The 72,089-nt window shown below is 43.6% G+C and overlaps 1 protein-coding gene across 1 annotated transcript; it reads left to right on the top strand.

Moving 5' to 3' along the window:
- The first annotated feature begins 13,413 nt into the window (after positions 1-13,413).
- On the top strand, positions 13,414-56,943 carry LOC141133546 (very-long-chain 3-oxoacyl-CoA reductase-B-like). Its single transcript, XM_073622993.1, has 11 exons — positions 13,414-14,394; positions 17,110-17,156; positions 17,230-17,305; positions 26,267-26,377; positions 27,902-27,969; positions 31,556-31,600; positions 35,639-35,673; positions 44,875-44,956; positions 49,983-50,048; positions 54,473-54,622; positions 56,553-56,943. The coding sequence occupies exons 1-11, from the start codon at positions 14,235-14,237 to the stop codon at positions 56,667-56,669; spliced, it is 957 nt and encodes a 318-aa protein (XP_073479094.1). The 5' UTR covers positions 13,414-14,234; the 3' UTR covers positions 56,670-56,943.
- Positions 56,944-72,089: the final 15,146 nt, after the last annotated feature.

Raw genomic sequence — 72,089 nt, 5'->3', positions numbered from 1 at the left:
TGATGTCCCTTAGGTCTTGTACAAACCTATAGTCACCATTTGCCTTTTTTTTTTTTCTTTCTTTAAGAAATCCTCTTTCTCTGTATGTAACCCCCTCTTTGTCCTTGCCCCCTTTCCTCTTTGTATAAAAGTTTCCCCTTTGATTTCCTAAGAAATCATTTTGCTAATGTGTTGATACTGGTGTTTGTTTTGGGATGTCAAAACATCCTGCTGTCTTTTTCAATCAACGTTTTTTTTTTTTTTTTTCAAGACAGACTTTAATAAGTCTGTATTTAAAGGACTGTGCATTTCATCTTAAGTGTTAAATCCGGCGTCTTGTGTAATGAAAGGAAAACTTTATATAACTAACTGCGCAGTTACTTCCTCTTTTTTACTCCGTGCTTTCTGCTTGTTTTAAAACTACGTGTTTTGTATTCTGACCCTTTACAGCGTGCGCAGCCTCTACAGCTTTCAATTTCTGCGTTGTGGTATGTAAGATTTAACCCTTAATTTACCATCCCATGACTCTGCTAAACCCATCGTGGACAATGTATGGGCTAGGACACTATAGGGAGCCTCGGTCCAGCCGATCTCCACAACATATATATTTATTTATTCTTTCTAAACATTCTAATTAGATACTGAATCTCTTTTTTCCTTTTTGCAGTATGCCAACAGGTTCAAACAGTGCCTTCAATTGCGGTAGTACTAATGCCACAAACAATTCCCCACTATCTATTACAGTCAGTGAGATATTAGTACTTGAACCCTGTTGGCAAAAAGCCAAATGTCCAAATTTTGCACCTGACTTCCCCTTTGCAAGAGATGTCAGTAGCAAAAAGAATTATTCAAAAAGCATGTTTTAATCAAAGTTATCCTCACCAATTTATGTATTACCTTAAAAAAATGTTATTAACGCTCTACCCATATTTTAAATGGTAAAAACGTCCCTAATGTCACAATACTTCAAAGACCGGGGACAGACTTGATAAGTCTCCCCTGCTCTTCCAATAAGTGACATTACTCCCTGCACTGTCAATGCTTCTTAAAACACAAATTTGTGTAAACCAGTAATACAATCAGGACACTTTTGAGACATTTTTTTTTTTACTTTCCCTAAGATGACACTGAACGTCTGATTACAGCAAGGCAAATAAAATATTTTTACTCACTGCATCAATGCCAGAATCATCCTGCCAACTATATATATATATATCTATATCTTATACTTTAGAGTCAAAGCATTTATATATAAATCATTAAAAGTCAGCATCAATACATCACCAAATATTGTAACATCACTCTACGTTTCATTATAATACAATGATAATGCAATGCAGTGGAAAGGTGTCATCTTACCTTATGACACCTGACAAATTCCACACAGACAAACAGATGACCTTATTTTATCTACTTATTTTATCTCCTAAGCGAAAGAAAGGCAAGCAAATAGGTTTGGGTCTTTCTGGCACACTCCATCAGATATCTCTATAAAACTTCTTACAGTACTGTATTATATTACTTTGGGTTTCTCAGAACCCCTTGGACTAACTCAGAGTCCTTCTTTTTTGGAACTATCTCAGAGTTCCTTTGGACTACTCGGAGCCCCTTTGGACTACTCAGAGTCCTTTCTTTTTAGAACTATCTCAGAGTTCCTTTGGACTTCTCAGAGTCCTTTCTTCCGTCACCCGAACGGAATTCTACCTACCGAGGTTCATAAATGTCTTTAACACTACACCTTCTGTTAATCCCATATAGGGAAACGGTCTTTTAAATTAAAGTCACGGCAAGAGAAATAATATTAATTAAATCAGACTCACCCGACTTAAATAATGACCGCCCCACATTCTGACACCAAGCTGTTGGGGTGCATGTATGTTCTAAAAGCAAGTGAACCCTCGTATGATATCCTGATTAGAGTGTCCCCCAAAAACCCATTCAGATCTGGAGATCATTCCGACAAGAAATTATGACACACACAAGGCATGCAATTCAGAAATGATCCAATCCTTTACTTCCCTATTTTCACTTATATAACCAACATGACATCACAACTAAAGTCCAACCCCTTCATTAATATATGCTAAATTTACAGACATTACATATACATCAGATGTTTAAAAAACACCTAAAAATAATACATGATTTCTTCATACAGAAACTATCAACAAGCAAAAACCTTCATGCGTCATTTCGGGGAAATCATATGATTTACAAGAATTTGAAACTAACTTTTGATAGACGTCACATATACATATTATTCTAAGATGGATACATATTCTTATAGCTAAAATGGTGGACAGCAAGCTAAAATATCCTTACAGTATGGAAGCGATTGGGATCAGCATGACAAAGAAACTAGGAATTTGCTCAGGCAACCCAGGCTGCACTGAGCATGTCTATATATAGGGAAGCAGAGTGGAGGTGTGCCAAGAAGTGATCAAAGGAAAAGTAGTATAAATCCACAGTGGAGCAGGGAATGCCCATAGGTGAACACAGATGGAAGCAATAGAATGCAGTGAATGGAATTGCAGTTCTAGCAGAATCACTGCAGCAAGGAGGTAAGAATTTCACAAACAGAAAACTGCAGGCTACACCGTGACACTAGAGTGCTGAGAATAGGTGTAAGTTGTATAGGTGTATGCATCTTCCTCCTACAGGGTAGTTATCAAAGGTGTTAGAAGGTGTGTGGGTCCAGTTTTAAGCTTAGTTAGTTCTAACCCAGACAGTGTCTTAGATGATTAGCCTATAGTCAAGGGTGCACATGCAGCAGCAGCAGACAATTCTTATGGGTTAGAAGGGCTGAAAAAAAATAAATATATATATCTTAAGTAGTCATCAGCATGGGTTTAAGAAAGGTCATATTTGCCAGACCAATCTGTTAACATTCTATGAGGAAGTGAGCTGCCATCTAGACAGGGGAAGGCCTGTGGATATAGTGTACCTGGATTTTGCAAAGGTATTCAATACAGTCCCTCACAAGCGCTTAATCTACAAGCTGAGGTCCACAGGCATGGACCATAAGGTTTGTTCTTGGGTTAAAAACTGGTTACAGGAGCGTGTCCAAAGGGTAGTGATAAATAATGTGAACTCATACTGGTCTGGAGTGGTAAGTGGGGTTCCCCAGGGTTCTGTCTTGGAACGATTCTATTTAATTTATTCATAAATGATATAGGGGATGAGATAAATAGCTCGATCTCAGTTTTTGCAGATGACACAAAATTAAGCAGGGCAATTACTTCTCATGAGTATATAGAAATCTTCAAGAAAGACCTGAACAAAATAATGGAGTGGACAAATACATGGCAAATGAGGTTTAATGTGGAGAAATGTAAGCTAATGCACTTGGGGCAAAAAACAAATGCAAACCACTCACTAGGTGGAGAACTGATGTGGGAATCAAGGATGGAGAAAGATCTGGGGGTCCTAGTAGATGACAGATTGAGCAATAGCATGCAATGTCAAGCTGCAGCTACCAAAACAGGCAGAATATTAGCATGCATACAAAAAAAGGGATATACTCCAGAGATAAAAACAATAATCCTACCACTTTAGAAAACATTGGTTAGACCACATCTGGAGTATTCTGTCCAGTTCTGGTCACCAGTCCTCAGAAGGGATGTGCTGGAACTGGAGAGAGTCCAAAGAGGGGCAACAAAAATATGGGACTGGAGGACCTCCATTACAAGGAAAGACTGCAAACACTAAATTTATTCCTGCTGGAGAAAAGACGCTTGAGAGGGGACATGATAGGGATTTACAAATACCTCAATGGCGATCTCAGCATAGAAAAAAAACTATTCAGTCACAAGGAGTGTAGGAGGACTCGGGGCCACACATTGAGATTGAAAGAGAAGCAGTTTAACATTAAACTGCGAAGGGGGTTTTTCACTGTCAGGACAATAGGAAAATGTGGAACTCTCTTTCACAATTGGTTTTGGCTGCGGGGAGTATTGATAGTTTTAAGAGACTCTTATGCCGCGTACACACGAGCGGACTTTACGGCAGACTTGGCCCGGCGGACCGGAGTCCGTCGGACAATTCGATCGTGTGTGGGCTCCAGCTGACTTTTTTTTCCCAAAAGTTCGATGGACCTAGAAATGAAACATGTTTAAAATCTTTCCGATGGACTCGAGTCCGGTCGAAAAGTCCGCTCGTATGCTAGTCTGACGGACAAAAGCCAACGCTAGGGCAGCTATTGGCTACCGGCTATGAACTTCCTTGTTTTAGTCCGGTCGTACGTCATCACGTACGAATCCGTCGGACTTTGGTTGATCGTGTGTAGGCAAGTCAGTTCATTTGGAAAGTCCGTCGAAAAGTCAGCCGGACCAAGTCTGCCGTAAAGTCCGCTCGTGTGTACGCGGCATTAGATCTGCATCTTAAGGAACACGACATACAGGGATATGGGAAATATCGGATGGACTATTGTCTTTATTCGACCTTACCTACTATGAACCCTTCCCAAGAAATGAGGAAGAAAGAGCAGAAATCCTGTCCGTAGCCCAAGAAGAGTTAGAAAGGCGGTATGGCAAAGAAAAACATATTCATGAAAGTGCCAGAGTGCATGGAGGTGGTTGAAGAGACTGGGATCCCCAATCGAAAAGTAGGTTTCTGCGGTAAACCTGATAAAGCCCCTGAAAAATGGTAAATGCTGAATGTGGAAACTGGCAAATTGGGTCAGAAGTGTTCTCATGTAGTGAAGGGCTGTATATAGACCTATATTGTCAGAAGTATGAACAGCTGCATGTAGGCTCTCTGATAAAAGGGAAGTCAGTGTTTTGTGAGGTTCCTGTAAGAGATAACGACTCATCTGGGCATAGTCCCTCTGTAGACACTGCTCTACTAAGCACTGAAAGGAGTGCTGATAGTACTGATAACATTGACAATGAGGAGATGATGTGTCATACATTCCTCAACAATACTGTTAATAGTGAACAGGATAATGCATTGTTGGTCGCTAATGATTTGGTTGCCAGGGGTAACCACAAAGGTAAACCTCAAAGACAGTTTGCTGTGGCTGAAACGGATACAAATAATAGAATGGGTGATTCCTTAAAGCGGGAGTCTGGCGACCAATCTTTTTTTTCCTTTTTTTTTTTTTTAGGTCATTGAGACACTTTGCTAATCCCAAAATAATACTCACAGTTTGGGTGTAATATTTCCGCCTCTGTCTGTTTTCGTACTGAAAAATAACTTAAAAAATGTGATGCTGGCTGTTTCCATCTTGCTTGTGGGCATGTGAAGCCCACAAGCATTGATTTCCTGGATGCGGTGAATGCTGTTCATTCACAGCTTGTTCACAAACATGATCATTGTTTCCGCACTGAATCTTGGGAAGCCTGACACTAAGCTCCCAGGAGACAGTGCAGCGCCGGGGAAAGGCAATAAACATGCCTACTCCCATGGGAGGAGAGGCAGTAAGTGCCACAATAAAGTACAATATAAAGGTAATTACAGCTATAAAAAAAAATTTCGTGCGGCATTTGAACATCTATGCAATTAACTGAAGGGGGTAAGATTAAGTTAAAAATTTGAGTGGAACCCCGCTTTAACAATCAGGGTGGAGATGAACAGTGTAGTAGGCCTCCTATGGGTTGTAGGGTGGTAGTAGGGTGGTTTGGGAAAAGACTTTCTGTAGCTGATGGTGGAGATAGAGACAGACAATGTAGGCCCCCTACAGCTTCAGGATAGTCACTTTGGGGCAGTTTTCTGAAATTCAGAACACATTGGGAAAGTGAGAGTGCACCCAGGAACTCAAAGCAAAAAATAGGTAGAAGGGTTGGTAAAGAGATTGTCTATCAATGCTTGTAAGGGGGTGTGGGCACAAGGAAGGAAGTGTGGATTTGGGTAAAGGAAACAGCGAATGGGAAGGCTTGCTGGAAAAATTACAGGGGGGAAAACATGTGCGCTGTACTGGGCTGTGGACGGTCTAGTCAGGGGGAGTGACTGACGCCGGAAGCTTGTCAGAAACCATGAATCAGACTGAGACAGAAGTACAGTTAAATCACACTTGCTTAATAATAATAAAAAAAGGTCAACGGAGTAAACGTAGTCAAAACATAGCCAGAGTTTAAGAATCGAAACTGGTAGTCAGACAAGCAAAACATCAGGGATTCAGAGATGAGCGTAGTAGAACAGCAAGCAGGATCTGGAGCCAGAAGGAATGTCAGCCTAGCAAGTCTTTAACAGGAACACAGGAGAGCATTTAAGGCAGAGATCATCTGGACTGGACAGCCTAAGTAGGCAGGACTGACGAGCAGGATATCATCAACAGGTGAGTCACTGTGGAGAGACAGGAGCTGGCAATTAGCCGACAACTGAGCGGCCAGTTTTAAAAAGGAAGGGCTGAGCCCATCCCTGACAGAGCTAAAATGGATGCTTGTGGAGCCTTGGAAGAAGGAGAGCACAGTGTCCATATGCAGTGATGAGGAGTGCCCGCTAAAGGATATTGATTGGAGCTGTTTTATATCCTAATTCTGGTGAGTGCATAGTTTGGGTGGAGGCTCACGTGCATTGGATTTCTCTCACAAGGTTTGGTGGATCCTACTGGATGTTATGCTAGTTGAGTCTATTTTCTGGTGAGCTTCTAGCACTCTAGGAATATCTACACTGGGTGAATTTTCTTCACACGTTGTGATCACTTATCTGCTTTCTGGACTTCTATTGAACTTTTTAATTTTATTTAGCGCTGCACTATATATTGTTTATTTCTCACTTATGCAGGTTGAGGGTCTCTAGGATGTCTGTTCTGGGCGGAGAAAAGGGGGTTGTGCAGTTTTCTCCAGGATTGGTAACTCCCGGATTGGGTTCTGAAGTCCAGAGACTTTGTAGAGACTTGGAAAGGATGAATAAAGCCTCTAACACTGATTCCACATATAGCTGGAAACCAGCAGCTCCAATATTTCTGTTTTACCTTTGTGATGCCTCAAAAACCTTGAGTTTATTTTTTTTTTAAAGTTTACTTTTAAATAAAAGCGGGCAAAAAGCCCTGAAATGTACTTTATGGACATTTAAAGTGTTACTAAACCCAGTAATATAAAAATAGCCCCCCCCCCCCCCCCCGAAGTGCCCACAGCTTATAAATCTTCTTTTTACATTAAAATACTGCCACTATATACCTTTTTGGCTGATCTGTATACCATGGTCACGTGATAAGCTGCAGGGTTTGCCCAAGTCCTGAGTGTTCAGGTAAGAGGAGATTTCCACTACAGCCTGTGTACTCATGCTGGTATGGGAGGCGGATCATCCATGCATCAAGATGTGACATCCCACCCACTGTGTTCTTTTTTTAGTTACTGAGCATGGAGGAGGAGAAAAGGTATTGGGCTGTCATTTAGAATCTGTATACACACCCACATGTGTGATGTCAATATAATGTGACCTGAAAAGCTCAGTTCAACAAAGAACTGTTCTCTCCAGTAATAGAGACCAAAGTGAGCATGTGCAGCTTTACTACTCTCACTGTGTCTTATCTGGCCTCGCCAAGGGAGACCCTGCAGGAGGGTGAGGATTTGTGCATAGAGGATCAAGGAGCCTTTTTACACAATACAGAGGATTAACCCCTTAAGATCCACAGTGAGTATAACAAGCATGCTATTCTGCATATACAAACAGATTTTACTGTTGTGGGTTTAGTTTTATATATATTTATACACATACATATACAGTTGTGCTCATATGTTTACACACCCTGGCAGAATTAATGAATTCTTGGCCATTTTTCAGAGAATATGAATGATAACACTAAAACATTTCTTTCACTCGTGGTTAGTGCTTGGCTGATGCCATTTATTATCAATCAACTCTTAATCTTTTTAAGTCATAATCACAACAGAAACTACCCAAATAACCTTGATCAAAAGTTTACATAACCCTGGTGATTTTGGCCTGATAACATGCACACAAGTTGACACAATGAGGTTTAAATGGCTATTAAAGGTAACCATCCTCATCTGTGATCTATTTGCTTGTAATTAGTGTGTGTGTATAAAAGGTCAATGAGTTTCTGGACTCCTGACAGACCCTTGCATCTTTCATCCAGTGCTGCACTGACGTTTCTGGATTCTGAGTTATGGGGAAAGCAAAAGAATTGTCAAAGTATCTGCGGGAAAAGGTAGTTGAACTGTATAAAACAGGAAAGGGATATAAAAAGATATCCAAGGAATTGAGAATGCCCATCAGCAGTGTTCAAGCTCTAATCAAGAAGTGGAAAACGAGGGGTTCTGTTGAAACCAAGCCACGGTCAGGTAGACCAACTACCGCACCTAAATGAGGAGGGTGCAGATCAGCTGGGGGTGAAGATGGCCAAAAAGTTAAAGGAGTTTTTAAACTAGGTGATGGGGGGAGGGCCCAGAGGTAGAGATACCATATTTATCGGCGTATAACAGGCACCCCAAGTTTAGGAGGGAATTTTAAGGAAAAAACTTACATTTAAATGCCCATCAAGGCAGCCTTATCAGTGTCCATCTGCAGCCTTGTCAGTGTCATTTGCATGCTTGCCAGTGTCATTTGCAGCCTCATCAGTGTCCATCTGCAGCCTTGTCAGTGTCATTTGCATGCTTGCCAGTGTCATTTGCAGCCTCATCAGTGTCCATCTGCAGCCTTGTCAGTGTCATTTGCAGCCTTGTCAGTGTCATTTGCAGCCTTGTCAGTGTCATTTGCAGCCTTGCCCAGGCTGCAGTTAAACTGCAGTGACTTGTCAGTGTCACTGCAGTTTAAATATGGCGCCACCAAGATACACAGAGCCGGTCCTGTGTATCTCGGCTCCTCTCGGCTCACTCACATACATAGCCAAGTGTACTAGGCTAGGTTCGGTCACAGTCATGCCCAGTCCCTGTGTTATGTCCATCATAGGGCGGGACTAGGCGTGACTGTGAGCGGAACTAGCCGAGCCTAGCCGAGTACACTCGGCTATGTATGTATATCGGCGGCGCTCGCTCCTCCGCTCACAATCAGCGGGGATCGGCGTATAACACGCACCCACAATTTTTCCCTGATTTTAAGGGGAAAAAAGTGCATGTTGTACGCCGATAAATAAGGTAGTTAGCGTGGAACATATTCCAGAGGATAGTATTCGGGGCATTACTGGTAGGTTGACTAAAGCACATAAACCCAAGGTAAGCATAGTAACAAGTCCTAGTTGCAATCTCTGAACACCAAATAAGAGGATAGTATGCGACCGGTCTAAACTACGTGGCATGTTCACCAATGCCAGGAGCCTGGCGGACAAGATGGGTGAACGAGAGATACTGTTGTACGAGGAGCATTTGGATTTTGTGGGAATTTCAGAGACCTGGTTCAACAGCTCCCATGATTGGCTGGCAACCATTCAAGGGTATACCCTTTATCGCAGGGATAAAGAGGGTAAAAAAGGGGGAGGGGTATGCCTATTTATCAAGAATAATGTACAAGTGAATGTGAGCAATGACATCACTGAGGGAGCTAGGGAGGAGGTGGAATCCTTATGGCTAGAGCTCCAAAGGGATGAAGCTAAGGGGAAAATAATACTGGGAGTATGCTATAGGCCCCCTAACCTGAGGGAGGAGGGGGAGCCAGATCTCCTATCACAATTTAGATTAGCAGAAAGGATGGGAAGTGTTATCATAATGGGGGATTTTAATTATGCAGACATAGACTGGGCGGAGGGAACCATGCATTCATCTAAGGCTTGCCAGTTCCTAAATATCTTGCAGGACAATTTCATGGTTCAGATGGTAGACGCACCAACTAGAAATAAAACGTTACTGGATCTACTGATTGCCAATACAGACCTGATCACGGATGTGGAAATATGGGGCAATTTAGGAAACAGCGATTACGGGTCAATTGGCTTCAGTATAAATCACACAAATAGGAAACATAAGGGGAATACAAAGACACTGAATTTCAAAAGAGCCAACTTCCTTAAACCACAAACCTTGCTAGAAGGCATGAATTGGGATAAAATCCTAGGAACAAAGAACACGGAGGAGAGATGGGTTTGCTTTAAGAGTATATTAAATAAGGGCATTAGCCAATGCATCCCATTGGGTAATACATTTAAAAGAGCGAAAAAAAGTCCTGGATGGCTTAACTCAAATGTAAAAATGCATATAAAAGCAAAGGTTGAGGGATCATCATCAGCATTCAGACTTTACAAAGAATGCAACAAGAAATGTAAGGGTGTAATTAGGGCGTCTAACATAGAACACGAAAGACACATAGCGGAGGAGAGCAAAAAAAATCCCAAGAAATTCTTTAAGTATGTAAACAGTAAAAAACGGAGGACAGACCATATTGGCCCCATAAAGAATGAGGAAGGACATCTGGTTACAAAGGACGGTCAGATGGCGAAGGTATTGAATTTATTCTTCTCCTCAGTCTTCACGAGGGAATCGGGGCCTTCAGTAACCAAAACTGCAGTGACACATCACAGGAAGCACCTCCATGGTTAACAGAGGACAGAATTAAAATTATAGAAAAAATTCTCTGGAGAAAAAGAGAGGGCAAACAGCCCACAAGGGATTCTTCAAGGAGGAACAAAAACAGTTTTTTAGCAAAAATAATAATAACTTTATTATAAATAATTCCACCATATACAAAATTTAATAAATAGAAGATACCTCCAGAATTAAAATTAGACTTGGAAACTTAACATTAATAAATCACCTGGACCAGATGGGGGTCAACTCCAGAGACAAAACAGTAATTCTCCCGCTCTACAAGATTCTGGTCCGGCCGCACCTGGAGTATGCTGTCCAGTTCTGGGCACCAGTCCTCAGGAAGGATGTACTGGAAATGGAGCGAGTACAAAGAAGGGCATCAAAGCTAATAAAGGGTCTGGAGGATATTAGTTATGAGGAAAGGTTGCGAGCACTGAACGTATTTTCTCTGGAGAAGAGACGCTTGAGAGGGGATATGATTTCAATTTACAAATACAGTACTGGTGACCCCACAATAGGGATAAAACTTTTTTGCGGAAGGGAGTTTAACAAGACACGTGGCCACTCATTAAAATTAGAAGAAAAGATGTTTAATCTTAAACTACTTAGAGGGTTCTTTACTGTAAGAGCGGCAAGGATGTGGAATTCCCTTCCACAGGCGGTGGTCTCAGCGGGGAACATCGATAGTTTCAAAAAACTATTAGATAAGCACCTGAACGACCGCAACATACAGGGATATACAATGTCATACTGACACATAATCACACACATAGGTTGGACTTGATGGACTTTTGTCTTTTTTCAACCACCTACTATGTAACTAAAATTTCAGCCACAACTGCCAGGAAAATTGTTCGGGATGCAAAGAAAAACTCACAAATAACTTCAGGTGAAATACAGGACTCTGAAAACATGTGGTGTGGCTGTTTCAAGATGCACAATAAGGAGGCACTTGAAGAAAGATGGGCTGCATGGTTGAGTCACCAGAAGAAAGCCATTACTATGCAAATGCCACAAAGTATCCCGCTTACAAAACACCAAACAGCACACAAGGCTCAAACCTTCTGACACAAAGTCATTTGGAGTGATGAGACCAAAATTGAGCTTGTTGGCCACAACCATAAACGCTACATTTGGAGAGGAGTCAACAAGGCCTATGGTGAAAGGTACACCATTCCTACTGTGAAACATGGAGGGGGATCGCTGATGTTTTGGGGATGTGTGAGCTACAAAGGCACAGGAAATTTGGTCAAAATTGTTGGCAAGATGAATGCAGCATGTTATCAAAAAATACTGGAGGAACATTTGCATTCATCAGCCAGGAAGCTGCGCATGGGACGTACTTGTGTGTGTGTGTATATGTGTGTGTTATATATACATTTGGGATCAATGTTGTTATGAACAGGGCTTTTTTTCTCAGAGGATAGGTGCAGGAACTCACCCCTTCCGACTCACCCCTTGTCCCTACCCTGTACTCACCTCTGAGCACTGTTCCTTGGTTCCACCTCTTCCGACTCACCCCTTGTCCCTACCCCGTTCTCACCTCTGAGCACTGTTCCTTGGTTCCACCCCTTCCGACTCACCCCTTGTCCCTACCCCGTACTCCCCTCTGAGCACTGTTCCTTGGTTCCACCCCTTCCGACTCACCCCTTGTCCCTACCCCGTTCTCACCTCTGAGCACTGTTCCTTGGTTCCACCCCTTCCGACTCACCCCTTGTCCCTACCCCGTTCTCACCTCTGAGCACTGTTCCTTGGTTCCACCTCCCAGTACCGCCCCTTTTAGAGAATACAGAACCAAGAATCATTTTGTGGTGCTAAGTAATTTGTATGGAGTTTGTTAATGACAACAAGAAAGACAGCAAAAAAGATTCCCCGTAGCTAGCAACAATGGACCTTCCAGCAACAATAGATCCACCCCAGCAACGTTAGACTCCCAACAGCCAGCATCAATAGACCCTCCAGCAGCCAGCAACAATAGACCCCTGTCTCAACAGTAGATCCCTCCCAGCAACAATTGACTCCCCCCAGCAACATAAGACCCACCCCCAGCAGCAATAGATCCTTCACCAGCAACAATAGACCCCTCCCTGCAAAAATAGATATCCTCCAGCAACAATTGATTCCCCAGCAGCGAGCATCAATAGAACCTCCAGTACACCCCCAGCACCCCTTGCCATTACATACATTCAGTGCTGGAGGTGCCGGAACTGCGTTCCTCCACGTTCCCGCTGAAAAAAAGCCCTGGTTATGAACCGAAATTCAGACAACATTTTTGTTTTTCAGAGATTCGGATGTATCAAAATTTTCGAATCACAATAGTAACGAACTTCAACAAAACTAGAATACTAAAAACGAAACAACCTGTCTGAATTTGAAAATGTATTTGATATGAAAACATATTGCAATAATATATATTGTACAGTAAGGTTTTAAAAGATGATGATTCCTTCTAAGGCTGCTTTATAGCACACAATAGAAAAGTATAGAATAGAATAAAACAGAATAGAATAGAATAAAATATAAAAGAATAGAAAATAAAGGAATAGTATATAAAAGAATAGAAAAGAAGCGGAGTGAGCTTATAAGCCAGGCAGCTCAGCATTTTCCAGTGTTTGTATTCTGCTGAAGCTGGAGGAGATCCCCTGCATGGGAAAGTTAATGTTTTTGTCATTTTAATAAAAAAAGGGCTACCAGGCCCTAAAATATCGTTCCTGTCTGCTGTGGATTCACGATATAAATGATTTTACCATGAGAGCTAACTACCCATGTCCTTTTATCTACAGTATATCTATATCTCTATCTCTGCTCCGCATGTACATGAAAATTTGCAATTGCATGTCATAGATTTCAAAGGAATCCCTTCATGTCATAAAAGATCAAGGCCGTATTGTTTTTGACAAGTACTCTGTTTGCACTGGGCGTGTGAGTGCACTTTGGAATAAGTTAAACCATTCATGGGATTGAGAAGCAATATTTGCAATGAAGACGCACACAGTTTTGTGGCGTTTTAGGTTTTTGTATTCATGTTCCACAGTTCTTGCAATTGAACAGATCTGTTTATTTCTGCTTTTTATTTCATGCCATGCACGCATGAATGTTTTGATGCGCAAAGTTGTGTTTAGTTGGTGATTAGAGAGGCTTATCGTATTGTTTTTGTTTTTGTTTTGTTTTTTTTTTTTCTATTTTTTTTTTTTTAATTTTCATTATAGCTGCTTCCATACCATATCATATACTGTAGTATATCCAATTTGCCTTCTGAGGGATCAGGAAGGAATTTATTTTTCCCCGCTGGAGCAAATTGGACCATGTTTTTATAGGGACTTTTTTTAACTTCCTCTGGATCATCTGTGGGTATAGGCCAGTTTATCTGGAGGTTTTATAATTGTGTGTGTGTGTTTTTTTTTTAAATTATTTTTATTTATTTTTTTTCCATTGGTTGCAGTAGATGGACTTTTTTTCAACCCAACTAACTTGCTTTAGAAAATCTAGAAAATCACTTAAATACCGGGGGGGATCAACCAGCAACCCTTAGAGCTGGGGAGTAAATCCAGAGACCTAAAAGTGGGCATAAAAATTTGGTCTGGAGGTGACATTGTAACACTTTTCTGGGCACTTAATCAACCAATAAGAATGTCTCACCTTTAACCCACTGAACTTTTTTGCTTTTATTTTGCTTCTGTTAATTTTTTACATGCTCATAATTAAAATGTTTTGAATATCTTTTATGCGCCTCCGTACTAAAGGACAGTCTGGGTGTGACACAGTTCACGAGACCCGAGGGTAAGAAGATATCACCTGGGAGGCAACCACAACCTCACCAAAAGGACAGCTGAAATGAAGGACTCCATAGTGTTCCAGGGACTGGCCCTGCTGGGCTTCCTGACTCTGTCCCGTCTGGTCCTCACACAGTCCTGCAAGTTGCTGAAGGGGTTCCGAGTCCACGTCCTTTCTCGATGGTGGAGGAAGGACCTCAAGAAGTACGGGGGATGGGCAGGTAATTTGGTATCTATTTACTCAGCGCAAACCTCATCTTTTATATTGCACCAAAAACTGGGTAATACTTTGCATTTGTGTGCCCTAAAGTCAACTTCAGTTCTTACTAAAATGTTGCCCTTGATAAATTGTTGCGATAATATCATGAGACATGCATTTTACATACCTGAATTTCTTCTCCAGGGTGTCTGCTTTCAGAAAATATAGAATGTTTTGGGGGCTTTAAAGTCTAACTAAAGCGAAACTTTGTTTTTATTTTTTTTTATCTCTGAATAGAGTGAAGTGGGATTGGACCCCCTGTCAGTTTTGATTGCTGTCTGTACCCCTGTTAAGGAGATTCTCCCTCTCTATTTGTCCTGTTTATTATGATGATTGAAAGGGACAGTAAAAGAAAATCCCAACTTTTGGGTTGACAGATGGGGATGTTGCTGCGCTAATCCTAAAATAAACTCTAATAAATAGGTGTACTAGATTATCCTAGGGTAGGGGGCTTAATTCTTGCCTTCACTGAGGCATATGGCGGTGGTCTTAAACACAACGAAGAGTGTAGCACTGTGTAAACGTGCAAACAGTATGTGCATAAAAAATTAAGGGGTAGAGCCCACCAAAAACAGACTATACATATATATATATCTCAGCTTGAGTAAATAAAGCGAAACCATAATTAAGTCCGAAATAAATTATAACAAAAAGTGCAGTAAGGCAGTGAATGCCACTAGAGCATCTAGTGCCAGTACAATTAGAATACAAAAATTATTGTAATCAAATCGACCGTGATTCATACAGATAAATGGATTGCTAAAAAATAAATAACATTAAAGCGAATAGTGCCAAATAGTACAATGTTACATTGAATGTCCAAAGTGATCTTAATAACTGTGCAACGTGCAGTACAGTGTCCAGCGCCAGCAGGGGGTGCTCAAACTTAAAAGGACAATAATAAAGGTGACTTGGTGCAGCAACAAACAACTTTAATGCTTCATTAGTGATGGCAAACAATTGAATCTTGCAGACAGCAGCTGGATTTAGATATCATTTGCTTAGAAGAGTGGTGGATGTGAAGTGTATAGCGAAATCCTCTCCATGCAACAATCCTCTAGTGGTAGATAATGGCCCCTTACCTCACTATACTGAGGTTACAGCATAGAGCAGACAGCGCTTGTGGCGTCTCCTGTGCAGGGGGATCCTGGGTCATGGGCTGTCATATATTAGACCTCAGATCCATGGGGAACATCATAGCAAACGGAGAGATAAAGATGCCATATAGTGTAGTATTTAAAGAATGTTTAAGGCTTTATTAGACAATAGCAACAAACAGGGTACTCACACAGTAAAAAAACGAAAGGTACAGTGTATCCAGACAAGCGGCGAGCTCGTACACTGCTGACAGTGGGCGGTGTCTGTCCCTACGCGTGGCGTCACGGCTCACGTGGCTTCATCAGGGGATATTATAGTTATAATTTATTTCGGACTTAATTATGGTTTCACTTTATTTACTCAAGCTGAGATATATATATGTATAGTCTGTTTTTGGTGGGCTCTACCCCTTAATTTTTTTATGCACATACTGTTTGCACGTTTACACAGTGGTACACTCTTCGTTGTGTTTAAGACCACCACCATATGCCTCAGTGAAGGCAAGAATTAAGCCCCCTACCCTAGGATATCTAGTACACCTATTTATTAGAGTTTATCCCCATCTGTCAGCTGAAGTCTATACCAGGGGTCAGGCTGGACCCCATTCGGTGCAAGCTGCTTTTCCCTATCTGTTATCACCTACACCACCACTGCCTGGTAGCGCAGGAATAATATACCTCATATTGTTTATATATCCAACTTTTGGGTTGTCCCCAGAAAAGTGATAGAGGGCAAATCTTCCAATGGGGACACTAGTTCTGGTGACCTGGGGGGTCCCCAGGGGATTCCCTTAATTGGCAGGGATTTCCTCTCTTTTCCTGTTTGGCTATGGCCAGCCATAGACAGAGTAAAAGAAATTTGCTTGATTCCTCCATCAACACAGATATTGTTGACAGAGGAATCCCACCCGCAGAGCAACTGGATCTTCTAGCTATAGGGAAGCATTTGACTTCCTCCCATGATGCAGTACTAGGGCTTAATGACCAATTGCCGAGCCTGTACATTGTCTCTCTCCTTCCTTCTCTATAACAGAATTGCAAACATTTTTTTTAACCATTTAAAATGATTGTAAAGTCTCAGCTTGTATAAAAATAACGAACATGTTATACTTACCTGCTCTGTGTAATGGTTTTGCACAGAGCAGACCCGATCCTCCTCCTCTCGGGTCCCTCCTCTTTAGCTCTCCTGGCCCCTCCCTCCTGTTGAGTGCCCCCACAACAAGCAGCTTGCTAGGGGGGCACCCGAGCCGAGCTGCAGCTCCGTGTGTCCATACAGAGCCCTGATTTTGCCCCCCCCTCCTTATTCGCTAAATGACTTTGATTGACAACAGCAGGAGCCAATTGTGCCCTCTGCTGTCTCAGCCAATGAGGGGCAGTTCAGGACAGCCGAGGCTCTCGTGGAACATCACTGGATTGAGATGGGGCTCAGGTAAGTATTAGGGGGGCTGAGGGGGCTACTGCACACAGAAGGTTTTTAATCTTAATACAAAGAATACATTAAGACAAAAAAACCTTCTGCCTTTAGAATCACCTTTAGTCTCTGAGTTTCTTTTAATAAAATTGCTGTTTGTTGTCAACAGTGGTAACAGGAGCTACAGATGGCATTGGAAAAGCCTATGCAGAAGAGGTAATGATTTGTTCCTCTATCCATCCCTCCTTCCCAATGTTGTGCTCCTATAATATTTTCTTTCCTTCTCTAGCTGGCCAAGAGGGGCTTCAACGTGGTCCTCATCAGCCGGACCCTGGAAAAGCTTGAGAAAGTGTCGAGAGAGATCGGTAAGGGTTGTTTGTGTCTGTCCTCTCCCTGGTAGAGTCCCCAGTCAGGCTGACCAGACTTTCACTCAACCATTCCTAAAGAAATTCTAAAAAAATCATTCCTCCGTACATTCTCTCTTTTATGCCATCGTTAAATCAATTCATATATTTAGAAAATGTCCCAAAATTTCATCCAGACCTGCTATTTGAATCCAGAAGTAATAAATAGGTTTTATTACAATTTGTAAGATTCATAGTTCGAATTATGTTAACTCGAGAAAAAATTTCCATCCTTCAAATTTTGTCGTCTCTAGCCATTAGAAAATTGTACAAATGTTCTGAAAATAGACATTTGTGAACTTAATTCTATTGGTTGTGATATGGAGGTTAGATAACCTAATGGTGTTCAGAGTTTTCAAAGTGAGTCCGGTTACAGGTCGCTCCGCAGAGCAGCCCCAGGGCCACACGCGAGGCGCGATCCAGGAGGACGTCATAAGACCTCCACCCAGATCGGCAAAAATTCCATCCGGCTGTCATTTAGCTATAGGCCTGGCGCGATTTTAATCGATCCGGGTGGATGTCATATGACGTCCTTGCGCACGGCTCTGGGGCTGCTCTGCGGCACGATCTGTTACTGGCTGTGTCCAAAGGAATGATGGCTGATCAGTGTACTGGCCCGCTGCCGGTACCATGTAATCCCTGTGACCAATCACAGAAGATCACATGCCAATTGTAAACAATGGATGGCTTCCTTTCATTGTGTACTATTGTGCTGCTAGCTGTGATTGGTCCCTGTGATCACATGGTACAGACAGGGCCAATCACAGCCCATCTGGACCCTGTGATTAGCTATGTCCAATCACAGCTAATCACAACAAAACACACTGAATCAGTTTCATTCAGTAAAAATGGTTGCTTATAACAGTGAAATTCACTGGTATAAATGAACATAATGTGTGGAGAAAAAAATAAAATAAAACCTGATCACTTCCCCAGTGTTACTATGGTGACACTGTATTGAATCCGGTCACAGTTTTTTTAAAAAATAAAATCATAAAAAATAAATTGGAAAAAAAATTCTCCTCCTCGTGTCCCTGATCATCACCACACCCGTTATATGATCACACTGTACTGCACTGGAGACAGTATGTAAAACAAAAAGAGTTTTTTTTTGTTTTTTTATCTTAATTTCATAATTTTACAAAAAAATGTGACAAAAAAATTACAACTTAAAAAAACTTGCTGTCAGATTTCCGAAAAAAGGGTAATTTGGGGGATATTTGTACTTTCTTGGCATTTTCACGCCTCAAGAAATGAGATTGGCCCGTCAGTATATCAGGATTAATACATTGTTAGATATATATACACCATACTTTATGGACTCTATAACTTTCCTGCAGGCCAAATAATATACACTGATTTGGGTTATTTTCGCCCATAAAATGTAGCAGAATGTATTTTGGCCTAAATTTATGAAGAAAGATTAATTCTTGGCAAAATTTAATAACAGAAACAAAGACAAATGCAGTTTTTTTTTTTTTTTAGCAAAAAGTAAAAACCCTGTGGTGATTTAAATACCACCAAAAGACAGCTCTATTTGTGTGAACAAAATGATAAAAATGTCATTTGGGTACAAAGTTTAATGACCGCGTAATTGTCATTCAAAGTGTGACAGCGTTGAAAAAGCTGAAAATTGGCCTGGGCAGGAGGGGGGTGCAAGTGGGCAGTATTGAAGTGGTTAAGGGTGCGCCACCTTTATTAAACAAAAGGAAAGTCTCATCCAAGATTCCTATGCGAGGGATTTCAACTTGACTCATTAGCAGAAAATACCGAGCCACCTGGCTCTCGTCTCAATAGCACTACTGCTCTTTATGGTCTCCCATATCATGGGTTCTTCAGGCTCACCCAGCCGATTGCATTCGGATGTGCACCTTAACCACTTCAGCCCTGGAAGAATTCACCCCCTTCCTGACCAGAGCGTTTTTTGCGATTCCGCACTGCGTCGCTTTAACTGACAATTGCGCGGTCGCGCGACGTGGCTCCCAAACAAATTTGACGTCCTTTTTTCCCCACAAATAGAGCTTTCTTTTGGTGGTATTTGATCACCTCTGCGGTTTTTATTTTTTGCGCTATAAACAAAAAAATAGTGACAATTATGAAAAAAAACGCATTATTTTTTACTTTTTGCTATAATAAATATCCCCAAAAAAATATTTTAAAAAACATTTTTTTTCCTCAGTTTAGGCCGAAACTTATTCTTCTACATATTTTTGGTAAAAAAAAAAATCGCAATAAGCGTTTATTGATTGGTTTGCGCAAAATTTATAGCGTTTACAAAATAGGGGATAGTTTTATGGCATTTTTATTATTTTTTTTTTTTTTTTACTTGTAATGGCGGCGATCAGTGATTTTTATTGTGACTGCGACGTTATGGCGGACACATCGGACATTTTTGACACATTTTTGGGACCATTGCCATTTATACAGCGATCAGTGCTATACAAATGCACTGATTCCTGTGAAAATGACACTGGCAGTGAAGGGGTTAACCACTAGGGGGCTAGGGAGGGGTTAAGTATGTCCTGGGTAGTGTTACTAACTGTGGAGGGGGCGTGGCTACATGTGACACGTCACTGATCTCTGCTCCCGATGACAGGGAGCAGAGATCAGTGACACTGTCACTAGGCAGAACGGGGAGATGCTGTTTACATTAGCATCTCCCCGTTCGTCCTCTCTGTGAGGTGATTGCGGGTATCCCCGCGGCGATCGAGTCCGCGGAACCCGCGTCCCGACTCACGGAGCTCCCGGCGCACGGTGGCAAATTCAAAGGGATGTATGGGTACGTCCATTTGCCCGGCCGTGCCATTCTGCCGTCGTACATCGGCGTGCGCCGGTCGGGAACCGGTTAAAGCTCAAGCACATGCATGTGTATACATACTAACGCTGTCAGTAGAGCAGAGATTGGTGTCAGTAGGGCAGCGGAGGGTGTCAGCAGTTTTTATTTTTACAATTTTATTTTTTTAACAAATGTTTTATGAGCCGCACGTATATACACACACGTGATCCCCTTCCGGGCAGGGGGCATGCCTGCATGCTGCCGACGGCTTGCTCCCATTGTGTTTTACGCCCAGCTGGAGCCGATCGGCGGGTACCACGGACTCAATGTCTGCCGACACCCACCGATCATCAGACAGAGGGACAAAACAAAGGTCTGCCTATGTAAACAAGGCAGATCATCATTCTGTCAGGAGGGAAGGCATGGATCCTGTGTTCCTGCAAAGCAAGGAATACATTCCATGCCTTCCTCTAGTAAAAGCACCTCCCCCACAGTACACATAAACACTGGCTAGGCAGTTAACCCTTTGATCACCCCTTCCCAGCCAGTGTCATTAGTACAGTGACAGTGCATATTTTTTTAGCACTTGTTCTGACTCAACTACAAGGACATAAGCTTACCTCCAGCTTCCTATAGGGCTTATACAACCTGGTGATCTATTTATCCCTTGCATCGATATGCAGACAGTTTAACTTGATGAATAAACTCACTGTTGAGGAGACAGACGATGAAGCCTTTCGAATGTTCCGTTTAATGAAGAATACTCATAGGTAGAAAAACATTGATGTTGTAAGCCATATGGAAAGATGTGTACAGCATGGTGGAAATACTGAGGAATGATACCAGAGAGAAGGAAGGGGGAGGGGATATTCAAAGTATGGTGGGAAAAAGAGTTCAGCTTAGACAGAAGAACAGAGCTTAAACTGGGGTTCCACCCAAAAAAACAAAAATACTTGAAAAATTGTAAAAAAAAAAAAAAAAAAAAAAACATTTGAATATTTTTTTTTTTTTCACTCACCTCTAAATGCCTGTTGCTAGGGGGTCCCTCGTAGTCTGCCTCTTCCTTTGCCTGGGCTGGTGACATCACTTCCCCCTCGGCACAGGAAGGGCTCGGCTCTGCTCCCTCCCTCCTGTCAATCATCTGGGACCCATTACAGGTCCCAGGTGATTGAGCGGCCAATCACGGTGCGCGGCGCCGCTCGCGCATGCGCAGTGGGTGCCAGGCTGTGAAGCCACAGCCCGGCGCCCACAGTTGAAATGCCGGCGCCGACGAGCGGAGGGGGGCGAGCGGGGCTTCGATCCCCCACATCGCTGGACCCAGGGACAGGTAAGTGTCCAATTAAAAGTCAGCAGCTGCAGTATTTGTAGCTGCTGACTTTTAATTTTTTTTTTTTTTTAATGGAGCCCCTGGGTGGAACTCCTCTTTAAAGACACAGAGCAATAATAAGCCAAATTATACACACAGTTAAATGATAATAAATCACATAGTGTAACACAACAGCACTGATCACTGTATTAGTGTCACTGGTCCCCAAAACGTGCCAGCTAGTGTCAGAATGTCCGCCACAATATCGCAGTCGCTGATCGCCTCCATTACTAGTAAAAAAAACCCCACAAAAACAAATAAAAATAAATACAAATATCCCATGGTTTGTAGACGCTATAATTTTTGCACAAACCAATCAATATATTCTTCTTGAGATATTTTTGGGATTTTTTTTACCAGAAATATGTCGCAGAATACATATTGGCCTAAATTGATCAAGAAATTTGTTTTTTTTGTTCAATTTTTTTATTGTGTTTTATAGCAGAAAGTAAAAAATATTGTTTTGTTTTTTTCAAAATTGTAGTTTCTGGGGGTTTTTTTTGTGCAAAAAATAAAACCCGTGGAGGTGATCAAATACCACCAAAAATAAGCTCTATTTGTAAAAAAAAAAAAAAAAAAAAAAAAAAAAGGACATAAATTTTATTTAGGTACAGCGTTGAACGACCGTGCAATTATAATTTAAAATAACACAGTGCCGTATCACAAAAAATGGAAGTAATGTCGTCAGGATCGCCAAAAATAGGTCCAAAACCTCAGTCAGCGATCCCATAACCACAGCAGAAAGCGACATTTCGGATTTCACGCAGGACCCCCTTCATCAGCGCCCGTTCTTGAATACAGCCATTTTTACAGGAATGTGTGCGTTGGGAATATTGTATTTGAAGCATCACAAAAAAATTACCTGGTCATGAAGGGGGGTAAATATTCTGGAGGGCAAGTGGTTAATGCGAATCCTGTGTCATTTTCGAACCATGATCTAAATTTACAAAGGGCAGGGCCTCGCGCCTGGTGGCATGGTGGTCACATGGTATATAGCCCAATATAAGACTCAAAGTGCAAACTTAAATATTATTGCATGACTGAGAAAAAAAGGCATCTATCCCAGGCAAATGAAATGGAAAGTGTCAAAGATTTTACAGTCATAGAAACATAGAAGTGTGGTCTAAGTGATTTACAGTAATATATGTTTTTTGTTATATTTTTAACTTTTTTTCTAAATATGTTTGTCCCATAAATATGCTTGGGACAAACATACACTATATTACCAAAAGTATTGGGACGCCTGCCTTTACACACACATGAACTTTAATGGCATCTCAGTCTTAGTCTGTAGGGTTCAATATTGAGTTGGCCCACCCTTTGGAGCTATAACAGCTTCAACTCTTCTGGGAAGGCTGTCCACAAGGTTTAGGAGTGTGTCTATGGGAATGTTTGACCATTCTTCCAGAAGCACATTTGTGAGGTGAGGCACTGATGTTGGATGAGAAGGCCTTCTCTAATTCATACCCAAAGGTGTTCTATTGGGTTGAGGTCAGGACTCTGAACGGGCCAGTCATGTTCCTCCACCCCAAACTCGCTCATCCATGTCTTTATGGACCTTGCTTTGTGCACTGGTGCACAGTCATGTTGGACCAGGAAGGGGCCATCCCCAAACTGTTCCCCCAAAGTTGGGAGCATGAAATTGTCCAAATTGTCTTCATATACTGACGCCTTACAGAGTTTCCTTCACTGGAACTATTGGGCCAAGCCCAACCCCACACCACAATCCCTTCTCCACTAAATGATTTGGACCAGTGCGCAAAGCAAGGTCCATAAAGACATGGATGAGCGAGTTTGGGGTGGAGGAACTTGACTGGCCTGCACAGAGTCCTGACCTCAACCTGATAGAACACCTTTGAGATTAATTGAAGCGGAGACTGCGAGCCAGGCCTTCTCACAAATCCCTGTGGACAACCTTCCCAGAAGAGTTGAAGCTGTTATAGCTGCAAATGGTGGGCCAACTCAATATTGATCCCTACAGAGTAAGACTGGGATGCCATTAAAGTTCATGTGCATGTGTGTAAAAGCGGGTGTCCCAACACTTTTGATAATATAGTGTATATCAACACTAAGACAAAAAAAAGTAAAAAAAAAAAAAAAAATAGAAATTTTGGCAGACACGGCCATGTGCGTGTGTGTGGGGTTTTTTTTTTTTTTTTTTTTTTTGTGTTTTCTGCCATCACTGTAATGTTTCTATGATTTATATATAAATAAAACTTTTGTGCGCTAGCAGTAATTAAATAAAGAATGCCTAGGAGACACAATGAGTGTGTGAATCCCAGCAAGAATATTAACAACAACAAGTGCATAGAATCATAAATCCAACAAAATATTAGCATAAACCGAAAGTAAGTAGTCACACATCAAGGCAACTCATAATCAGTCCAAGACAGGATTCAAAAAACAAGTAGAAGGGAAAAAAAGTCCACTTGATATATCTCCTCACTGAATCATAGGAAATAATGAGCTATAGTGAGCTGAAGAGACTCTTATCGGATGTGCATTGATTGCAGAAAAAGGAGTAAAAGATGTGCGCTTACCCCAATTGTTGGACCCCCTCTCTGGCAAGGTCATATGGGCTTGCAGATATAGCCCTCTGCAGGGACAGAATGTTGATATCCGGGTCTTGACAGCATGTACCACCAACTCCAATATGGTCCGGACACTCCAACTGCTCCAACATTCTCACTGGTCCCTTTTACATCCCACCTTTATCTCTGCTTTGCACACTATCCAGCAGGCATATCACTACCTACACCCCATCCTGCACTTTTGTCACCCTATTTTCACCTTTTTTCCTCCATGTATCCCTATTTTCTCTGTGCTTGACAGTGCTGCCGGGTGTATCATATACAATACTTTTAATTATCTTACAGAGTTACTGGCCATTATTGGCACAATACCCAATATACTACATTTGTTCCCTGGTTGGGAACGTTTTCGGTGTGGGCCTGTTACTTATGGGCGGACTTCTATACCTCAGCTCCCGGGGAGGCTTGATATGGTGACCCCTGCACACCGGGATTATTCGGAGTTCAGTGTTCCAATGGGATGTAAGTTTGTGGATTTGACCATCTCTATGCTCTATATATATCTTTTTACATATAATACTTTCCATATCATGGGCCCCATTTTTTGATTTAGAACATCTCCATTATTTACAGATATTCAATATCCGCTCCTGATGAGTCGGCTTACCGACGAAACGCGTCGAGCTTTTGAGGATGTAACCCCTCACATTTCCACCAAGATTTTTATGAATTTTACTGTATATTACAAGTTATACTCATGAATATATGTATTATTGTCCCCTTGTTATGGCAATTATGTTTTACACTCTGTTTATATGTATGCAATTTACTTCCCAAGATGTCTGCATATGCACTGAGCAATTTTTTGTTATATATAACGTTACGCAACTTGATACTCATGTACATTAAAAATATTTATTTTTACTCTCAAATTTGTGTTTGAACCTGCCTCATTTAAAGTCCCATACTCTTTTATTATTTTTTGAATTTATAATTAGGGATGGAGGCGCACTACCCCCCTTTCCTTGTGCGCTTCATTTAAAGTCCCAGTATATGGAGATATACATTCCCCCCTCTGTTGTAAGCTCCAACATCAGAGGGGGGACTTAGGAGTGGAAGAGTCCATGTTCAAGAAAAAAACATAAGGAGGAGGACTCCAATAGTGTGATAACGTTTGGGGTTTTATTGGTTAAAATAAACCACAGATGTACATATAAAAAAATTCCAATAGGAAAACTATTATTCATAAAAAAGCCGGCATAAACAAAGGCAGAACGCCCGTGCAAATAAGAAACTCGGAACACGTGATGGCAAGCACTGCGTGGCCTCGCAGTGCTTGCCATCACGTGTTCCGAAGTTCTTATTTGCACGGGCGTTCTGCCTTTGTTTATGCCGGCTTTTTTATGAATAATAGTTTTCCTATTGGAATTTTTTTATATGTACATCTGTGGTTTATTTTAACCAATAAAACCCCAAACGTTATCACACTATTGGAGTCCTCCTCCTTATGTTTTTTTCTTGAACATGGACTCTTCCACTCCTAAGTCCCCCCTCTGATGTTGGAGCAGTTGGAGTGTCCGGACCATATTGGAGTTGGTGGTACATGCTGTCAAGACCCGGATATCAACATTCTGTCCCTGCAGAGGGCTATATCTGCAAGCCCATATGACCTTGCCAGAGAGGGGGTCCAACAATTGGGGTAAGCGCACATCTTTTACTCCTTTTTCTGCAATCAATGCACATCCGATAAGAGTCTCTTCAGCTCACTATAGCTCATTATTTCCTATGATTCAGTGAGGAGATATATCAAGTGGACTTTTTTTCCCTTCTACTTGTTTTTTGAATCCTGTCTTGGACTGATTATGAGTTGCCTTGATGTGTGACTACTTACTTTCGGTTTATGCTAATATTTTGTTGGATTTATGATTCTATGCACTTGTTGTTGTTAATATTCTTGCTGGGATTCACACACTCATTGTGTCTCCTAGGCATTCTTTATTTAATTACTGCTAGCGCACAAAAGTTTTATTTATATGTTTATCACTTCATGGATATTTGAAGTTTTTTTTGCAGCTGCACTTTATTTATTTGTCATTTATTTGTTATCACGTATTGCTCATTAGCGCAGGTTTTTTCCATTATCTTTCATGTTTCTATGATTGTAAGCTCTTGACACATTCCATTTCATTTGCTTAGGATAAGTGCCTTTTTTTTCACCCTTGGCTAACAGTTGCACTTTGCATCCACAGAGCGTCAGACTCAGCAAAAGACCCGAATCATCCAGGCCGATTTTTCGAAAGGACTGGAGATCTACTCCAACATTGAAGATGGCTTGAAGGACCTGGACATTGGAGTGCTGGGTAATGGCTGTCTCCGGAGGGCTGAAACAGACCGGAAAGAATTGTTTAACCTCTTCAACTCTCACACCTGTATACCCTCTTATGGGGAAGAACAATTTTTACATTTTTGCTTTGGTCTTGTGTATAGGGTAAATCATTTTGTCATTAATTAAAGCAGACCTTTCATAAAAATGAAAGGTCTGCTCTGTGGAAAGTGCCCTATCCCCCAAAGTCAAATAGCCTTTTAAAGCTGTTGCGATAAAAAAAAAAAATTAAATCTTACCTCGGGCCTGGCTTCCAGGAGTCACATATGACATCACTTTGCCTCTCTTCTGTCTCCTGAGATATGTGGAACCTCAAAATCACACATGAGTGCACTCCAACTCATTACAGAGTCAACATCTCATGGGATTTTGAGAATAAATATTTTAAAAATGCCTTTGTTGGTGCTTTGACTTTGGGTCCATCAATAGGGTGAAAATTAGGGATGCACCGATACCTTTTTTTTTTTTTTTTTTTTTACCGCGAGTGCCGATCCTTTTTTTTTTAGTACTTGCCGACACCAATTACCGATACCTTCCGACAGCTGTTTACACTTCAAGCTGTCAGCAATGGTGCAAAGCACTGAAAAGTTATTTACAAATAAAAAAAAATTTTTTTTCTTTTTTTTATTTTGCTCTTTTTTTCAATGTGAAATGTGTAAATATATGTTAGAGGTGTAAAAATAAATACGAACAAAGCAAACAAAAACAAAAAAAAAAGTTTTAATAATAGTTTATGAAAATAGACGTGATCAAAAAATAATCAGCAGGAAAATAACAATTAAATGGAGAAAGAGAATAAGGAGTTAATCAAGGCTGATTAGAGTAAAGTAAGGATTAATAAAGGGTTTAAAAGAGAAACATTTCATATAAAAAAATTATATATATATATATATATATATATATATATATATATATATTTTTTTTACTTGACGGGTTGCTTTAACCACTTGCGGACCATGCGCCTTCATTATACTGCAGCAGGTCGGCACGATCCCGCAAATCGGGGGATCGTGCCAATTAGGTGTACGTCAGCGCCTTTAAGGGCGATAGCAGGTGCGCGCCCGCTGCAGGGCAGGAGACCCGATGCGCGTGGCCGGCGGCCGCGATGTCCGTCGGCCACCCGCGGTTGCGGGCAACAGAGCCAGAACGGGGATGTGTGCATGTAAACACAGAGATCCCCGTTCTGACAGGGGAGGAGAGACAGATCTGCTGTTCCTACTGATTAGGAACAGCGATATGTCTCCTCCTCCAGTCAGTCCCATCCCCCTATATATTTATAAAAAGATTGAGTTTTGTCACCCTAGGGCAGGAAGTGTGTTACTGGCATGATCACCAGGGAAAAAGAAAAAGCCTAAAAACAAAAAAAACAAAAAAACAAATGCAGCCGCCACATCTACCTACAATGTAAATCTTCAAACGCAGTTTATATATTTTTAAATAGAACTACCAGTAACTATAATCTGTTGTCGTTTCCCTGTAGTAATCTGACTTTCTCTTGCAGTGAATAATGTCGGGATAATGTTTACCCGCAAATCAACACCATTTCTCAACACCCCCGATTTAGACAAGGTAAGTGATGACTCGGGCAGTTCAATATGTCACTGAGCAAAGCCTCGGATACACACAATCTCCAATAAAATACACACTCCACCTCTGCTTCCATTGCATAGTCTTGTATTTAGTCGTTCTACAAGAATGCTGACTGCTCTGTGTGCAATACAGACAGCCACTAGAGGACGCTCCTGCAAATCAAGATTTGGAGTTGTGACACAGCAAGCAGGAAAAATTAGAAAATCAAGGCAAAAAGGTATTTTAAAGTGGCTTTTTTTTAAACAACCCCATTCCTAGTACATAGCTCTTCTCCCCTCCCCCTCCCAGTAAATAGCTCCTCTCCCCTCCTCACTCCCTAGTACATACTAGCTTACTAGCTTTTCTCCCCTCCCCCAGTACATAGATCCCCCCCTCCCCAGTAAATAGCTCTTCTCCCCTCCTCCCTCTCTAGTACATGCAGTAGCTCTTCTCCCCTCCCAAAGTACATAGCACTTCTCTCCCCCTACCCCCTCCCCAGTACATAGCTCTTCCCCCCCCCACCCCCTCTTTAGTAAAGAGCTCTTCTACGTCCCCCCGCCCCCACCACCACCTCCCCAGTACATAGTTTTCTCCCCTCCCACTACATAGGTCTTCTTCCCTCCCCTCCTCTGCTGTAAATAGCTCCCCCCCACCAGTACATAGCCCTTCTCCCCCCCAGTACATAGTCCTTCTCCCCTCCCCCAGTACATAGCTCCCCCCACCAGTACATAGCCCTTCTACCCCCCCAGTGCATAGTCCTTCTCCCCTTCCCCAGTACATAGCCCTTCTCCCCCCCCCCCCAGTACATAGTCCTCTCCCCTCCCCCAGTACAGAGTCCTTCTCCCCTCCCCCAGTACATAGCCCCCCCCACCAGTACATAGTCCTTCTCCCCTCCCCCAGTACATAGTCCTTCTCCCCCCCCAGTACATAGTCCTCTCCCCTCCCCCAGTACATAGTCCTTCTCCCCTCCCCCAGTACATAGCCCTTCTCCCCCCCACCAGTACATAGTCCTTCTCCCCTCCCCCAGTACATAGCTCCCCCCCCAGTACATAGTCCTTCTCCCCTCCCCCAGTACATAGCCCTTCTCCCCCCCCAGTACATAGTCCTTCTCCCCTCCCCCAGTACATAGCTCCCCCCCCCAGTACATAGTCCTTCTCCCCTCCCCCAGTACATAGCCCCCCCAGTACATAGTCCTCTCCCCTCCCCCAGTACATAGTCCTTCTCCCCTCCCCCAGTACATAGCTCCCCCCAGTACATAGTCCTTCTCCCCTCCCCCAGTACATCGCTCCCCCCCACCAGTACATAGCCCTTCCCCCCTCCCCCAGTACATCGCTCCCCCCCACCAGTACGTAGCCCTTCTACCCCCCCAGTACATAGTCCTTCTTCCCCCAGTACATAGTCCTCTCCCCTCCCCAGTACATAGTCCTTCTCCCCTCCCCCAGTACATAGCTCCCCCCCACCAGTAAACAGTCCTTCTCCCCTCCCCCAGTACATCGCTCCTCTCCCCCCCTCCTCAGTACATAGCTCCCCCCCTCAGTACATGGCTCTCCCCCCCCCCTCACCAGTACATATCTCTCCCCACAAACCTCCCTCCCCAATGCAGAGCTCTCCTTCTACCCCACACTTTCCCCTTTTCCTGATGGCCAGTGATATACAGCTAATATTTACCTAAGAGTGGCAGGGAGACGTCCTCGGTGCCAGCTGGGTGAGAGGTTTGCAGGTGGAGACACTGCCCCAAGTCTAGTGGCCTCCTCCTCAGTATCATATGGGTAGTGAGGGTTCTGTGTGAGATGTTTTAAGAGGCTCTGTCCCTGGTGAGCACAGAAGCCGGCAGAGGAGGCAAGTGGTGCAAAACGTTCTCTGCCGGCTTCTGTGCTCACCGGTGACAAGTCAGTGAGTGCTGAGCACAGGGCCAGGGCTGAAGGTGGTGGTACAAAGTACTGTCATGTTCTGATAAAAAAAAAAAAAAAAATAAGCCCTGAGTACTGAATAGCAGTAGTGTTAGCATGCCTTTTATACAGACATAGGTGTGACAACTGTTCCTGTATGTTACATTTTGATTAGTGCTTTTTCCACTAGGTCATGGGGGTGTGTTTGATGTATAATATATTGTTCTTCTTAGTTCAACTACATGAGTATCTATGATGTCATTTCCTGTCTCTGTGTTCTTATTTTACAATAAGGCCTGGTTCACACTGGTACAACATGCGCTCTGACTTTGACAGCACATAACGCATGACAAGTCGTGCCCCATTAAGCGCAATGGAACCATTCTAATAGGAGCGTCTTGAGTTGCTCCTGCTTATAAAAAGGTTCCTGCACTACTTTTGGTCTGACTTCAGCACAAAAACCACTTGCTTACTGGGCACAATTACCCCCCTTCCTGCCCAGGCCAACTTTCAGCTTTTAGCGCTGTCACACTTGGAATGACAATTGTGCGGTCATGCTACACTGTACCCAAATTACATTTGTATCATTTTTTCCACACAAATAGAGCTTTCTTTTGGTGGTATTTAATCACCGCTGGGGGTTTTAATTTTTGTTAAACAAAAAAAGACCGAAAGTTTTGAGCTGATGAGGCTGCACTGATGGGCACTGATAGGCTGCACTGATGAGGCTGCACTGATAGGAGACACTGATGAGCACTGATGATAGGTGGCACTTATGGGCACTGATGGGCACTGATAGGCGGCACTGAAGGGCATTGAGAGGTGGCAGTAATAGGTGGCACTGATAGACAGCACTGATGGGTGGCACTGATAGGTGGCACTGATTAGCAGTACTGATGGGCACTGGTGGTAACTGGTTAGCAGTGTGTGGGACCATTGTCCCTCTTACAGAAGCCGGTAATTGGCTTTATTTTTTTTTTCTCCTCGCGCTGTCAGCGTGAGGGGAAAAAAAAAAACAGATTACCGGCTTCTGTTTACATCATGTGATCAGCTGATCACGTGGTAAAGAGCTGGCCCTTGGCTGATCACAGATAGGAGTAAAGTCCCAAGGACTCGGTGATCACAGAGCGCGCTACCCTCCACTGACCTAAAATAATCGTCACATCAACATTGATGTCTGCATCATGAAGCATCGCTCAATGCTACAGAAGATCCAATGAAGAAGGGGGCTCTGCATGTCATGTGACCAGCCTGAAGACTTCTGAAAAGTATTGAAAAAGCAAAAGCAAACGTTGCTGGTGGCGGGGGGTGACTCCAGGGGGTTGTCTTTAAAGAGCCTGCAACGGGGCTTTGATTAAAAAAAAAAAAGTGAAAAGACAAAACATCATTTAAGCCCTTGTTCACACTGGTACTGCTTTGAAATCGTGCTACTTTAGCGCGATTTCAAAGCCATAGATCAGTGCAATTTGCCCCTTCCGATTTCAGCTCTTTGTTTAACAGAAGTCTATGCAAGTCGCAATGAAATCAGAAAAAAAGTAGTGCAGAAACCTTTTTCAATGTTGTTGCGACATGGGTCACGGCAATTTGAACGGTTCCATTGCCGACAATGGGGTAGGATTTGTCATGCGATTGGGAACTGTCAAGACTGCAGTTGTATATTATAAGTCATTTAATAGTCTCTTCTCTCTTTTTTTTAGAAACTGAGTGACATCGTTAACTGCAACATGCTATCGGTACTCCAGGTGAGGGGTCTAAAGCTGCGTACACATGAGCGGAATGTCCGACAGAAAAAGTCTGATGGAATCTTTTCATCGTCTATTCCGACCGTGTGTAGGCCTCATCAGACTTTTTTTTTTTCAAAAATTCTGACGGACCTAGAAATGGAACATGTTCTAAATATTTCCAACTGAACCAATTCCTATCGGGAAAACCGCTCATCTGTATGCTGTTCCGACGTACCAAATACGACGCATGCTCTAAAGCAAGCACGAGATGTAAGCTATTGGCTACTGGCTATTGAACTTCCTTTTTCTAGTCAAGTCGTACGTGTTGTACGTCACCGCGTTCTGGAGGGTCGGACTTTGGTCGGACTTTGGTTTGACCGTGTGTAGGCAAGACCGCTTGAATGGAATTCCATCGGAGAAACCTCCGGAGTTTATTCCGATGGCAAAACCGGTCGTGTATACGTGGCATTAAAGGTCTTTTGCTAGGGAAGGATTTACTACGAGCCACAGTAGGCTTCTGTGCAAGGGCTTGTTCACACGTGTTGTCATCCCCAAAAGTCAGTCAAAAGTTTTGTTTCTATTTTACATAAAATAGGCCGGGTGTGCTTTACACAGAAGGAAATATTGCATTTCTGTTTATCGTTCTTTCCAAAAAGAATTTACATATACAACTGGTAAAATTGAATGAAGTATTGAACACGTCACCATTTTTCTAGGTAAATATATTTCTATTGATATGAAATGTTCACCACATGCCGGTAACAACCCATGCAATCCATACATAAGTTCTATGTAATAAAATGGAATGACACAGGGAAAAAGTATTGAACCTGCTAACTGAAATGTATTTAATACTTGGTACAAAATCCTTTGTTTTGACTGCTTCCAGACGACTCCTGTATGGAGAAACTAGTCTCATGCGTTGCTCAGGTGTGATTTTGGCCCACTCTTCCACACAAACAGTCTTGAAATCTTATAGGTTCTGTGGGCCTCTTCCATAAACTCTGATCTTTAGTTCTTTCCATAGATCTTCGATTGGATTCAAGTCAGGTGATTGGCTGGGCCATTCTAGCAGCTTTATTTACTTTCTTTGAAACCAATTGAGAGTTTCCTCGGCTTTGTGTTTGGGATCATTGTCTTGCTGAAATGTCCACCCTCGTTTCATCTTCATCATCCTGGTAGATGGCAGCAGATTTTTATCAAGAATGTCTTGGTGCATTTTTCCATTCATCCTTCCTTCAATGATATGAAGTTTGCCAGTACCGTATGCTGGAAAACAGCCCCACACCATGATGTTCCCACCTCCAAACTTCACTGTTGGTATGGGGGGTGTTTGTGGGGTGATGTGTCATGTGACCTCCAAACATGGTGTGTATTGTGGCATCCAAAGAGTTCAATTTTTGGTCTCATCTGACCAGACTATATTATCCCAGTATTTCACAGGCTTGTCTAAATGTTGGGCAGCAAACTTTAAATGGCGGTTGAGTGCATTACTTATTGTTTTCTTTGAAGCAGTTGTACCTGATAATTCCAGGTCTTTCTGAAGCTCTCCACAAGTGGTCCTTGGCTCTTGGACAACTCTTCTGATAATTCTTTTCACTCCTCTGTCAGAAATCTTGTGAGGAGCACCTGGTCGTGGCTGGTTTATGGTGAAATATTCTTATTTCCACTTCCAGATTATGGCACCAACAGTGCTCACTGGAACATTCAGAAGTTTAGAAATCCTTCTGCAACCAATGCCATCAGTATGTTTTGCAACAATAAGCTTGTAAAGGTCTTGAGAGAGCTCTTTGCTTTTACCCATCATGAGATGTTTCTTCTGTGACACCTTGGTAATGAGACACCTTTTTATAGGCCATCAGTTGAGACTGAACCAGCTGATATTAATTTGCACTAACAAGGGGCAGGATTGCTTTCTAATTATTGATAGATTTCAGCTGGTGTCTTGGCTTTCCATGCCTTTTTGCACCTCCCTTTTTTCATGTGTTCAATACCTTTTCCCCGTGTTATTCCAGTTTATTACACATAACTTAATTTCTGAACTTATTTGTTTTGGTTTCTATGTATATATGGATTGCATGGGTTCTTACCGACACGTGGTGAACATTTCATGTCAATAGCACCTTTTTAGGCTGGGTTCACACCTATGCGAATTGGATGCGCATCCAATTCGCATAGCAGGAGAATGTGACCGGCTCTCTATGGAGCCGGTTCACATATCTCTGGGGCGGCTGCGGAGCGGCTTGCACAGAAACGCTGTGTATCTTTTGGCTCCGTTTCAGGGCCGAATTCGGGCAAGGATTCGGCCCTGATTCGTCCCTGAAACGGAGAACAGGGACGCACACCGTTTCTGTGCGATCCGCGGCCGTTTCCAGTGTAAGCCGAGCCTCAAATAGGTGATTTGTTCAATACTTATTTTACCCGCTGTTTTTCATGAATTTTGCGAAACTACTGAAATATTGGAAATGTGTTGTTTATTATACAGGATTTACTGTATATAATGGCAACAGTTTGCACAGCACTTTACAATGTAAAAAAAAATAGGACAGTTACAATACAAACCAAGACAAGAGGGATAGGAGGACCCTGCTCATAGGAGCTTACAATCTAAACAGGAGGATTAAATGATACAAAAAGTAATAACTGTGAGGGGTGACCTGGCAGAGAAAGTTAAAAAATAGGTTGAGGCGGGATGGGGTTCTCTGAAGGGATGAGATTTCAGCAAATGCCTAAAGGCGCACAGAGTACGAGATAGCTAGAGATATTGGAATAGGGAGTTCCAGAGGATGGGAGAGACTCTAGAGAAGCCCTGGAGGTGAGCATGGGAGGAGGCAATGAGGAAGCTAGACAGCAAGAGGTCCTGGGAGGAGTGAAAAGTATGGATTCGGTGATTAGGATTAGGTTGGTGATGTTGTTAGGGGCCGAGGTATGGGTGGCTTTGTATGCAGTCATTGGTATTTAGAATTTTTTTAACATTTGATTGATTGGAAGCCAGTGGAAGGATTGGCATAGAGGGGTAGCAGACCATGAGCAGTTGGTAAGATGGATGGGTCTGGCAGCAGTATTCTTGATGGACCGAAGGGGGAATATCCTATGTCACGTTAGGCCAACAAGGAGGGAGAGTTGCAAGAGTTGAGATATTACCAGGGAGTAATCATCTAGTAGCTTGGTGGTGTCATTGGATAAGAAGCTGCAAATTTTGTGTTACATGGAGGTCAAGGCCGAAAAGAGTTGGACAGTGTCAAGTCTTGGGAGGACAGTGTCAAGTCTTGGGAGGACAGTGTCAAGTCTTGGGAGGACAGTGTCAAGTCTTGGGAGGACAGTGTCAAGTCTTGGGAGGACAGTGTCAAGTCTTGGGAGGACAGTGTCAAGTCTTGGGAGGACAGTGTCAAGTCTTGGGAGGACAGTGTCAAGTCTTGGGAGGACAGTGTCAAGTCTTGGGAGGACAGTGTCAAGTCTTGGGAGGACAGTGTCAGGTCTTGGGAGGACAGTGACAGGTCTTGGGAGGACAGTGTCAGGTCTTGGGAGGACAGTGACAGGTCTTGGGAGGACAGTGACAGGTCTTGGGAGGATGGTTTGGGTGATATTTTGGTGCAAGTCTTGTGATGTAGATCAAGGCAGTTGTGGTTGGCTTTAATATTATTTTATCTGTTGAGTGAACAGAAGCCAGAGGATTGGCAGTGAGGGATGGTGGACACTGAGCGGTAGGTAAGGTGGATGAGTCTGGCAGGAGCACTCATTGCAGACCGAAAAGGTAATAACCTAAGCAAAGGTGGGCCAAGGAGAAGGGAGTAGTAAGAATTGAGGAGAGAGTGGATTAGTAACGTGGTGGTGTAATTGGTTAAAAAAGCTGCAATTTTTTTAAGTGTTATGGAGGTGATGAAGACAAGCTTTGGACGGTGATATCCATCTAAGCAGATAACTGACAACTAAGTAACTGGAGTGCTAACCACATTGCTAAATATGCCTTCTTCTGTAAGGCCATACCACTGCTTTATAAAGGGGCTCCTAAGATACAGTTTGCAGTATTTGAGTTGTTCTCATTTTCCCTTTCAGATGACCAGAATTGTGCTTCCAAGAATGTTTTTAAGGTACGTCCAACCGTGAAAGAATTTAACCAGTATAGCTATCACCCCTGTACACCCCTACGGACCAGAACTTTTTACATTTCTGCTTAGGGCCTGTTTATTTTTGTCATTACCATGTCTTTTGCCACTCGTGTAACGCATATATGTGGTAGTAAGAAAAGTGGACTTTAACCACTTTAATACAGGACACTTTCACCCCCTTCCTGCCCAGGTAAATTTTTAGCTTTCAGTGCTGTTGCACTTTGAATGACAATTGCGCGGTCATGCAACGCTGTATCCAAACAAAATTTTTATCATTATTTTGAGACAGATAGAGCTTTCTTTTGGTGGTATTTAATCAACACTGTTTTTTTTTCTAAACAAACGAAAAAAGACAAAAAAAAAAAAAAACGTTTATCTTAGTTTCTGTTATAAAATCTTGTAAATAAATAATTTTTTTCCTTCACTGATGTGCGCTGATGAGGTGGCACTGATGAGGAGGCACTAATATGCAGCACTGATGGACACTGATAGGCGGCATTGATATGCAGTACTAATGGCACTGATTAGGCAGCAGTAATGGACACTGATAGGTGGCACTTATGGGCACTGATGGGTGGCACTAAAGGAAACTGATAGAGGGCACTCATGAGGAGGCAGTAATGGCTACTAAAAGGCAGCAATGATGGGCACTGTTTGGCATCACTGATGGGCACTGGCAGGCGTCACTGATGGAGACACAGCTGATCACATGGTAAAGAGCCTACATCATAGACTGTTTACCATGATCAGTGGTGCAGTGTGTCTGAGGGAAACACCGCACCATGGATCACGGTGCTGCGTGCCCCCGGGGGAGTGCACGAGTAGCCCTTTTTGAAGGCTGACGTCCACTCAGAATGGTAAAACCTACAGCAGATTGACGGCTGGGTAGGAAATGGTTAACGACTAACCACTGCACATATGTGTACACAGTGGCCTGAGGTTGTGTGCTGAGGACACGCTTGGTGCACTCTCCCAGTACACTAACTGAGCTGCCTCCCACAGCTATTGGCTGTGGCTTTTGATCGGGAGCCAGGGTGATGGGCTCCCAAGCATGTGACTGCTATTGAAGCCACAACAAAAATGACAGGTACCGCTCAAGGCTCCAGTAGGTCTTCTAGCATGACAAACCGCTAGGGGTGCCGACCAGGACAGAGCTCGTCCCAGCTCAAAACATCTAGCAGGGAAAGGAAGTCCTAAAAGTCACACATCACAGCAAAACCCTGTAAGGAATGTGTATGACAGCCCCAGCCTGGGCTCCAAACAAACCACACCCCAACATGTCCCCATGATTAAGCTCCGGTGGGGGGGTGAAACGCGTTGGCCGGGTGTGACCTGGTTGGAGCCCGGGCTGATGCTGTCATACACCTCCTTACAGGGATTTGCGGTTATGTGTGACTTTTAGGACTTCCTTTCCCTACTTGCTGTGGAAGTCAATCGCAGCAGTCTCATGATACAGAAGCCGTACTGTCTCCCAGGCACTTAAAGCCCACTTATAGCAAAACTGAAGTTCTGCTGTAACAAACAGTGAGCAGGCAGACTTTTATTACAGAAGAGGTATGCAATGTCTCTTCTACAATAAAATGCCCCTACCTACCTACTGTCTTCTCCAGCGCTATAAATTGAGCTGCGCAGCTCAGCTTAAAGCTCCAGGACGGTCCCTGTGTGCCGGGACAACTGGATCCGAGTGACGTCATCCCACGCCAGCCAATAAAGGTGGCTGAAAACCAGCACACAGATGAAGATGCTGGCAAGGGAGCGTTGGAAAGGTGAGTTTAACCCCTTGAGTTCCACTTTAACCAGTTCCCGACTGGCTCACACAGATATGTGAGATACTGCGGCAGAATGGTGCCCCTGGGTGAAATCCTGTATGGGTATGTCCTTCAGTTTGTCGGCCACCAGAGGGCGCGTGCGTGCCGCCTGAGGCGCCCGCTGCACGGCGGGGGACTCAATGCGTGTGGCCGGCGGGCGCGGCCACCGCCAGCCACGCGTGATGCCTGTGCTGTCAGGGAAGAGGATATAATATATCGTTTGTTCCTACTAAGTATGTCTCCTCTCCTAGTCACTCCCATCCCCACACAGTTAGAACACACTGAGGGAACACAAGTTAACCCCTTGATCGCCCCCTAGTGTTAACTCCTTCCCTGCCAGTGACATTTACACAGTAATCACTGGTACAGCATTGCATGAGCACACAATTGTCAGTTAAAGCAATGCAGTGCCAAATTGTAAAAAGTGCTCTGGTCAGGAAGGGGGGTAAAATCTTCCGGGGCTGAAGTGGGGGCATTCAAAAATTCTTTTGTTTTGTATGCAATCCATCGAAAAAAAAGTAGAAAAACTAAAGAAATACACTTTTTTTTTCTACTTTAGTTAGTGTTAGTTTTAAAAATGTTTTTTCTTACTTACTTAGGCAATAACTGTGAGCGCGATAAGCTGATTGGAGAAAGTAAAAGGTCAGTTTTTAGGTGCAGACACGATAGGCTTCCCCAAGGAGATGAGCTTTCCGGGATCACCAAAAAGTGGACAAAGTAGGAGATGGACAGATTGGGGTAGGGAGATCCAGAGGATGGGAGAGGCTCTAGAGAAGTCCTAGAGATGGGCATGGAAGGAGGAAACAAGAAAGCTAGACAGCAGGAGGTCTTAGGAGGAGCGGAGAGGTTGATTTAGGTGATATTTTGAGGCAAAACTGGTGTTGTTGCTCAGGGCAGAAGAGTGGACGGCTTTGTATGTTAGTGTTTTGAATTTTATTTGTTGGGCAATTGGAAGCCAGTGGAGGGATTGGCGGAGAGGGATGGTCGACGCTAAGTGGTTGGTAAGGTGGGTGAGTCTGGCAGTAGCATTCATGATAGACTGAAGGGGCCATAGCCTGTGTAGAGGAATTCATATGAGAAGGGAGTTGCAATAGTCAAGGCGTGAGATAACAAGGTAGTGAATTAGTAACTTGGTATCATTGGTTAAACATTTCCAAAGCCTAATCATAGTACTGACCCCTAGGTGTATAACTTCTTTTATCTGATCAACATTTTATTTTTTATTGGTCAAGTTGTCACCATTTGTTTACCATGACTTCTTCTATGTCTATTTACTAGCAGCAATTTTGCTTCATTGTCATATTTCTAACCTTCTTCTTTAGTCCTGATGAAGTGGGATTTTGTGCTCCCTGAAACGCGTTGACTGTCCTTTTTGTTTTTCTCGTTGTCCCCAATTAGAACAGTTAAAGTGTTACTAAACCCACAACAGTAAAATCAGTCTGTATATGCAGTAAAGCATGCTTGCTATACTCAATGTTGAACCCTAAAGGGTCAATCCTCAGCATTGTGTAAAAAGGCTGTTTGATCCTGTCTTCTCTGATCCTTCCCTTCTTTCACAGTCCCCAGTCCATCTCCTGATAGAATAGAGACCTAGGAGACGCTCTGCACATGCTCAGTTTGGTGTGTATTGCTAGATAGTTAGTTATTTTTTTTTCTTGTGAGGGTGCATAGCACAGGGCCAATCAGCACTGTCCAGACAGAGGGTTAGGGGTCCTGCAGACTCGTAGAGCTATCAGTGGAGAATGAAAACTCCTCCTACAAGCTTTAACCACTTCAATACTGGGCATTTTCACCCCCTTCCTGCCCAGGCCAATTTTCAGCTTTCAGCGCTGTCACACTTTGAATGACAACTGCGCGGTCATACAACACTGTACCCAAATTACATTTTTATCACTTTTTTGAAACAGATAGCACTTTATTTTGGTGGTATTTAATCACTACTGGGGTTTTTATTTTTTGCTAAACAGATGAAAAAATGACCGAAAATTTTGAAAATTAAAATTTTTTCCTAGTTTCTGTTACAACATTTTGTAAATAAGTAATTTAACTTCACTAACGTGTGCTGATGAGGCTGAACTGACGGGCACTGATAGGCTGCACTTATGGGCACTGATGAGTAGGCACTAATATACAGCACTGATAGGTGGCACTTATATGCAGCACTGATGAACACTGATAGGCAGCACTGATGGGCAACCTTTATGGGCACTGATAGGCGGGACTGATGGGCACTCATAAGCGGCACTGATGGGCACTAATGGGTGGCACTGATGGGCAATGACAGGCATCACTGATGGGCACTGAAAGGCAGCACTGATTGGTACTATTGGCATCACTGATGAGCGCTGACTGGCACCACTGGTGGTCATTAATTGGCATCGCTGATGAGACTGCACTGATAATCAATGCACTAATTATCAGCGCAAACCCCTTTTGTTAGGAGAGCCACTTATTGGCTCTCCTCTACTCACGTGCTATCAGCGCGAATAGAGGCATGCCGATAAGTGGCTCTCCTGACGGGGGGGGGGGGTTTACGCTGATAATTAGTGCATTGATTATCAGTACAGTCCCATCAGTGATGCCCACCAGTGATGCCAATTAGTGCCCATCAGTATGCCAGTCAGCGCCCATTAGTGATGCCAATAGTATGCCATGTGATTGGACACAGCTGATCACATGGTAAAGAGCCTACGTCATAGGCTCTTTACCGTGATCAGAGATGCAGTGTGTCCGAGCGACACACCGCACCACTGATCCCTGTGCTGCATGCCTCTGAGGGCATTCGCGAGCGACTTCAGAACAATGAAAACCCAGCCCAACCATCATTTTGCTATAGGCCGGGTGGGAACCAGTAGACTGCTCTAACTACTGATGAGAAAAGGTATTTAGCAGTTTATAGTTACTAAAACTATTGCATTTCCATGTTCTGTGTATAGCACCCTCTAGGTAGGTAAGTGCTAGAGATAGATTTTTGTAGGATAGATACATTTAGGCAGGCCAGGCTGGCAGCCAAGCCTGTTTCTTTTGATCTGATCTGGGCTGGGAGTGGCTCAGGGTAGCAGCTGATGACTCACAGATAGCATCACTGAGACCTCCCTCTTCTTTCTAGAGAATTCTGGAAAGAGAGGAGGAGAGGCGAAGCTGCCTGGGGTATTCTAAGGAGCCCTGACCAATCCCCAACCTGGATTGGCAGGGGCCAAGCTTCCTTAAATACCCAGGGTCAGCCCAGCTGGGGAGGAGTTGTTCAGCTGGAAGAGCTGGAGATTGGAGTACTAGGCTGTCGGGGCCTTTGAGGGAGCTCCCCAGTCAGGGGGGTGTGACCTTGGGTCTGGGCTCAGGTGCGGAGAGGACCCTCGTACAAACCACAGAGGTGTCCTGGACAGGAGGCACAGGAGGAGCAAGAGAGAACAGCAGAAGACAGCACTGCCGGGCAAGTCTCCAGGGAGAGGAACAACTGGTCACAGCCAGGAGGGCTGGTGAGTGACAAACACAGGCCTGAGAGGACTGGGGAGGGATGCCTGAGAAGACTGAAAGGATGCAGTCTAAGATGGGTGCAGGACCAGCGGTGTGGACTGTGTTATCATGGGCAGTGGAGATGGGCAGCTGCAGCCAGAAAGGCTGGCAGGGCCTGAAGACGGGTTACTGGGCTCAGCAGCTGCATGTAGGACAGCTAGCACCAGGAATATGACAGATATGCCTTTGATGTTTTCTCTTGTGTAAGTGCATTACTTTTGCGCTAATGAATAACCCTGTAATACTACACTTGGGTGCGCTTCCCTCCCTTCCTCTTCAGCTAGCACCAGGAACCTACTATTTCTTGCTACACTATAGGGGCCCGTGGTCCCTGCCTGCAAAGGGCGATTGCTAAGGCCTGGCTGAGCCAGTGTCAGGCTTAACCACTTTGTGATAGCTGTGCCTGGAGGTTAGAGAGGAAGCGATGTGCAGGAGGAGAAAGGAGTGAAGATTAAAGAGGAAGCGGTGTGCACGAGGAGAAATGGTGTGTATATATATTGAACTGTATATAGTTGCCTCAAGCAAGTACTACCAATTCCATTAGGCATCTCGTTCTTCCCTTACCTCATCCAAGTTCAATCCACATGGACTGTTTTATGCTTTGTGCCGCGTACACACGAGCGGACTTTCCGGCATACTTGGTTCGGCGGACCAGAGTCCGCCGGACAATCCGATCCTGTGTAGGCTTCGGCTGACTTTTTTTCCCCAAAAGTCCGCCGGAGCTAGATTTAAAACATGTTTTAAATCTTTCCGTCGGACTCAGTTTCTGACGGAAAGTCCGTTCGTCTGTATGCTGGTCCGACGGAAAGTCCGTTCGTCTGTATGCTGGTCCAACGGAAAGCCCACTCGTCTGTATGCTGGTCCGACGGACCAGATACGACGCAAGGGTAGGGTATTGCATCTCGCGCTCGCTGCAATAGGAAAAACAAATTTTCCTATTGCAGCGAGCACGGGGCATACCAGGCCCTTAGGTCTGGTATGGATTTTAAAGGGAACCCCCTATGCCGAAAAAACGGTGTGGGGTCCCCCCTAAAATCCATACCAGACCCCGATCCGAGCATGCAGCCTAGCCGGTCAGGAAAGGGGGTGGGGACGAGCGAGCACCCCCCCTCCTGAACCGTACCAGGCCGCATGCCCTCAACATGGGGGGGTGGGTGCTTTGGGGGAGGGGGCGCCCTGCGGGGCCCCCCCCACCCCAAAGCACCTTGTCCCCATGTTGATGAAGACAAGGGCCTCTTCCCGACAACCCTGGCCGTTGGTTGTCGTGGGTCTGCGGGCGGGGGGCTTATTGGAATCCGGGAGCCCCCTATAATAAGAGGGCCCCCAGATCCCGGCCCCCCCACCCTATGTGAATGAGTATGGGGTACATGGTACCCCTACCCATTTACCTAAAAAGTGTCAATAATAAAACACACTACACAGGTTTTTTAAAAAATTTATTAAACAGCTCCGGGGGGGGGGGTCTTCCTCCGGCTTCGGTGGTCTTCCTCCAGCTTCGGGGGTCCCTCCGATTCCTCTTCTCCCGGCGTCCGGTTGGTTCTTCTACGCTCTCTCTGGCCTCTTCTCCCGGTGTTCCAGTTCTTCTGCCGGCTCCTCCGCTGTCTTCATGCCGCTCTTTTGCCAGGGAAGGTCCGGACTTCTGGGCTTCTTGTCTTCTTGGCTTCTTCCAGCATGCCCAGGGACTGTGATGGCATAAGGGGGCGGGGTCTCCGCCTATATAAGTCACAGCGGAGCGCTCAGAGAGCAGACCAGCCAGAGAGACTGTCGTGTCAACATCTGGAGAAGAGAAGAGGAAAGAAGACAAGAAGCCCAGAAGTCCGGACCTCCGCTGGCAAAAGAGCGGCATGAAGACAGCGGAGGAGCCGGCAGAAGAACTGGAACACCGGGAGAAGAGGCCAGAGAGAGCGGAGAAGAACCAACCGGACGCCGGGAGAAGGGGAACCGGAGGGACCCCCGAAGCCGGAAGAAGACCCCCGAAGCCGGAGGAAGACCCCCCCGGAGCTGTTTAATAAATTATTTTAAAAACCTGTGTAGTGTTTTTATTATTGACACTTTTTCCCTAGGTAAATGGGTAGGGGTACCATGTACCCCATACTCATTCACATAGGGTGGGGGGCCGGGATCTGGGGGCCCTCTTATTATAGGGGGCTCCCGGATTCCGATAAGCCCCCCACGGCCAGGGTTGTCGGGAAGAGGCCCTTGTCCTCATCAACATGGGGACAAGGTGCTTTGGGGGAGGGGGGGCCCTGTAGGGCCCCCCCTCCCCCAAAGCACCCACCCCCCATGTTGAGGGCATACGGCCTGGTACGATTCAGGAGGGGGGGTGCTCGCTCGTCCCCACCCCCTTTCCTGACCGGCTGGGCTGCATGCTCGGATCGGGGTCTGGTATGGATTTTAGGGGGAGGATTTTGTCGGCGTAGGGGGTTCCCTTTATAATCCATACCAGACTTATGGGCCTGGTATGACCCGCGACGGGGATCGCAAGGTGTCAATCTCGCCGATAAAAGCGGCGAGATTGACTTCCCTTTCTAGTCCCGTCGTACCCGAGTCACATTCAAAATGAACGGACTTGTCCATGTGTGGGCAAGTCCGTTCATTCTGAAAGACCGCCATAACTCCGGCGAAAGTCTGTTGGAAAGACGGGCGGACTTAGCCTGCCGGAAAGTCCGGTTGTGTGTAGGCAAGTCCGTCCGTTCTGGTAGTCCGCCAGAAAGTCTGGCGGAAAGACCGTCGGACCAAGTCTGCTGCAAAGTCCGCTCGTGTGTACGAGGCATTGGAGTGTCCCATGCCCTGTACACACGACTGGTTTTGCCGTCGGAATAAACTCTGAAGGTTTTTCCGAAGGAGTTCCGACGGAATTCCGCTCAAGCCGTCTTGCATACACACGGTCACACCAAACTACGACGCGGTGACGTACAACACAAACGACAGGACTAGAAAACAGAAGTTCAATAGCCAGCAGCCAATAGCTTCCATCTCGTACTTGCTTCAGAGCATGCGTCGTTTTTGGTGAGTCGGAACAGCATACAGATGAGCGTTTTTTCCGATAGTAATTTGTTCCGTTGCAAAAATATAGCACATGTTCTCTAAGTCCGTCTGAATTTTCGACGGAAAAAGTCCGATGGGACATACACACGGTCGGAATATACGATGAAAAGCTCCCATCGGACTCTTTCTGTCGAAAATTCCGCTCGTGTGTACGGGTGACAGGTGTGCCACAACACTTGGGGTCCTCCTGTGTTTAAGGATTTTGGACATTTTTGAACATTTTTGGATATTTAGCAAAGACTTAGAGGAAGATGGCTAATGCCGCGTACACACGAGCGGATTTCTCATCGGAAAAAGATATGACGGCTTTTCTGACGGGATTCCGCTCAAGTTTGCCTTGCATACACACGGTCACGCAAAAGTTTTCTGAAATTACGACCGTCAAGAACGCGGTGACGTACAACACTACAACGAGCCGAGAAAATGAAGTTCAATGCTTCGGAGCATGCGTCAAATTGTTTCCGAGCATGCGTAGGGATTTTGCGCGTCGGAATTGCAACAGACGATCGCATTTTCGGATAGGAACTTTTCCTGACCGAAAAATTGAGAGCCTGCTCTCAATCTTTTGCTGGCTGGAATTCCGCCAGCAAAAGTCCGATGGAGCATATACACGGTCGCTTTTTCCGACGAAAAACTCTCATCGGTCTTATGCGGGCCGAAATTCCAATCGTGTGCATGCGGCATTAGAAGAAAGCCATTGTAGGCTGTGGAATGAAAATATATACAGTATGTTATCGGGGGGTCTATTAAAGTATGGACTTGTATGGATGTTTGTAGGATTAGTTAACCCAGTTCTGTGTTTTGGGTTCTCTAGGAAGAAAGGTCTGATAATAAACATGTCTTCTGAGGCTGGAACGCGTCCATATCCATACAAGACTGTGTACAGCAGCACTAAGGTAATCCAACGCCGCTTTCCTTTCTCCATAACAGCTTACTGATCCTGATGTAGGGTCGTTTAGTTTAACTAAAGCAGGCCATACATGGGTCGAATTCCAAGCAAAATTGTCTTTGGAAAATCCAAAGTTTTGTGTGTTTCGTAATCCGATGATGCCACTATTGATTTCGGACCAACCAAGCCTTCCATGTTACAGAAAAGAAATTTCATGGCCGAGAATCTTCTTTTGTTTCCAGGTCACAGCCCATGTGCATTTCTTTTTCGATTATGTTTCTCGTAGATTCTCCCATCATTGAATAGAAATTCATTTGTTTTTCCAAAAAATTTCCAACATGCCCGATCATAAGTCATAATTACGATTTTTGACCCATGTGTGGCCGGCTTAATTTGTGGACTTTAACCACTTCAGCCCCGGAAGAAGAGTTTACCCCCTTCCTGACCAGGCCATTTTTTGTGACTCGGCACTGCGCCGCTTTAACTGACCTTCACGCGGTTGTGCGACTCTGTACCCAAACAAAATTGACGTCCTTTTTTTCCCACAAATAGAGCTTTCTTTTGGTGGTATTTGATCACCTCTGCGGTTTTTATTTTTTGCACCATAAATAAAAAAATACGGACAATTTTGAAAAAAAACACAATGTTTTTTACTTTTTGCTATAATAAATATCCCAATTAAAAAAAAAAAATGTCTTCCTCAGTTTAGGCCGATATATATTCTTCTACATATTTAAAAAAAAAAAAAAAATTGCAATAAGCGTATAGTGATTGGTTTGCACAAAAGTTATTGCGTCTACAAAATAGGGGATGCATTTATGGCATTTTTATCATTTTTTTTTTTTTTTACTAGTAATGGCGGTGATCTGCGATTTTTATCGGGACTGTGACATTGCTGCCTGGGGGGAGGAAACCAATTGTTGTTCTTATATACTAGGAACACACGATCTGTCTCCTCTCCCCTGCCATAACAGGGATATGTATGTTTACACACACATCCCATACTGGTTCTGTCAGTAGTGGTGGTGATCTGCGATTGTTATCGGGACTGTGACATTCCGGCCTGGGGGGAGGAAACCAATTGTTGTTCTTATATACTAGGAACACACGATCTGTCTCCTCTCCCCTGCCATAACAGGGATATGTGTGTTTACACACACATCCCATACTGGTTCTGTCAGTAGTGGTGGTGATCTGCGATTTTTATCGGGACTGTGACATTCCGGCCTGGGGGGGGGAAACCAATTGTTGTTCTTATATACTAGGAACACACGATCTGTCTCCTCTCCCCTGCCATAACAGGGATATGTGTGTTTACACACACATCCCATACTGGTTCTGTCAGTAGTGGTGGTGATCTGCGATTTTTATCGGGACTGTGACATTCCGGCCTGGGGGGAGGAAACCAATTGTTATTCTTATATACTAGGAACACACGATCTGTCTCCTCTCCCCTGCCATAACAGGGATATGTGTGGTTACACACACATCCCATACTGGTTCTGTCAGTAGTGGTGGTGATCTGCGATTGTTATCGGGACTGTGACATTCCGGCCTGGGGGGAGGAAACCAATTGTTGTTCTTATATACTAGGAACACACGATCTGTCTCCTCTCCCCTGCCATAACAGGGATATGTGTGTTTACACACACATCCCATACTGGTTCTGTCAGTAGTGGTGGTGATCTGCGATTTTTATCGGGACTGTGACATTCCGGCCTGGGGGGAAGAAACCAATTGTTGTTCTTATATACTAGGAACACACGATCTGTCTCCTCTCCCCTGCCATAACAGGGATATGTATGTTTACACACACATCCCATACTGGTTCTGTCAGTAGTGGTGGTGATCTGCGATTGTTATCGGGACTGTGACATTGCTGCCTGGGGGGAGGAAACCAATTGTTGTTCTTATATACTAGGAACACACGATCTGTCTCCTCACCCCTGCCATAACAGGGATATGTGTGTTTACACACACATCCTATACTGGTTCTGTCAGTAGTGGTGGTGATCTGCGATTGTTATCGGGACTGTGACATTGCTGCCTGGGGGGAGGAAACCAGTTGTTGTTCTTATATACTAGGAACACACGATCTGTCTCCTCTCCCCTGCCATAACAGGGATATGTGTGTTTACACACACATCCCATACTGGTTCTGTCAGGAGCGGACATCACGGCTCCCCCTATACCCCTTGAAGAGGTTAACCGTGCTACACCCACCCAAAAAAAAAAATGTATGGAAGTACAGAGTGTGTGTTGTATGCCCTGTCAGGGCCGCTGATAAGGCAGTACAGTCAGCCCTCCTGTAATGGGTCTGAGCCCCATCAGTTCAAAAGGGGGACCCGGACACCTGCTGAGCAAGAGGCCCGGCAGTACTGTCTTATTGCAGACACCAATCCTCTTCTGCCTCCCCCTGCAGCACTACCCGCTTCTCCTTTTTCCCCCCTTCAGCTGCATTGCAGGGCGATTGGTTCTACACATGCACCCATTCCATCTGGACCCCTTCCATCTGCTGTGTGCCCCTTCCCCCCCACAGTGCTGCTGGCTTCCCTCCTCTCCTCTACCACTGGCAGCTGCTGCAGACACACATAGGGGGATGTTTCCAGATAGAGAGCAGGGGAAGAGGCAGGTAAATATGTCATTTACTTGCCCCTTCCCTTCCTGAATGAACACAGTGAACGATCAGTACCAGTCACTCCTGCGTCCATTCATCACTGAAGCCAAGTAAAATGTGTTTACTATGCTTCTGTTTGTGGATGAGCCAGAAGCCTTCGAGCGCTTACTATTGATTCATCTGTGCAGCTGAGGCTACAGAGAAAAGGACTGATAAATCCATGTCCTCAGTCACCTTCAGCCAGGGGAAGGGGGCCCTGTCAGGTAGGCTGTACGGGGCCCCGTGATTTCTAACAGCAGCCCTGTGTCCTGTGCTTCTGCCCCTCTGCCACTATTCAGCCCCCCACCCTTGTATTTGCCAGCAATTTGTCAAAATGACAGCAGGAAGTAGATGTGTAAATACAAAGGCTATTCCAGCAACTGCTGTCAAAATACTCTGACACAGTGTTTATCGGTCATCAAATACAGAGATACAAGGTAACATGGTTACTTTTGTAGTTACTCTGTTTCAGTCAGTTGCAGATCAAAGAAATGAGCTCCATCTGCAGATGAAGTTAGTTAAAGTGTTACTAAACCCAGGACTCTGCATTCACTATATCTGGTCTCCCACAGTACACAGAACATGGAAATGCAAATATTTTAGCAAGTATAAATTGGTAAATACCTTTCCTCATATAGCAGTCTTGTGACTTCTATCAGTGTTTGGTTAAAGCTTGTAGGAGAAGTTTTCATGCACGTCTGACTGTCCTATGAGGCTGCATGACCCCTGACCCTCTGTCTGGACAGTGCTGATTGGCCCTGTGCTGATCACATGCATCCTCCCAAGAAAAAAAAAAAAAACAATACTTTCTAGCAATACCCACCAAACTGAGCATGTGCAGAGTGCTCCCAAGGCTCTGTACTATCAGAAGATCGATTGGGGACAGTGGAAGAAGGGGAGGATCAGAGAAGGCAGGATCGAACCGCCCTTTTTACACAATGCAGAAGATTAACCCCTTAGGTTCCACAGTGAGTATAACCAGCATGCTTTACTGCATATACAGACTGATTTTACTGTTTAACCACTTGCCGACCGGCTCACGCCGAAATACGTCACCAAAGTGGCACGGGTGCACAAAACAACGTACCCGTACGTCGCTGCATCATCCACGGCTAGCGGGGGCATGCCTGTGGGTCCCGCGGACTTCATGTCCGCCCACGGCCAGCGATCATGTCATGGAGCGGCAGAACGGGGAGATGCCTATTTAAACAAGGCATTTCCCTGTTCTGCCTAGCGACAGGACAGCGATCTACTGCCCCCGGTGATCGGGAGCAGTGATCTCTGTCATGTTCTAGTAAGCCCATCCCCCCCCCCACAGTTAGAACACGCTGAGGGAACACAGTTAACCCTTTGATTGCCCCCCTAGTGTTTAACCCCTTCCCTGCCAGTGACATTTACACAGTAATCAGTGCATTTCTATAGCACTGATCGCTGTATAAATGGCAATGGTCCCAAAATAGTGTCAAAAGTGTTTGATCTGTTCGCTGCAATGTCACAGTCACGATAAAAAAACGCAGATCGCCGCCATTACTAACAAAGAAAAAAATTATTAATAAAAATGCCATAAATCTATCCCCTATTTTGTAGACGTGATAACTTTTGCGCAAACCAATCAATATACACTTATTTCAATTTTTTTTTAACCAGAAATATGTAGAAGAATACACATTGACCTAAACTGTGGAAGAAATGAGATCTTTTATATATTTTTTGAGGATGTTTATTATAGCAAAATGGTAAAAAATATTGCTTTTTTTTTTTTTCAAAATTGTCGCTCTTTTTTTGTTTATAGCGCAAAAAATAAAAACCGCAGAGGTGATCAAATACCACCAAAAAAAAAAGCTCTATTTGTGGGGAAAAAAAGCACGTCAATTGTGTTTGGGTACTAAGTCGCACGACCGCGCAATTGTCAGTTAAAACGACGCAGTGCCTGAATCGCAAAAAAGGGCTTAGTCAGGAAGGGGGGGTAAATCCTTCAATAACCCATCGGGCTCTACCTGAATTCAGATGGGAGGACTGATCACTAACATTACCAGCTTTAGAGCAAGTACAAATGGCATGAAGCTCAATGACTCTTATAGAACCTGATGTCACTGGATGCCATTGCATTCCATAACCCCGGAGCCCTGACTATACACAGGGCTGTCTTTAACGCGGGGCAAAAAGGGGCAGCTGCCCTGGGCCCAGTCATTGTTGTGGGGCCCAAAGCAGCTGAGCTGCCCCTTGAGCCCACGCTGCCCGCAATAATTTTCCTTTAAGGGGGCGTGGCAGCGGGCGTGTCCTATGCCTACATACGTTTGCTAGTAGGTGTCCCTCATTCCCGTTTCAAAATGTTGGGAGATATGTATAATATCGGTCTGATTCTCCTCTCTTGTAGGGTTTTGTGGATTACTTTTCCCGTGCTCTGAATGCAGAATGTCGGCGTAAAGGAGTGACAGTACAGGTAGGTGGCGCTATACCTATATCTCTGCCCTTAATAGAATATCTGTAATATTATTTTTGTGGACTTCTCCTATTTGCTCCCTTTTTGTCTGATAAATATACCATTCAATGTGTTTTGTTATATACTCACCGGCCACTTTATTAGGTACACCTTGCTAGTAGCGGGTTAATTTTGTTTATTGAAAAATCTTACAAACAACAACTTATATACAATAAAACCATAATAAATAAATAAAACATATTTACAAAATAATTGAATATGATAATACAAAACTAGAACATAATAAATGGTACAAACCAAATTGCGCACAACACAATAATCCCTACGGGAGAGCCAGACTAAGGAACATCACCGTCACCATGCATGTAGCCTTTTATCAAAAATATATTTCATCTTGAAAATCTAGGGGAGTGAATCAAGAATACAAAGAAAAGCCGCACACCCTGAGATCAACAGGCAGCAGCTACAGAGTCCTGATATTCCTCCACGCCCTTATCCAGACCTCCTGCTGCCACCTGCCTTTCTCAAGACCCTGAATCTTCCCAACCTCACCCAGAATGTCCTGCACCACCACTTCCACAGGGAGGATTTTACTCCGTAAGGATACCTGACACCGTGCACTTCACGTGAAATAACGGACTACTAGACTAACTAAAAAAAGTGTTTCCAAATCATAATCCCGACGAGTCTGGAATGCCCCATACACCCACTCTGCATAACTCAAATGGGGGAGGAAGGGTATACTCAGAGCCCTCCCCACCCTCTTGTACACCTCTATATTAAAAGGGCACTGAAGTAGAAAGTGATCCATGGACTCCACCACTCCACCACACTCCACTCTCGGGCAACCCCGATCACTCATGGAAAGAAACTTCAAGTTGCCCTTCACATATAGTTTTCCATGAAAGGCAAGCCAAGCCTGATCCCTAAACTTCATTGGGATTCTCTCCAAATTAATCAATCGCAAACCCACCCCCAAAACCAGGCTTGGGCAATCCCTCAAGGCCAGTGGCCAGTGGTTGGACCCCCTTTTGCCTACATTCTTCATGGCGTAGATACAACAAGGTGTTGGAAACATTCCTCAGAGATTTTGCTCCATAGTGACATGATAGCATCACACAGTTGCTGCAAATTTGTCGGCTGCAAATCCTTAATGCGAATTTCCTGTTCCACCACATCCCAAAGGTGCTCTATTGGATGAGATGTGGTGAGTGTGGAGGCCATTGGAGTTCAGTGACCTCATTGTCCAGTGGTGAGATGATTGGAGCTTTGTGACATGGTGCATTATCCTGCTGGAAGGAGCCATCAGAAGATGGGTACACTGCAGTCATAAAGGGATGGACATGGTCAGCAACAATACTCAGGTAGGCCATGGGGTTTAAATGATGCTCAATTGGTACTAAGGGACCCAAAGTGTGCCAAGAAAATATCCCTCACACCATTACACCACCACCACCAGCCTGAACCGTTGGTACAAGGCAGGATGGATCCATGCTTTCATCTTATTACAACAAATTCTGACCCCACCATCTGAATGTTGCAGCTGAAATCGAGACTCATCAGACCAGGCAATGTTTTTCCAATCTTCTATTGTCCAATTTCGGTGAGCCTGTGCGAATTGTAGTCTCAGTTTCCTGTTCTTAGCAGACCGGAGTGGCACCCGGTGTGGTTTTCTGCTGCTGTAGCCCATCTGCTTCAAGGTTCGATGTGTTGTGAGTTCAGAGGTGGTATTCTGCATACCTTGGGTGTAACGAGGGGTTATTTGAGTTACTGTTGCCTTTCCATCATCTGGAACCAGTCTGCCCATTCTCCTCTGACCTCCAACATCAACAAGGCGTTTTCCTCCACACAGCTGCCGCTCACTGGATATTTTCTCTTTTTCGGACCATTCTGGTCTGTAAACCCGAGAGATGGTCGTGCGTGAAAAAAAAAAAAAATTAAAAACATTTATAATTTTCCTTCCATTTCACAATTATGAGCCACTTTGTGTTGGTCTATCACATAAAATCCCAATAAAATACATTTTACGTTTTTTGGTTGTAACATGACAAAATGTGGAAAATTTCAAGGGGGTATGAATACTTTTTCAAGGCACTGTATATGTTTTGCGCTCGGATTGCGTTCAGTGGCGCACCCCCAGCACTGTGACCACGCTGTCACTGCCAGCTCCCCGTCACACGTTTGCAAATCAGGTGCTAAGACAGGCTCCCGATCACATGATCACTGTGACAGCCAATTACCATGATCACATGTTCAGAAAGCCCAAGAATTGCCTTCTGCGCTATGAGCCTATTAAAGGACAAGAGGGAGCAGGCAGTAAGGGGTTACCCCCAGCATGATTGCTATAATTATTTACATGTACTGGATCATATAGCTGCAAAATCTTTAACTGTGTGCAACTGTACATGGGAGATATGGTGCGGTTTTAAACGCAAATGGTGGACACACCATAAAATTGATTCGATTTACTATTTTTTACGCACTTTGTAGGTTATTAATCACTTCGCTACCCGGCCATTGTCAAATGACGTCCACAGATGGGATCTCCCATCCTGGGTGGACGTCATATGACGGCCTGGGCTTCCCGGCCACCTAGGGGGCACGCGCGCGATGTCCGCCGGGCACCCGCGATTGCCCGTTAACCGGGCCGGACCGTGGATCTGTGTGTGTAAACACACAGATCCACATCCTGTCAGTTGAGAGCAGACCGATCTGTCTTCCCAGTACAGCGGAACACCGATCGGTCTCCTCCGCTTGTACGTCACTCCCCTAGGAAACATAATTAACCCCTTGTGTCCCCCTACTGGTTAACCCCTTCACTGCCTGTCACATTTACACAGTAATCAATGCAATTTTATAGCATTGATCGCTGTATAAATGTGAATGGTCCCAAAAATGTGTCAAAAGTGTCCGATGTGTCCGCCATAATGTCGCAGCCACGAAAAAAAAAATCGCGATCGCCGCTATTACTAGTAAAAAAAAAAAAAAATACATTTTTTTTTTTAATTTAAATGCCATAAATCTATCTTGTATTTTGTAGACGCTATAACTTTTGCGCAAACCGATCAATATACGCTTATTGCGATTTTTTTTTTTACCAAAAATATGTAGAAGAATACGTATCGGCCGAAACTGAGGAAAAAATTTGTTCTTTTAAAAAAAAAATTGGGATATTTATTATAAAAAAATAAATAAATAAATATTTTTTTTTTAAAAAAATGCCATAAATCTATCCCGTATTTTGTAGAAACTATAACTTTTGCGCAAACCGATCAATATAGGCTTATTGCGATTTTTTTTACCAAAAATATGTAGAAGAATATGTATCGGCCAAAACTGGGGAAAAAATTTGTTCTTTTAAAAAAAAATTGTGATATTTATTATAGCAAAAAGTAAAAAATATTGTGTTTTTTTCAAAATTGTCGCTCTTCTTTTGTTTATAGCGCAAAAAATAAAAACCGCAGAGGTGATCAAATACCACCAAAAGAAAGCTTTATTTGGGGTACAACGTCGCACAACCGCGCAATTGTCGTTTAAAGTGCGACAGCGCTGAAAACTAAAAATTGGCCTGGGAAGGAAGGGGGTGAAAATGCCCTGTATTGAACCGGTTAATAAATAAAAACTATTTACTTTATTATTTTAAAAGCATCTTCGACCTTAGTACTGCTAATCTGCAGTCATATTATATATAATAGCTGAGTGCAGCGCCTGTGCTTTATTGTTCCTCTCTTTCAGTGGAAGTCTCAGTTTGCTCAAAACAAATAAAAGTAACAAGCCCTCACTCTCTCAGAGTGTCAGATTGTGCTTAGCTCAAGAGCCATGTTACAGGTTTCTGATCCTATCCTATCCTGCCTGCCTACCCTGCCTGATACACATATAGCCACTAGAGGGAGTATATATATAAATCTCTATATAAATTAGAAAATGTAAAATATGGAGCAGCAAGCATGCAAACATGGGAAAGTTGAGTAAATGTAACAAGGATACTGGCAATGGCATAATGTGCTAGTAAGCATTGCATACTAGCATTTTATGGAATACTCACATTCGAACAAAGCCCTCCAGCGGCACGCTGTCACCGCTGACAGGGCTTCCATCTTTCCCCGGTCTTCCTTCCGGGTTCATGGATACCGGCTGCGTGAGTGGCCAGAGCCGCGATGATGTCACTCCCACGCATGCGCACGGGAGCCCTCGATTCCGGCACCGTGCTCTGAAGGTCCGACACAGTATGCCGGACCTTCAGAATGCATGCGCCGGTGACGTCACGGGCTACATTCAGTGTGAAATTCTCCTAAACGGGCACCTATAGGTAAAAATCCAAAAGCGGATTTTACTACCGCTTTAAAATGGACGACAGTTCATCTTTAGAGAGAGAATGCAGCAGGCAGAATGTACTTACACGGGGTCTCTCGGTTTCCTTACAGTGTGTGATGCCGTTACTGATCTCCACCAACATGACAGAAAACATGAAGACTAACATCCTTGTGAAGACTGCAGAGGATTTCGCCAGGGAGGCGCTGAACACGGTCGGGCTGACCAATAGGACGAGCGGCTGCCTCTCCCACTCCATCCAGGTACAGACTGCTGTAAATACTCTACTGAACTCTTGAAAGATGGTCACATGACATTACGCTGGGGGACTTTGCAGCATATAGATATCCATGTGCACCTTGGTCTGCAAGGTCACACATAAAAACAAACACTTGGCTTGGCTAAAAGGAGTTGGGATAGATTGGAACAGTGACGGACAGCCTGCTTCCTCTGCCAAGATACAGCTTCCTCCAGTCTGGAACCAGGTATTATAGCTGAGAATTGCACCCAAGAACTAGTCGACACTAGCTTGGGTGCAAACTGGAACTCTATTGTAAGTTCACACATAATTCATACCATACAAAATCAAATAAGAGCTTGATCATGTTATCCTAAACAATGCAATATGTACGGCGGCTGGTCGGCCAGTGGTTAGACGGTAATATCATCAGTACATCTAATGAACAGCTTGCAGCTAACAGTAACCTAATTAACCAGTAAGCTAATCAACAGCCAGGCACCCAAGCTTTGAATAGTCAGGGAGCCCACCCCAGACAGTCCGGCACACAAAGTACATTACATATGCTGTCTTTCAGGTGTTTGGCTTCCACTTGTGTAATCTGTCCACTAGAAAAGTCCTCATAAGACAAAACTCATACAATATTCCAGCAGTCTAAAAAAAATTAATTGATTTATCTTCATAGATTTGTTGAGGGATATATATTTCTGTCCCAAGCGGGGGGGCTTCTCCAACTCAGTCTGCAGGAGGACCACCATGTTTCCTCTGACCATTAACCTGTACAAGATTAAGATTACACCTTTCCATCCACTCCAGAAGGGGAGCTTTATTGTCTTTATTCAGAAAATAAATCCAAGCCTCTCTTTCAGCGTTCATCATGTTGTTGTCTATCATTAGAGAACGATCTGCTCTCCATGGGATCAGAGGCTGAACTGAGCTCTTTACTATGCTCTGACTGGGGGAAGCAGACAAAATCCCCAGTCTCCTCCATAGGCCATAATCCGTGGGTAGAAGGCTAGCCCCTAATCCCCTCCAAAAGCCCCTGTCCCAGTTGGGTCTGTCAGAGGAACCTCTATCAGAATGTTGTTGTTGCCTGTGTATCCCATCAGGGACATTCCTCCTTCCTTCCTCCCTGTCCAGGTGATCGATGTTGACAAAAACAGAAAATGAGGGGAAATGTCTTCTGTTGGGGCCCAGGCAGCTTTTAAAACTTGACAGTGGCTCTAATAGATTGTAAGTTTCAGCGAGCAAGGCTATCATACCCTCCTGTTCCACTATACGGCCAGGAATTTTTGTCCCAAATGATGGAGTTCTGGTGTTTTGAGTGAAGAGTTCTGTTAGTGCTACAACATGCAAAGACAATTGAGTCAATTCTGCTCTCCTAACCTTGTAGTAACTATTTGGGAAGACCCTTTTCTGTTCTAGTATGACTGTGCCCAAGGCCAGCCCCATTAAGACATGGTTTGATGAGTTTGGTGTGGAGGAACTCCAGGGTCCTGCACAGAGCCTTGACCTCAACCCTACTGAACACCTTTTTGGGATGAATTTGAACTCTGATTGGAAGTCAGGACCTCTTATCCAACATCAGGACCTGACCTCACAAATGTTATTTGGCTGAATGGGCACAAATTCCTACAGACACACTCTAAAATGTTGCATAAAACCTTCCCAGAAGAAGCTTAGCCATGAAGGATGACTAACTCCATATTAATGGCCATGGTTTTAGAATGAGATGTTCAGCAATCGCATATTGGTGTGATGGTCAGATGCCCACTGATGTTTGACCATGGCGTATGTACTGTATTGTTGTTCATGCTTGTATTTATATTTCATGCCCTCCTGCTGAGCATTACCAAAAAATAAATAATGGCAATAATCTTTAGTAATATTAATAACTAGTGATATCCCTCCACGATTCACATCAACAAATGACCTGTGGTCTCTTCTCTCTTCAGAGTTACCTTATTGACACACTTCTAACGGAAACCCTTGCCAACTCCAGTCTCCTGGCACCACCTGATGAGGATGACCAGAACAAATTGGGAGAAACCACCAAACCAAAAAAACAGTAGCCTTTACAACTTTTTTTTAATTGAAAAAAAATAAAAATAAAAAAAAATAAACATTTATTACAGGATGCATCTGTTAAAGTGTATCTAAAAATAACAATGTAATCTACTGCAGCTTACTGGTCTTTAGATGTGGGGGCTGCATTAGTGTCCTTTTTTTCAAGCTTTTTTCACTTGGTGATCCTGCCATTAACACGTTTCCTGTACTAGGGTGACAACACTCACCTCTCAATATCAGGACAACAGAAAGATAGGCCCACAGAAACCCAACCTTCTCCTACTGTTTATAACATAGAAAATGCACAGTGTGGCGCTATTAAGTGAATACAATATGAACAAAGTAAACATAAATTATTCAAATCAAAAACATCTCATGTGAGCATTTGTGACAGTGACTAGTTAAAGAATAACACATATGTGTATATAGATGATTTAAGCATCGAAGGCAAAATCAAATATAGGGTCCATAACACCAAAAAGAAAAAGTCCGTGATAGCAGTGTGTAAATGGTATACAGGTGTTCTTCTTGTATATGCAGGAAGATCAATTGGACCCGGTAGCCTGGTAGATGAATGGACCATAAACGACCAGAGGTGCACAGAAATTTAAAAACGGTGCCAGGACCATCACCAGAAGATATGGAGGCTTACCAGAAGTAGTGGCCTGAAATAGCGTATGCTAGAACAGGTCAAGAAGGCTTGGTGACCAACTGGTCTAGATGTATTGTCTGGATAGATGTCATCACCACACCAACGGAGGGAAGGGGGGGAAGCAATCAGCACGATTTCCTCGAAAATAATCACACCACCAAGCCAAGCGGAAGATTCATGTACCATGTGAGAGATGAAGACACTCACATAGTGTAATAACGTATTAACTTGGATTTATTAAAAATAGCAATAAAAAACAAACTCACATTTTGTGCAGATCAAACAGGCATGTAAATCGTATAGCGGTAGTTGTGAGGGATCCACCCGACATGTTTCAACTAAAAAAGACGACTTTTTTAGTTGAAACATGTCGGGTGGATCCCTCACAACTACCGCTATACGATTTACATGCCTGTTTGATCTGCACAAAATGTGAGTTTGTTTTTTATTGCTATTTTTAATAAATCCAAGTTAATACGTTATTACACTATGTGAGTGTCTTCATCTCTCACATGGTACATGAATCTTCCGCTTGGCTTGGTGGTGTGATTATTTTCGAGGAAATCGTGCTGATTGCTTCCCCCCCCTTCCCTCCGTTGGTGTGGTGATGACATCTATCCAGACAATACATCTAGACCAGTTGGTCACCAAGCCTTCTTGACCTGTTCTAGCATACGCTATTTCAGGCCACTACTTCTGGTAAGCCTCCATATCTTCTGGTGATGGTCCTGGCACCGTTTTTAAATTTCTGTGCACCTCTGGTCGTTTATGGTCCATTCATCTACCAGGCTACCGGGTCCAATTGATCTTCCTGCATATACAAGAAGAACACCTGTATACCATTTACACACTGCTATCACGGACTTTTTCTTTTTGGTGTTATGGACTCTATATTTGATTTTGCCTTCGATGCTTAAATCATCTATATACACATATGTGTTATTCTTTAACTAGTCACTGTCACAAATGCTCACATGAGATGTTTTTGATTTGAATAATTTATGTTTACTTTGTTCATATTGTATTCACTTAATAGCGCCACACTGTGCATTTTTTAGTTGTTCTGTTCTCCCTGAGTCTACGGGTGTGTTGGCTGCTTACTTAGTTTGTTTTAGCGCAGCGCTGTATCATATTTCTTGAAATTTTGTTTATAACATAGAGCAATGATGGCGAACCTTGGCACCCCAGATGTTTTGGAACTACATTTCCCATGATGCTCATGCACTCTGCAGATGTTTGAGCATCATGGGAAATGTAGTTCCAAAACATTTGGGGTGCCAAGGTTCGCCATCACTGACATAGAGGCACATGGTTCAGTCACTACTGATAACGGTCAGCACAGGAAAATATCAACTCACAGGTTTTATGGCAGGATCAACAGATATTCTCTTTAAGCTTACCGAACAGCTAGCTGTATACTAGCTTTAAAGCTGAGGTCTAAGTGTGGCAATTTTTCCATGAAAAGAGTTCATGTGCAGCGCTTGAAGAAATAAGCCTGAAGGAAATGGAATCCAGGGAAGATGGTGTGTAGAAAAGACAGGATCCGTTAAATTAAGAAAGAATCGGTGCATACTAATTGGAAATCACATAAGCATGTCTATACAGCTTTCAATTAAAAGAGTAAGTATAAAATACAAAAATGACTGCCCCGTTAGATGGGGTTTCGGTACCTACAGCTGAGACATGCGGCCAGGGCTCAATTCCCGCAAACTCCCCTGTTACAGACGGACCCTATCGAAGATCTCCTATCTCCTGGAGACTTGTCTAAACCCCTATCCTCTCTATATAATGCGTTGCTGGGAAGAGATTCCCCTAAGATTAATGAATTATGGGAAAGATGGCGGGCTGATATCCCGTCGCTGGATAAGGAGGGATGGGAGGACTGCCTAGAGTATGGCCCGAAATTAGTGATAGCATCCAAGGACAAACTGATTCAAGTTAAATTTATACACAGGGTCTACTATACCCCGCAGAGACACCATCGCATATTTCCTGAGAGAGACCCCATGTGTCCTAAATGCAAAGTCCATATAGGCACATTTATACATATGTTCTGGGAGTGCCCAGTTGTCGCACTATTTTGGACTAAGATCGTAGGTGAAATCAACTCCAGATTGCAGACCTCTATCCCGCTCTTGCCGGCCATGGCGTTGCTGGGGATACATGATGATGAGCAGAGGCCATATCATCTTAAATTACTGATTTCCTTCCTTCTTTTCTATGCCAAAAAAGAAATACTCATGAAATGGATAGATTCTTCCCCTCCATCCTTTTCAGCCTGGGAGGCACAGATTGAGGCAGTAATCCCCATGTATAAAATGACATATATAAACCATGGCTGTCCGTGGAAATTTGAAAAAGTTTGGGCTCCGTGGATGGCCTCGTAGAGAAACATTTAGTTCACTACGTTCATTTGCCCCAATAGGGAAGGGTTTTGGAGGGTGGAGGGTGGACGGTATTTGTTGAGAATGGTACTATTAACCTTACGTATTGCTTGCGGGTTTTGCATATTATTTTCCCTATCCTCAAATATGTACTCTACGTATGTAATGTATTGTACTCTGTTGAATGGAATTCTGTAACTCTGATTATCTATTACAATAATAAAGCACCACTGTTTTTGTTATAAAAAAAAATAAAATACAAAAATATATAAAAGAAACAATCCATATAAACTAATATATAGTAAACAGCAGGTATATGCAGCACCACCTGCTGGACACCCAAATGTATAGCAGAGGGCAAAGGTGTCATTGGGGGTCATTTACTATAGAGTTGCGGTGCTAATTAGCGCTAATTACCGCAAATTAGTGCTAATTTGCGCTAATAGCGCTAATTCTCGGTAATTAGCGCTAAAACGGTATTCACTATAGCGCTGGTGAGAAAATACTCCCTATAGTTCCCTGAAACCAAATAGCTCCCAAACCCTTACTCTGCTAAAACCTGGAGTAGTGCACATGGAAATAATGTTTAGAGCTTGATATAATTGCCTAAATGGTACTGAAATATGTGGTATATTATTTAAAGATAATCTGCTTTCAAACTGTGTGAAAAAGTGATTTCTAGAATGAAATATCTTTAAAAGTCTGAGAAGTGAAAAATTCCCCGTTTTGGACAACTAGGTGCCAACACAACTGAGCATGCTCAGACCTGAAAATAACTCTCATTTTAACTCAAGTGTCTTTTTTAGCCGGCTCTATAGTAAATACCAAAATGAGAGCTAATTAGAGAGCATTTTTTTTAAAATGAAAATCTGCTCTATTTTAGTCAAAATGAAGTTTCAGCCATTGATTCTAATGGAACCATTGTAACTTTCACAAAAAAAAAACTTTTAATGTTGAGATGAAATGTATCTTTCTGTGAAAAAAAAATTCCTTTGCAGCATTGTTGCTTCTACTTAAAATATTTTGTTTTTAAGAATACTAGAATGTGGAATGTTTTGATGTTTTGGTAAAATATTTTTTTCTCTGTCACTTTCACTTGTTACTCTCCATCTCACAACAATCTTTACCCGAAACTCACACAGGTGTCTTTACAATCCACAAACAATACCATTGCTGATGCAAATTTAAAATGAATCACAATTTTTTGTGCTTTGTATTATTTTCAAATATTCATAATTTGAGCCCAAAAAATGTGATATGTGTACCAACATCAGAAATCAAAATGTAATTCCCAAAAATTTGAGGGTAATATTCTACTCTCACCCACAAAAACACACCAAATATCACAGAATAAATCAAGAAGAAGAACTCTTCAGTAATGTAATTCCATCACCTGTATGTCCAAAGAAATGCAGTATTTATGTGTTTTTATGTGTTTTTATGTGTATTTATGTGTATTTATGTGTAGTTATGTGTAGGAGGTTCTCACATGTGGCAGCTCCGTGGCTTAGAGGTTAGAACTTCTCCTGAGTGTATGGGTTCAAATCCCAAACATGCTGCTTCATGTAGAGAAGTTGTCTCATCTCCCAGGTCCTATAATTATGTCTAAATGTAGTATTTATGTGTAGGAGGGTTCCACCACCATTTTAAGTCTTTTCCAGATACACTATTTAGCCAAAAGTATTGTGACGCCTGCCTTTACACACACACATGAACTTTAATGGCAGCCCATTCTTAGTCCGTAGTGTTAAAATGTGATTTGGCCCACCCCTTGCAGCTAGAACAGCTTCTGGAAAGGCTGTCCACAAGGTTTAGTGTGCCTATGGGAATGTTTGATCATTCTTCCAGAAGTGCATTTGTGAGGCCAGGCACTGGTGTTGGTTGCGAAGGCCTGGCTCGCAGTCTCTACTCTAATTCAGCCAAAGGGTGTTCTATCGGGTTGAGGCCAGGACTCTGTGCAGGCCAGTCAAGTTTCTCCACCCCAAACTTGCTCATCCATGTCTTTATGGACCTTGCTTTGGTGCGCAGTCATGTTGGAACAGGAAGGGGCCATCCCCAAACTGTTCCCACAAAGTTGGGAGCATGAAATTGTCCAAAATGTCTTGGTATGCTGACGCCTTAAGAGTTCCCTTAACTGGAACTAAGAGGCCAAACCCAACTCATGAAAAACAACCCCACATCATAATCCCCCCATCCACCAAATCATTTGGACAAGTGCACGGTCCATAAAGACATGGATGAGGGAGTTTGGGGTGAAGGAAATTGACTGGCCTGGACAGAGTCCTGACCTCAACACAACAGAACACCTTGGGGACGAATTAGAGAGGAGACTGTAGGTCAGGCCTTCTCGTCCAACATCAGTGCCTGACCTCACAAATGCACTTGGAAGAATGGTCAAACATTCCCATAGACACACTCCTCAACCTTGTGGACAAGAAGAGTTGAAGCTGTTATCGCTGCAAAGGGTGGGCCAAATGAGTTTTGAACCCAATACTAATACTGGGATGCCATTACAGTTCATGTGCGTTTAAAGGCAGGCGTCCCAATACTTAGGCCAATATATTGTATATTGCTTGTGACACTGAGCATGGCTATAGACTTAGGGTTGGCTCACACCACAGAGATGCAGAGAACATGTGTGGGGGTGGCTGGTGGCTAAGTGGGTGTCAGCACCTGGGATGTTGGTTCAATTCCCCAACATGTTAATCCTTGTGTTGAAGTTTATATGTTCTCCCTGTGTGGGTTTCTCACCACAATCCAAAGACATGCTGGCACTCTATTTGTCTCCTGTCGAAATAGGTTCTAATGTAAGAAAGTTAATTTTGGACTTTAGATTGGAATGTTTGTTAGCACTAATCATGCCCAGGGACTTGGACATTTCAAATTTTAGGGTTTACACTGCACGGGTACATATGCTTAGAAAACTGTTGCTTTGTTTATGTGGATGCAAGTGGATTTTGATCTTTGTCCTGTAGTTGGAGATTTGATGCACATAACCAAGGGCTAACACAGTTGTGAATACTATTATGTGTTCCTACTCATCAGGTGCAATCACTTTAGACATACATGAAGAGGTAGATTGAAAGATACTGGTGGGCGTGTACTTCTATTGGGTGTGTCAGTGTGCTAACAATACAACCTCTCTTATATAAAGACCTGCAGTAGGGGGGTTCATTTGGCCTGAGAAGGTCAGGTATTTTGCTGTGATTTGTGGGGGAGAAGGAATGATATTGGGAGAGTTGATGAAATTCTTGTGCATTTTTTCAATCAAAAGTGGGTTTATGTGGCCATGCTGTCAATGTTGTGTGTGTATTTTTCCTGTCTGATCATGCAAACATCGTTTGGAAGTATCTGCTGACCTACTCTTTTTGATCTCGTTTAATCGTGTACACCGAAATGCAGCTTCCAGCAGAACATGGTCACCGATGTATGCATGTGTGGATTGTGGGCTGGTGGTGGGTGTTTTGAATAAGTCTTTTAATATTATGTTGGAATGCTTTGTAAGAATGACTGTTAAGTATGTTTTTATAATCTTGCAGATAAAAATGTGATGTGTTGCCCATTATACACTCTAAGGTTTTGTCAAATTTTAGATTGTAAGCTCCTATGAGCAGGGCCCTTAAAATCCCATTGCTAAATGTAGCACCATATATCCTGTCCAAATTTTTTGAAGCTAGTAAATGTAAATTTGTTTTGTTTTTCTGCTGGTAAAATAAAAGTACATTATTGAGCTTTGTTGTGGTGGGTTTTTTTTTCTTTTTTTTTTTTTTTTTTCCCTTCTACTTTTCTTTCTCTTTAGTTTTTGTGGGTGGTGGTTTTGCAATATCGCTTTTATTTTATTTCAATATGTATTTGTGCACCAAAAAACTAATCTCTTTGCCCTGGTTCACATTGATGCTACTTTGAAAATCGCGCTACTTCACTTCAAGTAGCACGATTTCAAAGTAGCAAGGTCAGCGTGATTTCAGGTGCGACTTGGTAGACATCCGTGTGGCTTCATACACAAATGTCTATTGAAGTCGCACCTGAAATCGGCAAAAGTAGTGCAGGAACTACTTTAGCAAATTGGTGCGGCGCCACAAAAAAAGTGGCATCGATTGGAACAGTGCCATTGCTGCCAATAGTCATGTGATTTGATCTCTCAAATCGCATGACAAATCGCTCCAATGTAAACCTAGCTTCTGCACACCTGCAAGTTAATGATAAAGGTGGAATCTTTATATATATATATATATATATATATATATATATACACAGCTGTGGAGAATTGCAGGTAATGAATTCAGCTGGTGGATAGGCAGTGTTGTATGTGTCAGCTTTAGTTCACATTGGTGGGATTGGACATGTCAAAGGGGTGGCAATTGCACTGTTTTAATTGGTACAACTTTGAGGTGCAATTTGTATTGATATCAGTGCAGAAACCTGCACAGATGTCTCTGAAATTCCCCCTGCAGTCAGGACTGACATGCGGGAATGAAAGTGTGTGATTTCAGCTGAACGATTTCCTCCCTCTGTCAGTGTGAACCAGAGCTCAAACTGGGCCTTTTTGTTTTTGTCATTCACCTGCTGCTAATGCAGGGACACCATTTCTTATCGAACGCCTTTAAATATCATAAGTAGAAATACAAATTTGCATACCTGCAAATAATAAAATTCTAATAGGGCGTACACACGGTCGGACTTTGTTTGGACATTCCGACAACAAAATCCTAGGATTTTCTCCGACGGATGTTGGCTCAAACTTGTCTTGCATACACACGGTCACACAAAGTTGTCGGAAAATCCGATCGTTCTAAACGCGGGTGACGTAAAACACGTATGTCGGGACTATAAACGGGGCAGTGGCCAATAGCTTTCATGTCTTTATTTATTCAGAGCATGCGTGGCACTTTGTCCGTCGGATTTGTGTACACACGATCGGAATTTTCGACAACGGATTTTGTTGTCGGAAAATTTTATCTCCTGCTCTCCAACTTTGTGTGTCGGAAAATCCGATGGAAAATGTCTGATGGAGCCCCCACACGGTCGGAATTTCAGACAACACGCTCCGATCGGACATTTTCCATCGGAAAATCCGACCGTGTGTACGGGGCATAATAGTGGTTGCGATCAAATATTTGCAGCAGTGATCAAAAGAGTGTGGTTTTGCCTTCTGACCCAGAAATAAGTAATTGTAATCCCCCGGAAGTTCCTGTGCTGGTCAGGATCCCCATCTAGGTGGACATGGCGAGGTCCCTCTTTAGCAAAGAGGAGGTGCTGCTCATTTTCCGGATAAAGGTATGATATGTACTTGTGCTTAATCAATGCGGGGGTGGATGTGGTAGTTAGATTTGGTGTGGGTGGGGTTCATTGATTTGTTTGGCATCCCCACACATTTGCATCTGGCCCATGATGTGCACACATCACTCCCTCCATTTGTTCTGCTGATGTAAATGCAAGTATAAATGAGAGCTCCTTTCTATTAAAATATATATGACTTGTTTCACAGTTTGGCGACTTTGGACCTCCAAGTTGCTTGACAAGTTTTACCCCATGATTCTCAATGATAACTAGGGATTTGGTTCGCAGCAGAACATGCGAACAGACAAAAAATTTGTGCAAACACTGTTAAAGTCTATGGGACACGAACATGAATAATCAAAAGTGCTAATTTTAAAGGTTAAAATGCAAGTTATTGTCATAAAAAGTGGGGACCCGGGTCCTGCCGCAGGGGACATGTATCAATGCAAAAAAGTTTTAAAAATGGCTGTTTTTTTTCGGGAGCAGTGATTTTAATCATGCTTAAAGTGAAACAATAAAAGTGTAATATTCCTCTAAATTTCGTACCTGGGGGGTGTCTATAGTATGCCTGTAAAGGGGCACATGTTTCCCGTGTTTAGAACAGTCTGACAGCAAAATGACATTTCAAAGGAAAAAAAGTCATTTAAAACTACTCGCGGCTATTAATGAATTGCCGGTCCGACAATACACATAAAAGTTCATTGATAAAAACGGCATGGGAATTCCCCACAGGGGAACCCCGAACCAAAATTTTTTTAAAAAATGACGTGGGGGTCCCCCTAAATTCCATACCAGGCCCTTCAGGTCTGGTATGGATTTTAAGGGGAACCCCATGCCAAAATTTTTTTTAAAAAATGGCGTGGGGTCCCCCCAAAAATGCATACCAGACCCTTATCCGAGCACACAACCTGGCAGGCCGCAGGAAAAGTGGGGGGGACGAGAGAGCGCCCCCCCTCATGAACCGTACCAGGCCACATGCCCTCAACATTGGGAGAGTGCTGCTTTGGGGTAGCCCCCCAAAACACCTTGTCCCCATGTTGATGGGGACAAGGGCCTCATCCCCACAACCCTTGCCCGGTGGTTGTGGGGGTCTGCGAGCGGGGGGCTTATCGGAATCTGGAAGCCCCCTTTAACAAGGGAACCCCCAGATCCCGGCCCTCCCCCTGTGTGAAATGGTAAGGGGGTACAAAAGTACCCCTACCATTTCACAAAAAAAGTGTGAAAAATTTTAAAAATGACAAGAGACAGTTTTTGACAATTCCTTTATTTAAAATGATTCTTGCTTCTTCTTTCTTCTATCTTCTATCTTCCTTCGGGTTTCTTCCTTCATCTTCTTCTTCTGGTTCTTCTGGTTCTTCCTCCGATGTTCCCGTCCGGCCTCTTCCTCCGCGGCGTCTTCTTCCCTTCTCAGGCCGCTCCGCATCCATGATGGCATGGAGGGAGGCTCCCGCTGTGTGATGCCCGGTGACCCCGCCCCCCTCTGACGCACGGGGACTTGACGGGGACTTCCCTGTGGCATTCCCCATGACATCAGAGGGGGTGGGGTTACGTAACGGGTGACCCCGCCCCCTCTGGCATCACGGGGAATGCCACAGGGAAGTCCCGTCAAGTCCCCGTGCGTCAGAGGGGGCGGGGTCACCAGGTGGCCACGCCCCTCATTATTTAATAACCGTCAGAAGAGGAGAAGCGTCACACAGCGGGAGCCTCTCATCATGCCATCATGTATGCAGAGCAGCTCGAGGAGAAGAAGGGAAGAAGACGGCATGGAGGAAGATGCCGGATGAGAACACCGGAGGAAGAACCAGAAGAACCAGAAGAAGAAGATGGAGGAAGAAACCGAAGGAAGATAGAAGATAGAAGAAAGAAGAAGCATTTAAATAAAGGAATTGTCAAAAACTGTCTCTTGTCATTTTTAACATTTTTGACACTTTTTTGTGAAATGGTAGGGGTACCCTTACCATTTCACACAGGGGGGATGGCCGGGATCTGGGGGTCCCCTTGTTAAAGGGGGCTTCCAGATTCCGATAAGCCCCCCGCCCGCAGACCCCCCACAACCTCCGGGCAAGGGCTGTAGGGATGAGGCCCTTGTCCCCATCAACTTGGGGACAAGGTGCTTTGGGGGCTACCCCAAAGCACCCTCCCAATGTTGAGGGCATGTGGCCTGGTACGGTTCAGGAGGGGGGAGCCACTCTCTCGTCCCCCCTCTTTTCCTGTGGCCTGCCAGGTTGCATGCTTGGATAAGGGTCTGGTATGGATTTTTGGGGGGACCCCACGCCATTTTTTTAATAAATTTTGGCGTGGGGTTCCCCTTAATATCCATACTAGACCTGAAGGGCCTGGTATGAAATTTAGGGGGACCCCCCATGCCATTTTTTTTTTTATTTTGGTTCGGGTTCCCCTGTGGGGAATTCCCATGCCGTTTTTATCACTGAACTTTTATGTATATTGTCAGACCGGCAATTCATTAATAGCCGAGTAGTTTTAAATGACTTTTTTTCCTTTGAAATGTCATTTTGCTGTCAGACTGTTCTAAACACGTGAAACATGCGCCCCTTTACAGGCATACTATAGACACCCCCCAGGTATGAAATTTAAAGGAATATTACATTTTTATTGTTTCACTCAAAGCATTATTAAAATCACTGCTCCCGAAAAAAACGCTGTTTTTAAAAAAAAATTTGGCATTGATACATGTCCCCTGGGGCAGGACCCGGGTCACCAAACATTTTTTATGGCAAAGAACTTGCATATAAGCCTTCAGTGAGAACTTTGGATTTTGCAGGTTCCAGCCCCATTGACTTCCACTATTCCAGCATATGTGATCTGACAGGCATTATAGCCGCAATAGCGCTGCTTTCCATTTGCATTAGCGCTGACTTTCTGAGAGTTGAAGTCTTTCTGGCCTTTTTTGAGAATTATTTTTTGGTACTGCAGGAGAATTTTATGGCGCTATAGTAAATGACCCCCATTGAGTCTAAGTCGCAGATTTACAGTAAACAAGATAATGGTAATGAAACATTAATATTTTAAAAATTTATATAAAGATGTATAAAAATCTAAATATACCTAAATAAAAGAGAAGAGAGGACTGACGCCGTAAAAAGATAAAAAAATTAATTATTGTTAATAAAACAGTTGATGTCCCAGTCAATATTAAGTCTATGGAACATAACTTTTAATTTCATAAATCCAGCGGGTTTCCATTCAGGATATCTCCCGCCTGACAAAACTTCTTCTCTAATGCGGAGTAAATCTGTCTATGGTGATGAATGTAGTACCCGCTGGATTTTTGTTGTGACATTCTAAGTAGTGCCTGGAAACACTGTTTCGAAAAACCTCTCCTTATATTAGCCACATGTTCATCAATACGAACGTTCATGACTCTGGTGGTGTGACCTATGTATTGCAAGCCACATGGACAAATCAATAGGTACACTACATTGAGGGAGGTGCAAGTAATAACAGTGTCTATATTGTAAGATCTAGAAGTGGCTGTAGACTGGAACTGGCTAATACATGTATTCCTATTGCTGTTGAGGTGACAGACACTACACCTCCTACAAGGGAAAAAACTTTTAATCGATGGAAAAAAAATATTCCGTTAGGAGCATCTAAAACATTGGGTGCCAGGTACACCTCAAAATATCATTTCTGGACATTCAGGGATGACAGGCCCCAATATCTTATCGTTTTTAAGTATTTTCAAATGTCTGGGCATGATCTTTTTAATGTCCAGATATTGACGGGAGAACCTTGTAATGAAAGAAAACCTAAATTCCTTCACTCTCTCTCTCTCTCCATGCCCCCACCGAGAAAAAGAGTTCTGTCTGCACTTCCCACCTCGCTAATAATACTGTCAAGTTAATTTGCTACATAGCCCCTGTTATTAAAACTGGATTTTAAAATCATGGCTTATTTAATGTAGTCTTCATAGACAGTACTATTCCGTCTTAAACGAATAAATTGGCTCTTAGGAACATTTTTTAGCCAAGGTGGATGGTGACAACTTTATTTACCGATATAGCTATTTCGATCGGTTGACATGAAATAAGTTGATATAACCAAGGCCCCTTCCCTAATCTCTATACTCAGATCCATAAAATAGCTTCATGTGTTAAAGAAATCCATAGGGAATTGGCATTAAGCTGTTCAAAGTATAAATTTAGCGATATAAGGTCACCATCCCATAGGAGGAGGACATAGTCTATGTACCTCCCCCAAAAGACCAATTCGGGTCTTCTGTTGGCATAGACAATGTTCTCCTCCCATTTGGCCATGAACAAATTGGCCATGCTCGAGGCAAACTTGGCTCCCATCGCCCCCCCCCCCCCATTTTGGCAATAGAAGGAACCCCCAAACCAAAAATAATTATGGGACATAGCGAATGTCAACAGTTCTAATAAGAACTCTCTCTGAAGGGTTGTCAAGGAAAGATCCCTTTCCAGGAAGGTTTCCACTGCCTTATATCCATGTTGATGGGATATTATGGTGTAGAGGGAAGCAACATCAACAGTAGCTAATAGATAGCTATCCCTCCACTCAATCTCTCCCAACACCTTGATCACCTGGGTGGTGTCCTTCAAAAACGAGTGGTTGGAGATAACCATCTTTTTTTTTTTTTATTGAAAGCCTATGGCGTGCATAACACACCCAAAAAACTTCACCCGGTGCCAAAAAAAATGTGCACACACATAAAGAGTAGTCACAAAAAAGTGCAACGGGTACACAGACGTGCCAATTCCCTGATCCCCCGGGGCGTTAGGCTCCAGACAGGGACAAAGGTACTTTACAATGGTCTATCTGGCTGAAACCAGACAGACCCCGTTCTCTGGAGGATCTGCCAAAACAGAACCCACCCAAGTACTAGGTGGGGCTCCCCCGAAGGGAGACCCCATGAGAGAGGGTGAACTAAGCCAGAAGGCCGTGTCCACCCCTTCCCAAGACTTTCAGGGCTGGCCCGAGGACTCGCATCCTTACTCATCACACAGTGAGACAACCATCAATGTACTTGTAGGTTACTGAGTCCAGTCCGCTTTTAATAGGCCTACCTGGAGGGTTAAGTGCGCCTTGTGTACCTTTGGGAGATAATAAATGACTGGTACTCTAGGCGCAGTGGGCAGAAGATAAGATTTCTCTTTCTTAGAATATTTTCCCCATAACCAGATTCTATGAGTTTACTCAAATCATTTTTATATCTGGTGGTCGGATTGCAGGCAAGGGGTACATGGGTGTCAGTATCAGAAAGAATTCTATTCATTTCTCCTATGTTGGCAGATCTATCTAATACAACAATGCAGTCCCCCTTGTCAGCGGGGCGGACAATGATGTCCTTTCTACTCTTAAGGGAATCTAACCTTTCCTTTTGTTATTTTGTTATTATATAAAGGGAATGGTGGGTAAAATGGAGCGCTAAATAATTGTGCAAATGTGCAAGCAATAAAGTGGCAGTTCATAATTATAATAATGGCCAATGTTTGGCACCTGCAAAACAGTGAAGAGACATAATATCCATCAAACTGAATCAAAGAAAACGTGAATGAGTCCAAACAACTCTACAAAGCTTGAAGTGAAAAATAGTTCATGTATGGTGGAAAATAGATGTTCAGCCTTTGGAAAGGAGATCACCCATGTAAATAAGTACTAAGTCCCTCGGAAAGAACACAGCCAAGGAGAGGATTCACCATCCGATGTGCAACCACAACCAACAAAGGTATTAGGGTACTCTTACCGATTGATGTGGGCTACCTGCCAGTAGCAAGAAGTCAAACAAGCAGAACCGGAAAGACTTGGACATCATAGGAACCAGCATATAGAATGTACAGCAGCACAGGTTCAGCATCCAGACGTTACAGGAACCAACATGCGGAATGCACAGCAACACAGGTCCAGCATCCAGAGATTCTTAAGTTCCACCGATCAACAAAAGGGGGACCTCCTCTGCAACTTCTTCCAGCAATGTTTGAGAGAGGAAATATTGCTGGAAGAAGTTACAGAGGAGGACCCCCTTTGTGGCACCCATGCCGATGAGTGACCTCCTGTGTTCAGCAAGGTGGCCACTTAGCACAGGACCCAGAAGCTAGTAGAAGCCACTGTAGTAGTAGTGTGTAAGCCCCTCCTCACACTGGTGCGACTTTTAAAGTCGCATCTTATTATCAGCAATCGAATTGTTCAAATCAGTGTGACTCCCACTTTGCGGTGCCGCACCCTTTTAAAAAAAAAACGTTCCTCCACTATTTTTGGTGATTTCAACTGTGACTTGCATTGACATCTGTACATGAAGTCACACAGATGTCAGCCAAGTCGCACCTGAAGTCGCACTGACCTGCAGCTTTGAAATCGTGCGATTTGAAGTGAAGTTGCGCAATTTCAAAGTCGGAATTCAGTGTGAACAGGGGTTATTAGTGATTTTCAGCTTCCACGGGGATCCAACAGGTGTGACACATACATACTTTGGTCCAAGCAGGACTGATGTGACTATGTAAAAATTGCTATACCTGGAATTCAGCTGTATTATCTTGCTGGTGCCCAGAATTTTTTTCTCAGAGAAAAGGTGCAGGAACTCCCCCTTTCCAAGTCACCCCTTTTCTCCGCCCTCCACCCACCTCCAAGCACCATTCCTTGGTTCCTCCCCCTACCCACCTCCCAGTAATGCCCTTTTAGAGAATACAGAACCAAGTATAATTTTGTGATGCTAACTCATTTGTATGGAATTTGGTAATGATAACAAGAAAAGCATGAAAATAGATCCCCTGCAGCCAGTAACAATGTAGCTTCTCCCCCGCCAGCAACAATAGATCCCTAACAAGAGTAGACCACCCGCAACAACCCCCCCCCCCCCGCTAGCAACAATAGACTCCCAGCAGCAACAACAGATCTCCCCACAGCCAGCATCAATAGACTGTCTGTCAGCCAGCAACAATAGATCCCTCCCTCAACAGTAGATCTATCCCAGCGACAACTGACCCCCAGCAATATAAGACCCACCCCCAGCAGCCAGTAGGTCCCCCTCCAGCAATAATAGACAACCTCAGCAACAATATACCCCCCTGCAGAAATAGATCCCCTCCAGCTAGAATAAATCCCCCAGCAGCCAGCATCAATATACCCAG

The sequence above is a fragment of the Aquarana catesbeiana genome, linkage group LG03 (genome assembly GCF_042186555.1).
Source record: "Aquarana catesbeiana isolate 2022-GZ linkage group LG03, ASM4218655v1, whole genome shotgun sequence".
NCBI lineage: Eukaryota > Metazoa > Chordata > Amphibia > Anura > Ranidae > Aquarana > Aquarana catesbeiana.
The sequence above is the reverse complement of the archived record's forward strand: the minus strand, read 5'-3'. Positions and strand labels throughout refer to the sequence as shown.

Excerpts from the sequence above, each read along its gene's own strand:
- LOC141133546 (XM_073622993.1), top strand. The coding sequence starts at position 14,235 with ATGAAGGACTCCATAGTGTTCCAGGGACTGGCCCTGCTGGGCTTCCTG. Across the intron at positions 26,378-27,901 it reads CCTGGACATTGGAGTGCTGG|TGAATAATGTCGGGATAATG; the intron begins GTAATGGCTGTC and ends TTTCTCTTGCAG. Across the intron at positions 44,957-49,982 it reads CTGTGTACAGCAGCACTAAG|GGTTTTGTGGATTACTTTTC; the intron begins GTAATCCAACGC and ends CCTCTCTTGTAG.